This window comes from Diplotaxodon limnothrissa, linkage group LG20 (genome assembly GCF_057381915.1).
Source record: "Diplotaxodon limnothrissa isolate DT_005_m linkage group LG20, D_limnothrissa_male_GT1.1, whole genome shotgun sequence".
Taxonomy (NCBI): domain Eukaryota; kingdom Metazoa; phylum Chordata; class Actinopteri; order Cichliformes; family Cichlidae; genus Diplotaxodon; species Diplotaxodon limnothrissa.
In genome coordinates this window covers 23,229,761-23,301,849 of record NC_140615.1, presented here as the reverse complement: position 1 = coordinate 23,301,849, position 72,089 = coordinate 23,229,761, and the positions used below count along the sequence as shown (strand labels likewise).

The 72,089-nt window shown below is 39.2% G+C and overlaps 3 protein-coding genes across 10 annotated transcripts; all 3 read left to right on the top strand.

Moving 5' to 3' along the window:
• Positions 1-11,812: 11,812 nt before the first annotated feature.
• Positions 11,813-29,805, top strand: LOC146610939 (immunoglobulin-like and fibronectin type III domain-containing protein 1). Its single transcript, XM_085345568.1, has 25 exons — positions 11,813-11,858; positions 13,135-13,194; positions 15,600-15,722; positions 15,837-15,976; positions 16,104-16,203; positions 16,482-16,524; positions 16,657-16,828; positions 18,118-18,322; positions 18,692-18,964; positions 19,074-19,334; positions 19,792-19,896; positions 20,006-20,158; positions 20,950-21,072; positions 21,239-21,355; positions 21,815-21,939; positions 23,288-23,429; positions 23,563-23,856; positions 24,093-24,389; positions 27,469-27,648; positions 27,781-27,909; positions 28,014-28,322; positions 28,582-28,667; positions 28,774-28,966; positions 29,061-29,357; positions 29,444-29,805. Exons 1-25 carry the CDS (start codon positions 11,813-11,815, stop codon positions 29,803-29,805), a joined length of 4,335 nt encoding a protein of 1,444 aa, XP_085201694.1.
• Positions 29,806-31,593: 1,788 nt separating this feature from the next.
• LOC146610938 (uncharacterized) lies at positions 31,594-38,441 on the top strand. 2 transcript variants are annotated; one of them, XM_085345240.1, is made up of 5 exons: positions 31,594-32,057; positions 33,498-33,982; positions 34,380-34,443; positions 35,380-36,391; positions 36,527-38,441. In XM_085345240.1, coding segments are annotated over exons 1-5 (1,842 nt in total). In that variant the 5' UTR covers positions 31,594-31,778; the 3' UTR covers positions 36,529-38,441. The 2 variants fall into 2 exon arrangements, with proteins under 2 accessions (XP_085201366.1, XP_085201365.1); XM_085345239.1 differs by having other exon boundaries at positions 33,495-33,982.
• A 2,259-nt stretch (positions 38,442-40,700) lies between these two features.
• ppp1r12b (protein phosphatase 1, regulatory subunit 12B) lies at positions 40,701-68,347 on the top strand. Of its 7 annotated transcripts, none has more exons than XR_014904993.1 (11): positions 40,702-40,906; positions 40,991-41,155; positions 41,304-41,379; positions 42,553-42,662; positions 56,644-56,660; positions 56,773-56,902; positions 58,368-58,472; positions 58,631-58,681; positions 58,815-58,865; positions 62,308-62,556; positions 64,737-64,799. XR_014904993.1 is itself a non-coding variant. In XM_085343915.1 (10 exons), the coding sequence occupies exons 2-10, from the start codon at positions 40,994-40,996 to the stop codon at positions 60,607-60,609; spliced, it is 774 nt and encodes a 257-aa protein (XP_085200041.1). In that variant the 5' UTR covers positions 40,701-40,906; positions 40,991-40,993; the 3' UTR covers positions 60,610-62,365. The 7 variants fall into 7 exon arrangements, 4 of the variants coding, with proteins under 4 accessions (XP_085200041.1, XP_085200040.1, XP_085200039.1 ...); XR_014904992.1 differs by having other exon boundaries at positions 40,703-40,906; positions 40,991-41,185; XM_085343915.1 differs by lacking the exon at positions 64,737-64,799 and having other exon boundaries at positions 40,701-40,906; positions 40,991-41,185; positions 60,568-62,365.
• The last annotated feature ends 3,742 nt before the right edge of the window (positions 68,348-72,089 follow it).

Below are 72,089 nucleotides of genomic sequence, written 5' to 3'. Positions count from 1 at the left end.
ATGGCATTTACTTCAGGGCACCATTAACTTGGGCTTCCTGGTGATCTAGCATTAAAATTTAAAGAAGAATAAAAGTTAAGAAAGTTCAAAATATAATTAATACCTTTTTTGAATGTTGTCAACTTTTGACAGTTGTTGTACAGTTGTTTCCAAACCCTAACCCTATGTTCACACAATTACAATATTCTTATTGACTTAAGACTAAAATTTTAATTTCTAGTATTTCTACCTTCCCTGAGACCGAGTTTGTGTTGGAAACTAGCAACCTTCCAATGGAAGCAAACAGTCTAATCATTACACCACAGAAAGTTTGCCTTTACAAATTAAGGCTATTTATGTGGTTATAACTGTATTTAAGAAAAGTTAAATAGAAAAGAGGACAAATCTGAAAGCTTTAGAAAGTTAATTAAAATTGTATTGTTACATTTTAACAACAATTAATAACAATCATTACCCAAGTAATAAGTGAACTGGATCTGAATAAATCTGAATAATGAAGTTTTTGAATGAATGAAATTTTTTTGCCCATGGTACAATCATGATCTGCAGTAAAGATACGTTTCCCCTTTCCCCCCCCCTTCCCTCAAAAGAATAACTGAGGCATAAAAGAAAAACAGCCCCACATTAGAGGTCATTACTTTTGGAGAATTTTCACAAACCTAATATTCAGTATTTGAACCATAATGCCAAAAAAGACATAACGTGTGTGAATGTGTGTGTGAATGGGTGGGTGACTGGATATGTAAAGCGCTTTGGGGTCCTTAGGGACTAGTAAAGCGCTATATAAATACAGGCCATTTACAGGCCATTTACCATAAGAGTCAAAGACGTCACTGGCATCAAGTGTGTTTGACTAGCAATCAAATTGGCTGTAAAACTCTAGTGAAATTTAGTCTGCTGAATTTATAAGTTAAAAATCGTTGTGCTGGAGCTTAAAAAAACCTCAAGTGCTAAGTGATATTTTTATACAATACCCAAATTATGCTCTACAGACAGTAATAATTCATTATAGTACAAACTTTGACGCATGGATGTTGAAACGTCAAATTAATTAACTTTATTTTCTCTATTATCACGTAGTGTGTTATATATTATGGTTGAGAAACAAAAATGATGTAAAAAGTGTTTTGTGTGATGTTAATACTACAGCAGGTTTTACTTCACCTGAGAAATTGAAACCAGAGAATATAAAAATTGAATTTTTACTGAAGAAATTTCTCCAGTAAGGTAGAAGGTGATATTAAATATAATTATGCCTGCAGGACGTAAATTTCCCACTGTGGCCTACCACAAAATAAATTCTCCAAAATTAATGGAGGCTCTGTTGTTTAATAAAATGAAAGCTTAAAAATGCACCTTTATGGAGGGGGTTTCTTTCATCATCATTGAGGAGCAAAGGCCTATTATGATCATGGAATTATTTCTTGCCATCATTCCTCAGCATTGCCTACTTAAGGAAGGAGCTGTAAAGAAGAGCTATGGTCACTAAAGGGAGAGATATACAGCAAGCAGAGCTTCACATGACAAATGAGGAGCTTGGCCCACGCTTATTTATGGCTACTTAAAGCTGTCAGGTGGAGATGATAAAGGGTGACCACTTGATTAGAAAGTGTTAGAATGGTCCAGTCCTTGTGACCTGCAACAGGGACAGATGAGCAAGGGGAAGATGTGATAGCACTGTTGAAACAGTTTTTTTCTTGGCAGGTTCAGCGGTTTTGGATTTTGGCAGATGAGAAAAGGATGATGGAAAAGGATGAGAATGACACGTCTTGAGAGGGTGCCTATGTCGGGTCCATCTTCTTCAATATAACCTACATTTGAAATGACCGACATAAAAAGATCTGAGGATCTGCCATACAGTCATTGTCAAGCTATGGAAGATGGTAAAAAAACATAAATTACAACATGAAACAGAAGATGGACCGTAATGGGAGGGTTGATGGTTCCCTGGGTGATAGGGGAAGAAATTGATTTGGGGAAAAAAAAAGAAAAAATCTATTTGCAATCACCTTCATTACTAAGTGATGACCTTTACTTGGACATTTCAAACGTAGTCTTTCAAGCATATAGTTGGAAAGGGTGGGGGTAGTGCACCCTTGCCCATTCATTGTCTTTTTTTATTAAAATCCATTATTTTTTTAAAAAAAAAAAGAAAGAAACATTTAGTAATGACTAAAAGGCTAAGCATACAGTTCTGGATTTTATATTTCATAGTTTTCTCACACTTTATTGTCCATATTAAAATGGAAGAATATATATGATGGGACAGTTAAAATAACTCTGTAAGTAATTCAAAATTGAAAAATAAATACAATGGCCACTGCTATACCCACAACTTCAACAACTCAGCTATACTTTTAAAGTTTTTACATGGTCAGCTTATGACCTCACATCTTCAGATGGCTTATCTACCATCTTCTGTATTTAGTGGGTCTCTGCTGCAGTGCAGTTAAGAAGCAGTTCAAAGACTGATAGGCACTCATGGCCCTTTTTTTCCCTAAATTGCTGCTGCTGTGCCATCTTGTTAAGTGGATGGTTAAGTATCATGGTCTCGCTGAAGCATGTTCTGTTGGTTGATGGACTAGGATTTGCTGAGATAGGGAGTCAACGACACCAGGCATTACCAGCAACAGTCAACAATTTGATCATAGCTTAAATTGCTACATAAGTTGTAACTATGGTAAAAAAAATAAATAAATAATAAAAAACAAAAACAAACAACAAACATATATACTCTGCTGTTGTTTCTTTATTTTGGTTTTGGAAAACCTTGCAAATCTTCAAATCCATTCAAAGGACATTTTTCAAGCGAAAAAGCAATTTGGCTGCCAATGTGTCTGTGCACAGGCTTAGGAAAAGATAGTACGAGCACAATCAGTATCCACAATTAAATTATTTTCCTGTTGCCAATAAAGTCCTTTCTAAATAATAAGCTATTAAAATGGGTGCATTCTATAGTTTTAAGCTTATAGCTTCTGTTCTCTGTGATTTATTGATCACCTAAACTACAGTCCCAATCAAAAGTTTAAGACCACTTGAAAGATGGCAAAAATCATTTTGCATTGTTGGATCTTAACAAGTTTCCAAATATAGCTTCAACATGTAACAGGAAGAAATTCGAGTGAGACAAAACATTTTTTTGAGCATGCCATATATTGGCAACAACACTTAAACTGAAACAGACTGTTTTAAAGCTGATCAAAAGTTTAGGACCAAGTCTCCAAAAAACCCTGTAAACCCCCCAAAACAGAAATCAAAGTCCCAAACATGAACTCAAAAGGTTCTCCGTTGGATTTAGATCAGGGGAACACGCAGGATGGTCCAAAAGAGTGATGTTATTCTCCTGGAAGAAGTCCCTTGACTTGGCCAATGTGTACTGTAGCGTTGTCCTGTTGAAACACCCAGTCATTACCACACAGACGAGAGCCCTCAGTCACGAGGGATGCTCTCTGCAACATCTGGACACAGCCAGTGGCCATTTGACACCCCTGCACCTCCTGAAGCTCCATTGTTCCACTGAAGGAAAATGCACCCCAGAGCATTATGGCACCCCTCCACTGTTGCGCGTAGAAATATCTTAGGTGGGATCTGATTGTCATGCCAGTAACATTGGAAACATTGGAAACCTTCTTCCACCTTTCAGTGTCCGATGTTTGGTGTTCTCTTGCAAAGTCCAAACAGTCAGTTCTGTGGCGTTCAAGGAGACAAGGCCTTTGAAGACATTTCTTTTTGAAGCCCTTCAGTCTCAGTTGCCGTCTGATGGTGCAGCAGTCGGCACCAGTAACAGCCTTAATTTGGGTTGAAGATCATCCAGTGTCTTGACGGACAGCCAATTAAATCCACCAGCTCAGTGCTGGTGAATTTTTTTTGGGTCTTCCACTTGACTTTTTGTTCCATAACCCTCAGGATCATTTAAGAAATTCCAAATGACTGACTTACTGCATCCCAACACAGCACATTGGCACGTTGCAAGAGACCCTGCTTATGCAGTTCAACAACCACATTCAAGAAGGGAAGGTTTTTTGACTTGGCCATCATGACAGTGTTACTACCTGACAGAAAATGAACTTAATCTAAATTTTTGAACAGATTTGGCCTTATAAAAGCATGTGGTCCTAAACTTTTGATCAGCTGTAAAACAGCCCGTTTCACTTTAAGGGTTGTTTTCAATAAATTGCATGCTCAAAAAAGTGTTTTGTCTCCCTCCCATTTCTACTTTGTGCATGTTGAAGCTCTACTTGGAACCCTGTTAAGATCCAACCATGCAAAATATGATTTTTTTGCCGTTTTTCAAGTGGTCTTAAAGTTTCGAACTGGACTGTATTAAGGCATATTGGTATAATCCAGCAATATAAATAATAAAGAGAAAATGTTCTATTGAATTTATGTTGTTAACCTCCTAGGACCTGGCATTCACATATGTGGACATCACATTTTGGGTTGTCTAGACCACAATACTAAATGTTGCTCTACAAGGGCCTGATATCCACTAAGGAGGACATTATACTGCCATTGTTCTAACAAAATTTAAAACGAATGTCCTCATACGTGGATATGAGGCCCTTGTAGGGTAAAATCAGGTAAAAAGATAATTCTTTGTTTTTACATCAATCAGGTCCCAATCAGCCCAAATAGCAAAGAGAAATTACAAATGCATGCCATGAAAGAGTTCAGGTCTTAGGAGGTTAAGGAACCTATTTTCCACTTTATTATATGGTGATTGGCACAACATAATAAAATTCTAGCAGGATTACAAGACTGTCTTTTCTCTTGAACAAAATTCTGCTGTAACTGCTTCTTGGGTGGATTTTAGTAATATCCTGGTCCTGGTTAGTATCAGTGTATATATCCTTCGTGTGTACGCTGGTTTTGCCACTGGAGATGGTTTACTCATTAGTCAACACAGAAAACTGCAGACCTCATAGTGTGTATTCACATTTAATGACCCAAATGTAATGACATTTATAACTTTTTTTCCATGCAGCCAATATCTGAGTCACTTTTTTTACTCTGTATTCAAAAAGTCTTTGATTCTGGAATCCTAAGAGATGTGGACAATGAGGAAGCAACTAATTACTGTATTATTTTTGGTGAGTTATTTTTATGGTGAATAGAATGCTGGAAACTAATATAAGTGTCCACAACAATTTTTCAGACACTTCTATGTTTTGATTTGTCTGGTCAGCAGTTCAAGAGTTTAATATACAACCAAAAAAAAAAAAAGAAAGCTTAGCAACAAGCTAACTGGCATATATCCAAAAGAAATTATCTGGATTATATAATTTTATAGTGCATGAAAAGAAAAAGTTTGTTCTTCTTTGTTCACTTTCTTTTTCTTTTGTCTATGCTTTGGTCACAAGCTGTTTATACTGATAGAATATCAACATTGGGTGTATTATGCATTACGTTAACTGCCAATGTGGGTCTAATCTCATGGTCATAAATGCTGTGCAGATGTCATACAACATCAAGAACAGAAGGTAGACGGTGCTTTAAAATTAGGAGGAGCCATGCATAGAGGCAAGCAGCCTTGCATGAATGCATACTGCAGACTCCTAGGGTTAGGGGACAATGGTTCATTTAATTTTGAATTTGAAGTTTTGAGTTAGTTCAGAAAGAAATAGTTAAGGAGGTGATGATACACGATGCTGCAGTAGTTTGATGCTTTCCCATACAAGCAACATTTTGAGGGCCATTTGTCAAGGAGTGTCACTGCATATTAATGTATGTTTCAAAGACCAAAAGCTCCCTGAAAGATGCAATCCCAATCCCTTCCATACATGTATTTATCATCGGTATTGTAATACAGTTAGATAAAACCTATGCAAGTGCTAATAAAATTGACCAATAAGTAATATGAATTCATTAAGCGCAGTAATACTTTTTTAATATTGCATGTCAGAGGGTGGGCATGATTATTGCTCAGCTACAGTCTCCTGAGAACCCTTTTCATTTATCCCACCAAGATAGCCTGGGCATATCATCATATAGTGATTTTCATATCCAGTAAAATGAATCTATTCAGTGGATGGGAAATTCAGGGAAGAAAATTACAGTTTAAATCTCGACACACACACACACACACACACACACACACAGTACTTATTTATATTTTTATTTTACAGTTTCCCTTGGTAAAACAGAAAATAACTAATAATAACTCTATATTTTTAACTAGTGAAGTAAGAGACATAACCTGAACATGTAGGAAAATGGGCTTTGTCACAACACAATGTCAAGAGGTCAAATGCCAGAAAAACATGGAATTGTCCTTGAGTGCCTAATAACTATACAAATGTTTTGTCACAGCTTTGTCAGAAATTCTTGCTGTAAAAAAGGATTCACTTTGATTCTTCCAAAAGACTGTGACTATAAACCAAGGAAATTTACTGCCATCTTGTGGAATCAATAGTGAAAAAGACATCCCAAATGGCAAGGGAGTCTAATAATCTGAAGTACTGGTCAAATAATTAACCCTGTGGGATACACATCACTCTAAAAACATAAGAAGATGCTTGTAGGAGTTTCATTTAATCACAAGTGACAAAAAGAGATAGCAGCAACCTTGTTTGGCATTAGAACAAACTTTCTAATAGTTAAAACAATACGTTTGACTGTACTTTACTCTTGTTTGCTCCGTCTGAATTTACCTTATTATGTAGAGTGAAGGCTAGAGTTAGACCTGTATTGTAATTAGAATGCTCATATCACAATTTGGACTTAAAAGTAGGTGAAACCAGTTTCATTTTAGTACTTCTAAATAAAATTTGCATAAAAGCAGCTGGAGTCAATCATTACCAAAACTGCCCAGTGATATTCCAACAATCTCAACTGAACAGTGTGGTGAGACCACAAGCTCAGTATTGTCTGCTGTTGAAGACTGTGCCATATTTATGTCAGTCCCAGGCTCTTTAATATCACTGTGGTATGGTGTTGATCCTAGATGGATGAAGACTAAGGCCACCTCTTAGACACATGTTTAAAAATCGTAATATTTTTGCAGAGGGAAACTGCCCTGAATGCCATTCAGGCCAAGTATAAGCTCTCAGTTTTGAACAGCTTTGTTGTGATTGGTCGGATCCTAAGTACATCGATTCAAATGTAGCTTTACTGACGGAGTACACAGGGAACAATCAGAAAGCCGGAGTGTGAGTGTTTAAAGCACACAGATTATTTGTCAGCCGGGGGAATTAATCAAGCTTGGAGCCTTTGGAGCTATGAGTAATGAGGATGGAGATGGGCCACCAGGAAGATGTGATGAGGATTTAGAATGCAATTCATGGCAGGGAAGTACTATCTCAAAAAGATGAAGGCTTTTTCCCGCCTCTTTTTTCGCAAGCAGAGACTTTTAAGTCACATCTTGTTCCTGCTTGACTTATCTCATACAAAAGATTGTGCAAGTTAAATAAATTGTCTTACTACTCCTTCAAGTATATTTAATGACAGGATTAAAATCAAGATGGTAAGACAGTAAAATATTTTGTGTTTTCCCCTGCTGCAAAGCATAAGCCTTTAAGACTTTTACAGTTATATATTGTATGGCAGTGTATGTGATGTCCAAGTCATCACTGGCATAAGAGAAATGGTAGATCAGATGATTAACAGTATATAGACCAAAGACAAATGCATACATAATGTATGTGTGTAATGTGTTACAGAATTTGTCTAAGAAACAAATGTTGCATATTCCAGTAGAAAGACAGCATCTTTTTGAAAACATAAAACTTCAAGTTTTATATATAAACCTTTTATACAAATCAACTGGAAAATTATCTTTTCCCTCCTTTTTCAGATTGCACTTCCAACTTCTTTATGGTAATATCTGACTCTAGATATCTCCTGTTTCCATCAACAGGTGATATACTTGATGCAATCAACAATCCATTCAGTTTTTGTGCATGTATTTCTCCACATTTTGCAATTTTTTTGTAAAATGCTCTGAAGAGAAGAAAACCAGATACTTGCGTTAGTTTGATATTCAACATGCAGACAGGATCTGGGTGCTGATCTCACAAGAGATTAGATCTGTTTTACATATGTCAAACCACTGATTTAACTGACACATTAATTTATAACTAAATCACCAGTTACATACTATTCTAGCGTGTTACAAATTCAGCCCTAGATGAAATTCACATGGCTCATAACTGATATATTATTTCTCTAAATTTAGCAAGCCACACTCTATATCTGTGTCCCAATTTTATAAGCATAAGCTTAAATCAAATCAAATTTGAATTTGTTTGTTTTCTTTTCTGCTGTGGACACTGGATCGCCTTAGGTTGTTAATCTCATCAAAAATAGCTTTTCATTACTGAGCAAAGATGCCTGGGCTGCTCTGGTCTGAAGCCCAGATCTGAGAAACCCAGAATACATGGAACACATTTCATCCACCTTTCTCAACGCCTAAAAATGGCAATATACGCCATCCATATGGCAGCGCCTATTTTCAAGTAAGAACCATATAACATATGTATCACAATCACAGGATCTTCAGCATGTAATGAGTTCAGTGATTTACAGCCATCAGTGGTCAATCAGCACTACAGCGGCCATGTGAACGGCACCTATGTATCAAAGCAATACCAGGTCTTTGAGTCGATTCTTGGTCAGTTCCAATGGTAAAAACAGGATAACATATATTGATTATGATCAAGTGTCAGAGAGTCGAGATAAGATCTATTTAGAGAAACAGTGTTGAGATGTCATCAATAAAATAGCTACTAATAGTAACTAAAAGACTGACTGGCTCTATTCACCAATGACTTTTTACTTGTTGCACCCATTCAAGCCTTGAGCTTGCCTTAACAATAACATGAAACATTCAGAAACGCATTCAAACCTGAAAGCTCACAATCAGAACCTTGACCAATGACGAAACAAGGATGGCAATAAAAACAGAAGTACCAGGAAAGACATGGAAGAAAAAACATCCACTGAAACCTTGTTAAACCTGTTATTAAAAGTCTGTCAAATTAAACCTACCTAAACGCTTACCCGAAATGTTTACTTACTGCCATAATGGGCTATTGGGAACAGAAATTGCTATTAAAAATGCCATAAATTTATTGCAAGGAAGCATTCATTTCACTGAACCACATAATTTTTTTTGTTTCACATCAAAATTAAATAAAAGCCTGATGTGTCATTTACTTGTGCGTTTCAGAGATAATAAGAAATCTCCATCACATTTTTACCAACATAAAGTCTGGATTAGGTGCTATCTGATAAATATGGCCCCCAACCACTTCATAAAACAACTCTTTCCAAATGACCACACTCAAAGCCAGGATGGGAAAGCCAACCCTTACAAAGAGGAAAAACAATGCAGTTTAAATAGTATGGATGCATGAATAATATTCATGTATCATTTTTAGAAAAAACAAACAAACACAGGAGTAAGTTATCATTAAGGCCAATGGATTATACCAAAATGTAAATGAGACAAGAAGCTTACTCTTGGGAAACTGTCGGGGCGTTGCCCCACTATCAAACAGTTATCATATAAAATAAAACAAGGAACAAGAAAACAAATTCCATTCACGCTACAAATGTTGCTAGTGTAAGACATTCCTAATACAACTTCTCAGCTCATCTAGTAGTTTCTAGTTTCTCTTCTTTCCTTTTTTTTATTTACAAATAGATAATTAGACATCCAAGCCATTTAATATTCCTGAAACTGTAAGGCATACATTTGTTTATAAATTTTGCATATCGTTACATCATGTCATTATTGTGGAAAGTAACTATGTTTCTTTGTGAAAGATCCTTTATCATGAAGATGTGAAAGGAAAAAAAAATGTAAACATCACTGGGATAGGTTATTTTACACCAGTTATTATCATTAGAAATAAATTCACTCCTTATTGAAAAGTGACTGACAAGACCTCTGCGTATGTCCTGTTGAGGTTTCCCTCAGAAGAGCTATCTACACTACAGAGAGTCAGGCCAGGCTGTCTAGTTAGCACCTCAGCGGCAGCTTTCTGTGGTTTCCCATGACTGGAATGAAAGCTATGCAGCATGACATTTCATCAATATAAGGAGGGTAGGCTGAGGGGGTTTAATTCCTAATCCAGCTGGTTTATGTGAGCTCCAGAGCCTATTTAGATATATTTGAAGTACTACATGTAGAAGGACAAGCATGACATAATGCTGGCACCAACTGGACCTTGTGCTAGTAGATTCTATGGGTACCAAGAAAGAGACACCAAATGTCTGTGAAGGTTCTCAGTCATCCAGGTCATCGTAGTCAAAGGAGCTTGCAAAGAAAAGCGTCTGGACTTCTTTAAGTTGCTTGAAGACGTTTCACCTCTCAACCGAGAAGCTTCTTCAGTCTTGTTCTTCATTTGATCTTCCCTTTCCAAAGTCACAACTGCTTCAGAGCTATGCTGGGATTATAAATGTCATAACCTTGATTATGTAATATATCGTAACATAAGAAGTACATTGCAGACAAGGGATAAGTACCTTGTTCGCAACATGTGATCTTCACTAATATCCAGACAAGGGTACAGTTCAAAGCGGGATTAAACTGAATATGTTTCAACATTATACCACCTCAAAGTTTAATAAAAAGATATGGCTTTGAGTCACTTTCTTTTCATAGCTTCATAGGCCAAATTAATGCCTGCCTTTACCAGTTACCTGCCAGCCACCACTCAAATGGCAAATTTTATGCAACTCCTAATACAGTATGGTTAAAATCAGCCTGTGATGATAGCTCAAACTGAAATCTGTTTCTTTAAAAAAGCCAGTAAAATACATTTTGAACAATTACTTAACTGGAATTAAAATCCCCACTGATACTTTCACTGTGACAGTTACAGGTGTGTGTATCTGTAAGAATCAGAGACTACACAAACAAAATGAACTCACCAATCATTTTCTTGTCAGCAGCTGTTCTGTGAAAGATGAGTGTGCTGTCATCAGTAATTACCGCAGTGAGAGATAAACTTCACCACTAACTTGTCATTGGTAGCCCTTCCCTCTCCATTCGGCTATTCATCCTGCCTTACCTCATCCATTGACCCACCAGCTCCCCCGCTCCCTCCACCCACTCCCTCTTAATAATAACCCACCCGCTCTGAGCATCCATCTGCCTAATCAGAAGAAGCCTCTCTTTGACAGTCACTACCTAGGCACAAGCTTGCAGACAGGAAAATCAAACATTTTACCCCCAAAGGATTTAATATCCAGTGAAAACGAGGAGGCAGCAAGTTTATAACGCATCTATAAACCAGTCTCAGTGGGAGTGAACACAGAGCGGTACACAGGTAAAACACCCTTTTCTCTGTTTGTCTGTTTGAGACTGTGTGTGACCAAAGCTACATCCTGACCACAGGTTAACCTTCACATCTTTATTATATCCAAGTGGATTTCAGTTTATGAACTGACAGAAGCTAAACAAGTTGGGTATTTAGAGGATGCCCTCCAGAGGAGTATTAGGTTTCTACTGAAGAACAGTGGATCAGAGAGATGGTTTTCAATATTTGTTTGTTTTCTTTTATTGTTTGTTTGTTTTGTTTTTTGGTGTGCTTTTATAATATATGCAAAAGCATCATCTTCCTCATAACATAAGCTGTCATCACTTGTAAAGCAATGCCCAGAAAATGTTAACTGGGTATTTTCCCTACAGTATCCCTTAATATAATGCGTTTAGGCTCACGAGTTTAAAGAAATGCACTGGATTATCCTTGCTTATCAAATCAAAGATTATGCAAAATAACACTCTAGTACTCCTAGTACTACTGTTGCATTAATCATATTCACTTTCTATTTCTAGGTCGCCTTTTGACAGTTAACTCTTGCCAAAATGTGGAAAAGAGGGAAGAGCACGGGGACCACTGCAAACAGACAATGTAAAGGACTACAATTCTTACTACTCTTTCGTTTTGCATTACATGTATGCTTCTTAAGAAGAAAAATATCAATCACTATTAGGCACAATTTGCCGTCATATTCTCTTGGTATTATTTTTGCAATAGATAAAATGTTCCAAGTGTAAGAGATGGCTTTATTGTATCTAAAGAATTAAATATTTGTTGAATTATTTACAAGCTTAATCCTTGCCAGATTTAGGCCCTCACTTCAGCCAGGAATATTCAAGGCTGTGTTGTATTATTAAAAATTCTCCAAAAGCATTATATAGAAGAAAAAATGTATTTTTATATCCTGAGTGAATGCTTTGACAATAAAGTAGGCCTTTGGGGTAAAACTATTTGGCACCGACTATCTGTTATAAAAGCCTACATTAATCTTTGACACAGGCAAACTTAATTACTGTCTCATATATAGCAAACTGTGCACAAGTTAATTAATCACCAAAAGTGGTGGGAAATGAGCTGTCACTAATCCTGCCAAAACATAACATATTGCTACAGTCAAATAAACGATTAAGAAGGTAGAAAACCACCATATGGTGTACCTACTGATAGATTTATGGCTTTAAAAACACTTTGAAATTTGTAAGCAAAATGAGTAATGCTTAGACTTCAAGACAATAATAGAAAAACTAGAGGAAAACCCCTGGACAAGCCCTGCTTAGCACCAAATAACAGACAGACACAATCAGTGAATAGGTGGTGAACATAGGGGAACATTTAGCAGCTAAAGAGCCAGATATTTCCCTCAGGAGTTGGTACAGAACAGAAAGAGAACTGAAGGAAAGCAATTATTGGATTTTCAGGTGGCAAGAAACAAAACTTAAATAATATGTCGATGTTGTGTTCACAACTTTCTTGCACTGTTACCAGGTGGTGTCACATATGAAAACACTGGAACTACCCACAAGCTACATAGAGCAGTTTCTCCGTTAAGTTATAAAATGAACTAAGAATTTAAATTAAGAACTTAAAGACATTTAGCCAGTTAACTAAAAGTCTGTTCTCTAAGGCTTGAAACTGAGGATGAGAAGAAAACATCCCTGGATTAAAGTCACCTGTCTGCTGCCTTTTACTGTAACTCTCTTAGAGTTTTATTCAGGCATTTAAGAGTTTTCCTTTTCCACATTATGCCTTACTATGTCTTCAGCTCCTTTTTACAATTTCATATGTATACCACCTACTGTCCTACAAGCATAAACCAGCATTCCCTCGTGTATTTGAGACTGATCTAATGTAATTTCTTTTCACCCAGGTTTCTCCCTTGTTCATCAATATATTCAGCGTTTTAATGAGGTGTCTGGAAACAAGACAGGTGAAATGAACACTGTTTTATTTTCTGTCGGACAAACTTACTGTTTTTTGAGGTTGCAATGCATTGGAGTGCCGTATCAACATAATACTGAGAAAGAGCCATTATGCTGAATAATGGAAAAAACAATGAATAATACATTAGGCATTACTGAATGCTGTGTCTGTTTGTGACCTGTTTTACCTTTGTATTGATAACCTGAAAAACTACCTTGTCAAAGCAGTGACATGTTTGATTGGGTGGCAGCTCTCCTATTTCTGTCCTTGTCATAATAATCATTAATCCCTGGATTAATGTTGTTCTTTACTGACTCCTGTGTGATCCTTTGTCTTTGAACATTCAAAACCTGATAAAGAAATGTTCAGCTGCCAAGCAGGGAGGCAGAGGATCACAGAATTCATTCATGGCCTGATTTTTAAATGACTGAGTGAATTAGTCCATAGTCTAGTACAGAATGTGAGCTGAAGCTGACATTTGACTGTGAAGAGATTCACACTGCACATTTTTTTTGACGATAAATTGTCTGGGTCACTATTTTATATTGAAATTGCCGAACATACCATATATCAAGCTTTTCTGAATGTTATATACACTTATCAGCCACTTTGTTAGGTACACTTTTCCAACTGCTTGTTCATGCAAATATCTAATCAGTCAATCACATGGCAGCAACTCAATGCAATTAGGCATGTAGACATGGTCACTTCATAAACCAAGCATTGGAATGAGGAAGAAAAGACTGGCCTGAGTATTTCAGAAATTGATGAGCTACTGGGATTTTCTCCACACAACCAGGGTTGTATAGGGTTTACAGAGAATGGTCTGAAAAAGAATATATCCAGTGAGCAGCAGTACTTTTGGTGAAAATGCTTTGTTGATGCCAGAGGTCAAATGAGAATGGCTAGACTGCTTCAAGCCATTGTTACAGCTAAGGTATGTATAAGAATATCTCTGAAGGCAAAAACCATTGCACCTTAAAGCAGATGGGCTACAGCAGCAAGAGGACTACATTGGGTGAAACTCCTGTCAGCTAAGAACAAGAAACTGAGGCTACAAATCAGACTGGCTCATCAACATAGGACAGCTGAAGACGTGCTTCTCCGATGAGACTCGGATGGTACTGTATGTGCTGTGGAGGACATTTTCTTGGCACACTGTGGGCCCTTTAGTATCAACTGAGCATCATTTAAAGGCCACAGCCAATCTGAGAATTCTTGCTGACCATGTCGATCCCACAGCCTCCAGCTTCTAGCAGGATGATGCACCATGTCACAAAGCTCAAGTCATCTCAAACAGATTTCTTGAAAAAAGACAATGAGTTCATCGTATTCAAATGGCCTCCACAGTCACCAGATCCCAGTCCAAAAGAGGAACTCTGGGATATGGTCGAATGGAACCCATATGGAAAAGAAATAGTAAAAACTTATATGTGATTACTCATGAAAGTGGCCACTTTCTCATTACTTTCATACATTGTTTTAGTAAGTATCCAAAACATACAAGTTTCATTATATAATTTTTCAAGTGATCTTATATCTGTTTTCACTCATATATGCTTTTCACACATGACAGATACAAACTTTATAAGATAGATATATATCTCTATCTATCTATATATCTATCTATATATCTCTTTTCCATATGGGAAGATTCACATCATGGATGTTCAATCAACAAATTTGCAGCAATTGTGTGCTGTTATCATATCATTATAGATCCAAGGGTAATGTGTACAGCAGCTTGTTGAATCTATGTCACAAAGAATTAAGTCACTTTTGAAAGCAAAAGAGGGTCCACGCTGGAGTTTAAAAGGTTTACCTAATAAAGTGGACAGTGAGGGGAATTCAACATGTAAGATATTTAAATTTTGGATGTTAGTCATGTTAAAGAAAAAAAAAAAAAAAAAAAAAAAAAAAAGGGTATGGACATTGCCTTCAGCTTTGTGAAACTGGTGTTTTCTAAGAGTTTTTTTTTTTTGTCCTAATTACCATGTAAAGTACCATTCTAAAGCAATACACATTTAAGATATCCAAGAAAAACATCATGTTCTTTTTCAAGCGATAGATGTTACCGTGAACCATAGCCGACAGACAAGATTTTGTACTATTCACATCTCCAAAATTAAGGAACATAAATTGATTACCCTACGTGCTACTAGAGCTGGTATAACTTAGAAAAACTGAAAACTAAACCTGGAATCAAAAGCAGTAAGATTTATGCACTGTACTTTCCATTTGCAAAGTTACTGTTGCTGTCAACACACTAATTGTCACTGGGAAAATGTTTGACATTTCTGACATCTGCTGGTAGCAAAAAAGAAATCCGTTTAGTTCAATCAAAACCAGCAAACTCATGATTAATTCTTATGATTAACTCAGTTTCTTATTTTTCCCCCCCATTTTGTTTAGCTGCTATTCGGAAGAGATCTAAGACCTCTGGAGTGATGATCACGCAGTATTTAGTAAACATGCCAGAGGGAAAAAGCACCCCTGATTTCCAGTGTAAACCAGTGGCAGTAACTATTGAGAAAGGTGGGTGCTTTAAATTATAACTGACCATTAAAACTGATCCATTAGTGAAAGATATTGTTGCTTTTGGTTTCAGCAATATCTTTCACATTATTAAACAGAAGACATGTCTTTTAGGAAAATTAGCTGTTTTCAAGGCTGTGGTGACAGGGGATCCAAAACCAGATGTGTCATGGAGAAGAGCTAAGGGAACTCTTTCAGATAAGGAAAAATTTCAGACTAAATATGATGAATTAACTGAGGAGCATATATTAGAGGTGAGTGAATAAATTATTCCACATGATGATCTTGAAGTATTTAGTACTGATACTGTTTTTTTTCTCATGAATGTATTGATCTATAATGTATTTGTATGTGAATTGACACATAAATGAATATTTCCAGATTCACAAAGTGTCTGTTGCAGAAACAGATACATACAAATGCTTTGCTGCAAACGAATATGGAAAAGCTGTCTGCACAACAACATTAACTGTGACTGAGGGTAAGTCTTGCCCATTAGATACTTTTAAAGAGGATTCTGTACTTTCTTTCTTTTAGTGTGCATTTGGAAGAGTTTTTCTATTGGTGGAGTGCTCTTGTAGGTTTTAACATTTCTTATTATTTAAGCTTATAATGACAGACACTGAAAAACAAGACAAACACTGTAGGTCTAAGGGCCTAGTTCTGTTATTTTTTTATTACAAAAATGATATAGGACTCAATGTGTTTTTAAACTGGTATTTATTTAAATAAAACTTGAATTTCATTTGCTGTTTTCAGCTTCAACAAATCCAGCAGATTTCAGAAAACTGCTGAAGAAGAGGTAAGAACTGTAACCTATTAAAATACTTTTTAAAAGAGGACATTTCTGCAGTATATAAGGATTAATTCCCTAACTGATCCTTTTTTGAGACAGTTAAATACATTACATTTAATATTTTCCTGTTATCTTCAGTAAAGTAGAGAGAGCAGATGGAGAATCTGATGAAAGGTTCTGGGATGCCATGTTAAAAGCTGACCGGAACGACTATGAGCGCATCTGTTCAGAATTTGGTGTTAAAGACTTACATTTGATTCTCAAGAAACTGGATGAAAAGAAGAAGGAGAAATCACAAAATAAGAGGAAGGTATAAAAACACCCAACTCTCACACTGGATACGATATCTTAATCTCTAAAACTCAGAATTAATAAGTAAATTCTTGAGGTGTCAGTCATGGAGTGCAATTATTATTTGACTCAGCTGCTGATGAAGCACTTTCTGAATACTCACCAAGCTCATACTGTGCATTGCAACAATATGTTGATAGTTCAAATGCAAATATGACATCAGCAGAATAACTATTAACTACACTCAATAGCCACTTTATTAGGTACCTTACTAGTATCAGGTTGGAGCCCATTGTACCCTCTGAATTATTCATGACATAGAATCAACAGCATGCTGCAGACATTCCTCAGAGATTATATAGCATTGGAGTTGCTGCACATTTTTTCGGGCTGCACACCCATGAAACAAAGCTCCCATTCCACCACATCTCAAAGGTTGTCTATTGGATTGACATCAGGTGACTTTGGAGGCCATTTGAGTAAAGTGAATTCACTGTCATGTTCAAGAAACCAGGCTGAGATGATCCGTGCTTTGTGACAAAGCCTGTTATCCTGCTAGAATCAGATGTTAAAAGAGTGGTAAACTGCAGTCATAAAGGTATGGACGTGGTAGGTTGTAGCATTTAAAGAATGGGGCTCTTAGCACAAATGAGCCAAAGTACACCAAGAAAATGCCCCCTTCACACCATTACCGGCCTGAACAACATGAATCAGTGCTCTCATGCTTTGAAAATCTGATCCTATACCATCTGAATACTGCAGCAGAAATTGAGACTCATCAGAAGAAGTAACCTTTTTCCGATTTTCTATTGTTAAACTTTGCATTAACCAAGGGCCAAACATCATTACCTACTAAAATGAGTGTATACACTTAGCCATAGGCATATATCATCTTTTTAAGTGTTCATATTATTAACTGCATTCCTTTCACTTCTGAGATCTCTTCATTTAGGACCACAAAAGGAAAAAAAAAAAATGCTTGTATTAATTTCCTAAAATAGTAACCAACAATCCAGGTCAGAGATATCAATTTGCTGATTCCTGTACTGTGTGTAAGTACTGTAAGTAATATACAAAGCAGTAAATGAGTCAGAAATACGCTGGAGCTGTGATTTCAAAACAACTGAAAAATGTTGATAATTTTGACTTTCATTAAAAACGCATAATACATGCAATCATAAAGTTCCGTAGTCCTTGATGAAAGAGTGCTTCCAGCACAGTGTACTTTTCAATTTTTATAGAAGTCGTATCATTATACCACATTGCTATTCATCATGACATGAAGGTTCTTTTTTTCTGTGTACCTAGCAGGATGATATAATTCCCTATGATGAAAATGAAACAGGGAAACACAGTCTAAAGAGTGTTGGAAGGACAACGAATTTCTCTATTGATGGCCTGATGCAAAAGGACACAGAGCTTTGTAAGGGGGATATTCAAGAGGCCAACCTTCGAAATGCAGGGCTGCCTCAAATGGATCCTGAAAAGTTCATACTCCCTGCAGAGTTTAAATGTAGGTTTAAAAACCAGCTATGGCTAGACCTGGAAAAAAAAAAAAAAAAAAAAAAAGTCTTCAGAACATAAGCATTTGGGCATTTGCATATTGTTTTTGTTGTACATTCGACTTTAAACAAATGTGCATATGCTAAAGCTTGTAAAAATTTACTGACTAGCCCATAAGCAGACAGTAGCCATTATATTTATCCAGTAACATAACTTTAACAGCTGACACTGAATGTACTGAAGCACACAATCATGTCCAAATAATAGTCTTGCAATGTTCTCTACATTCTCTAATTGAATAGAAGATGACCAATACTGATGATACATATATTATATCAAAAAGAAAATCACATGAATATAATATTTTACTTTTTTGTAGTTTCCAAAGTCGACTTTGTGATCAAAATTCAAGAGATTAAAGCTGAAGAAAGGGAGGATGCTTTGTTTGAGTGTGTCCTGACACACCCGCTACCTAACATCACATGGATGGGCAAAGGCAACATCCTGGAGGATGGAGAAAAATATAATTTAACTATGTCAGACCACAAACTCATCCATAGGCTCCTCATCAAGGACTGCCAGATGCTGGACAAAGGCATCTATTCCGCTGTGGTTGGCAATACATCCTGCAATGCCTGGTTGGTTGTGGAAGGTATCACTGTATAACATTACCTTAACCATTGCTATTTTCATATTATCATCATTATTATTATTACTATTATTATTAGATAACTAATTACGTTGTACTTCTAACTTTTAAGCTGACAGTAATCCTGCACCTGGTGGTGAGAGGAGACCCCGTAAAACTACTGTGGCTCGTGGAGCACGGACTGACATTGAGAAAGTGGCCCAAGAGCAGCAACTAAAAATACAAGGGGAGATGGAGAAGCTCTTGGCAGAAGTAAATGCAAAATACGGAGCAGTACATATAACCGACAAACTATCTTTAGAAGAACTGGCATTAGAAGAACTGACTTTAATCTTAAGCACAGGTGGAAAATACAGTAAAGTTACTGGACAAGGTAAAAACATGTATTTCTGACTCTGCCAGTACCCTCCCTGTCCTTTGGAGCAAAAACTCAACAAAATCTATTATCTCCTTAAAATTAACTCCATTAAACTGTCCTATCACTCCTATCAGTCCCATATTCTGTCTCACCCTTCACGTCTTACCAAAGCATTTCTACTACCAGCACTGCAGTGAATAGGCAGTGTGGCTAAAACTGTGCTGATGATAAAACATGCACGCTTACTGCTACTTATTTCAAAAGATTAACAGAGTGTATTAACTTGTGTCGTTCCTGGCTAATATTTGGTTACCCAACTATAAGCCATCTTTTATTTTTCAGTGGCATTAAGTATGACATAGTTGCTTACTGGTACTGGTGCAGGCTGGAAATTAAATCTCTGAAAAACAAATATTTTTAAAAGACTTTCGACTTTAAAAAATCACCATTTTTTTTTATTTCTAACTGGTAGGTGAAAATCAAGAAGATTATTCTGAGGAGACTAAGAACTTCACTGGACATGCAACTAAATCAAAATACTTAAAACAAAGTCGTGACTCAGAAATCAGAGTAATTGGTAAGAAACATACAAAGCAGTACGTGTGTCCATTCCCTTGTTATAGACCGAAAAGTCTAAATATGTAAATAAATATTTTGACCTTTAATCTTGTTTTGTGTCTGTCCAGAGTCAACTGACAAATTTATGGATGCAAACCAGTCTCAAATGCTTACCATTAGTCAACAAGAGCTGGGGGAATCTGATAGAAACAATAACTCCACTGGGTCTGTCAAAAAACAAATGAAAAGAAAGAAAGTCCAATGGAAACAACAAACATCTGGTAAGGGCTGAATGACTGCATGAAAATGCACTATATCTTATTCAAGATTTATACTTATGTGTATTAGATATAAATATGTAGATATAAATTATAAAACACTTTTCAACTCCACTTAAGCACTCAAAGCACTTTATACAGCATGCCCCATTTACCTATTCCCACCCATTCATACAGGCACTTTTTCCTGCACCTGATGTTTTGTACCTAACATTCACACACATTCATAATCTGATTAATACATCAGATCGCAACTTGGAGTTCAGTATGTTACCCATCATGCAGAGTGGAGCAGCCAGGAATCTAAGCATCAACTTTCCTCTTGAGCCACAGCAACCCCAATACACTGATGTACAGATGGAAAAACTGTTTATTGCTTTATTATTGTCAGTTTTTGTGCAATATTGAATTACAAAATGCATTTTCTTTCATTTGTATTTTTTTAATAAAATGTAACCAATATGTATCTGAGACTTTTGTTTCAAACCCTTACAAAGTTTTGGGCCATTTCTATTTGCACTTGTAAATTATAGTCGTGAATTATTATTGTAAAACAGTTTAAGTTTAAGTGATATTGCACCATGAGAATTGCTGTCAAAGCTTCAAATGACACAGTTAGCATAGAAGCTTTATCTTCAATAGTGTAAAAATTCAGAAAGATGTCCCTTAGCACTTTTTAAATTATATTTTTCTTAATTAATCAAAGAAAATAAAATGCAGCAGAACAAAATCAACATCAAAATTATTACTTAAAAATTCACTGGATAAAGTTGTGCATGTAATACCTGACACAGATCCAAAAGAACTAGCAAGTGAAAATGAATCAAGTTGCTATGATGAGGATGAAGACGCTACTGACCAGGACAAGCACACAATTTCTCCAAAGCAAGACCAAAAGCCAAAGGATGCACTCGATGGTAAGGGAGCACAATTAGTGTGGCATTGCAAGGGGAATTTGTATGATTCAATTTCCTCCATGAGGAAACTCAAGGATATATTCCTGGATATATGTTTTGCTTAAAACCATATATGGTATGATTTTGAAAGAACTCTTCTAGCTGAGAGAAGATTTTTGTTTTAAAGGTGAAAGTGCAAGTCTGAAAGACGACATTAGGTGTGACGAGACTGAGGATGAGACTGAATCTTCAACACATATGAGGCGTAAAAGACACGCCCCTCCGATCGAAGATTTGGTGGTTGGTAAGTTGGAGACAAAATTCTTCTAAACCAGAAGGGTTTTTCTTTTTTGTTTTTTGATGTTTTTTTTAATTAATAATCTGTTTAACTAAACTGATTAACACTTAAACATGTAAAACTCAATTAGCTGAATTATTCCACTGTATTTCTGTCTTATTAACACAGACATGACTACCTTTACCCGCATAAACATACCTGAACAACATTCTGAACTTGTTGATAGATAGTGAAAGAAACATTAAAGTTTCAGCTATTTATTTGTGGATGGAAAAGAAAAAAATAAAATAAAACTATTATATTAAACTAAACTAAACTGATCTACAGATAGAAAAGACTTGTTGTTGTAAGATTATACATTTATAATTTATTTCATCTACCAATATCCAAAATCCATTAAAGTGTATTGACTGGTGTCACACTTCATGCCCAAGATTTTCCAAAAATCATTTTAACTGTTCTTAGATCCAGGGGTTCAGTTCATCTGTGGTTTGACTGATGTCAGTGCGATCATCAATGAGATCGCTGAGTTAACATGTAAGCTTAGCAGTGAAGACTGTGAAGGAGCCTGGTTCAGAGATGGCAAACAGGTTAGTCAAACAAACATATACATGTTATATTTCTGTTCTGGTACAGTTCTGTGTTCACCCACACACCCAAGTTACTGTGACAGTGGATCAATAAATTGTCATACCATGCCTAACGAATTCATAACTGAGAAAAAAAAGAAAACAGGTCCATTGTAACAGCAACAAAATAAAAAAAAATTTTTTTTTAAAAGTAGCATTAGGGTCATATGTATTTGGACAGTTACATTTTTTGGCAAACACTGTGATTGTCCTGAGACTTGTTGTTTAGTTCTTTAGAATTCTGAGATACTGTCCTTGTGTTCAGATTCTTGAGAGCCTCTGAGTACTATATTTATATTTAAAGTTCTTGCTTCTTGTTCATCCCTGTTAGATCCCCTTCTTTTCCAGTCTGTTCTAGTCTTTTCTCTGTCTTTGCATCTCCTGAATGAAGTCAGTTTGTTGCAAGCTCGCTCTTGCAACAAACTGACTAACAAAATGCTGTGCATTGAAGTGCAAACTTTTAGCTTTGCAGTAGCTTTGCCTATAGCCTTTATAGAGGATTAAAGATATTTGGACAATTCACTAACAAGCAGTTTCATAGCCAGATGGAGCTTGTTCCTACATTTTCTGTGACAAATTAAGCATATAAAATATCTGGAGTTGATTTCAAGTGTTAAAGTTGCATTTGACAGGTGCAACAAGGTGCAAACCACTGGTTACGCTGAAGAACAAGAACACCAGATAAGACTGAAAACATCTAAAAGAGTTTAGGTGGGAAACACAGCTTTTGGTGATACCCCTCTAAACTTCAGGATAGGATGGGATATTTATCCAACTATTCTTATATTTTTACCTGTGGTAGTTAATTTTGAGTATCTGAAATAAGCTGACTATATATAAAAAAAAAAAAAAAAAAAACAGTAATTCCAAAACATAATGCAACATTTTGCTGAACCTCTTAAATTAATGATGGAAGTCTCTACTTAAATTACATCTTGATTTAAAATCTACTTTGGTGGTGTACAGAGGCAAAATTACAAACACTGTCAGTGTCCAAATTCTCATGGACCTAACTGTATGTAAATGTAGCACTCTGTCATTCCTCGCTAAAGTTTGATTCCTTATTGATGTATTTTTAATTTTTTAAAAGCTCAAAACTGACATTTAATAAATAAAGAGTGTCATTACTGATGTCTGAAAATCATCACCGGTTTCACTGAACAGCTGTTCATCTTTAATTTACTTCAAATCTTTTGCCAGTGTTCAAGTACTTTAGGCCCATGTGGGAGACACACACAGCTGGACAAGAAGCCCCCTTTGAAAGCCTAATTTTTCTTTACTTTTAACTGTTTGCTCTTTTTCCTATCAGATATTCCAAGATGAAAGTTTCTCCATAACTAAAGATGGGCCAATTCATAAATTGGTCATAAGCAAGTGCACGGAAGAGCACTCTGGAAAATACCGTTTTGAGGCAGATGGCCGTAAAACAGAGGCAATGATAAATGTCAAAGGTTTGAGAACTGCTCATTAAAGCATGACATTTTGCAAACTTTAAATGGAAAATGTACAGACATACTAATAAAGAAATGTTGAAGCAGATCACGGATAACATAATACTTCTCCAACTCCTAAAAACTTCTTTAGATCCTCCCAGGTTTGACCTTGAAGACCTCAGTGCTTTTACTGAGCCAAAGACAGTTAAAGTGGGGCACAATGCCATCTTCAAATTGCATTTTCTTGGACACAAACCCATAAAGATTCAGTGGTTCAGAGAAGGAGAAGAGCTCCAAGATGACAACAATACAAGGATAGAAAAATCTGCAAGCCAAAGCCGGTTGCTTCTGAGCAGATGCCAGAGGAAGGACACAGGAGAGATCAAGATCAAGCTAAAAAATGAACACGGCTTCACTGAGGCACTCTCACGGCTTATTGTGCTTGGTGAGTGAATTATGGACAATGCAGAAGCTGAACAGATAAATATAGGTTTCAAACAGCAGTAAAAATCTCGACTGACATACCCTCATAATATATTTGACAACTGATTTGAAAACTTGTGCAAAGTTGTTTTTCTGTTAAAAAGTCCTGTAATTATTAGTTCTACGTAAATACTGTCTCTATTATGAACATTGTAAATGTATTTCCATACTTTCTATAAAACTTTATTGCCATTTCAGACAAACCATCCCCACCTCTGGGTCCTGCAGAGGTAACAGAGAGCTCAGCTACATGTATTGAATTTAGATGGCGCCCTCCAAAGGATGATGGTGGCTCCCCAGTGATTAACTACATAATGGAGCGTCAGCAAGTGGGGCGAAACACCTGGAAGAAAATAGCGGAAATACCAGGTGTGTCCAGTTACCGAGACACAGGCGTAGAGCGAGGGCGGAAATACTGTTACCGCATCCGAGCAGTGACTGCAGAAGGCACAAGCGAAGTTATGGAAACTGAGGAAATGCAAGCTGGCACACTTGGTAAGCAAAGCTGACTACTCACCAAGCTCAATCACACAGAAATAACAGAATGCAAACTTCATATATTGATTTTTATTGTGGGATTCATTTGTCTTCAACAGAAAAGGAAGCTTTTCATTATGAAATGCCAAATAGACGACCTTGTGACTGCTCACTGTCACCAGTTTTCAAAAAGGTTTAAAAATCTGCCAGTCAAAACTTCAGGTTGCTGACATACAGTTAAAAGCCAAATGTGATCTCCCAATCAGTTTACTTGTAAGATATATACAGTGTATATGTGATGATGGCACATAGGCTACAAAGTGGGTAAACTATACAGTGGGTAACTATAAAACGGTTAAAACAAGCATTCGCTCTCTTATAGCTCACAGCTAAAACATAACACACACAAACCACTGCACAGCATAATGCAAAGAAAGTACTTACTGTTTGCAGATCTGCTTGAAAAATACTTCAAAGTGTCCCTCTGGACCATCTGTCTGTACAGCTTTGCAGAAATACTGGCTAGACTTGTCATTTTTGACAAGCCTGAAATGGTCCTCACCTGAATCCAGTTATTCTCACCAGCTGTTAAAACTAAGCATTTTTTTTTAATTTATAAAACATGATCCTGGCAGTGTAGCCACATGACCAGCCTTTTCAGTCCTTTTCAGATTCAAAGTCAAATTCATTTCCACCTTCTAGACCAGGAGCAGGGAATTCCAAGCCTCGAGAGCCGATGTCCTACAGGTTTTAGATGTGTCCTTGATCCAACACAGCTGATTTAAATGGCTAAATTACCTCCTCAACATGTCTTGAAGTTCTCCAGAGGCCTGGTAAAGAACTAATCATTGGATTCAGGCGTGTTGACCCAGGGTGAGTTCTAAAACCTGCAGGACACCGGCTCTTGTGGCCTGGAGTTCCCTACCACTGCTCTACACTGACAGTACACTGTTTATGCTCTTTTTTTCTAGATTCTATAAAGTGGGTATGAAGGTGGAATTTAGTTAATGAATCTAAGCATCATCTGCTAAAACTCATCTACAATTCTCTGCTATACTTGATCTAACCTTACTCTGGCCATGAAACCGCAGCCATGGTGCACCAGTCACACACTTTTCCTTACTTTAAATTCACTACACTGCAAAGTATTTTCATACAACCTTTAAAATAACACTTAGTCTGTCTCAATTTCATTTGCAGCATTTCACAATATTAAAAAAAATCCCGTGTACTGACCCAAATATCTGATATAAAAACATGACTTAAATGTAAGCTTTACATTTCTACTTTATACAATACAACTGAGCAGTCCTTACCTTTAATCTAACCTCTCTTCTTTCTCTCCTGTCCGGTCTTTCTTATCTTTATCCATCTCTGAGTGAAGTTAGCTCTCTTTCTTTTCTCTCCCTGTGAAATACAGCAGCCGGACCTTTAGCTAGCAACACACTTTGTTGCTAAACTGCACACAAACAGTTTGTGTGTTTCCTTAGCTTACAGAAACGCTGCATTTGAATTTACCTCCGTCACTCCCTCTATGCTCGCTGATCTTCTGTAGGGCGAGTTAGATGCTTAAGGACCGCAACTTACAGACACCTGCAGTAGTTCCGATGTTTTCACACACAAAAAAGAAAGAAAAATATCCTGACTTTGGCACACGTCATATCTCTTTACGCTACATCCTCTGGTGATTAATAAACAAACTGCCATTGATGTGTTTCTGTGACTGTTTCTGTTTTTACTCTGAAATCGGTTTGATGTTTTTTCGAAATAACAACTCGATCCAAATGCTTTAAAACAAAAGTAACGAGCCTGTTTTGAAAATGTAAGGAGTACAAAGTACAGACACTTAAAAAAGTAGGGAGTTAAAGTAACAAAAAAAAAACCCTACTCAAGTAAAGTACAGATACCTGAAACAGTAACGAAGTATTTGTACTTCTTTACTCCCACCTATGGACTTAAGCTCGCCTGTTTTCTGTATTTCATAGAGGAATTTTAATGACACATGAAGTTATAGCTTAGGCTTTAGCTTAAAACGGATAGCTAAACAAGCATCTGTTTTATCAGTTTCCGGTCCTAAAAGACTCAAGTTTATACTAGTGGAATAATTTAGTGGCATAAGTAGCTTGTATCAATGCAAATGATTTTATAGTTAATTATAGAAAATACAGGCACGGGTACATATAACCAGCCACAACAAATTTTACCAGTGAATTTGTCCCTGTGTGCCGGTGTTCTGGGAATGGAGGCTTGTTTTCCCTCAGAGCAGCCTGGAAAACGCAGGTGTTACAACTGATAACACTAATGACTCTTCGCCTACAGTGTAACAACGAGCTAACAGGACCCTGAAACTGATGCAGCTAATCTAAGCAGCAAACGTCATTATTTAGATCTGCTCTGCCTCTCTGTGGCATGTCCAAAATATGGTTCAAAATGCATCAACCGGTAGGAAAGCGGCGTTACTGCCCCCTACTGTGCTTTACTGGCCATATTCTCCTTTCTTGATGAATCAAGTGATGCGCAGTAAACAACTACTCTTTTCATTATTAACCATTACTTCTGTCTAGGAGGATATGTAGTTGGCTCAGATTACCTGTTTGTGTGTCTGTTTGTTAGTGGTATTACTGAAAAAGTTATGAGGTTTCCATGAAATTTTTACCAGTGATGGGGCTTGGCACAACTTAACTTTGGGATCCATCTGGATTACAGTCCACAGCCAGGAATTTTTGGGACAGTTTACCACCGAGAGAGAAACCTAGATAGGATGATATACATATATGATATACATATACTGCATTATGAAAATAAGAGACCTTTTTAGCCTTGGAGGAGGTGTGAAGCCTGGTGTTGTAAATGAAATTAACTTATCAATTATCAGTTTAGATGTTAATCATTTCAGCATAGTACACGTTGATAAATGAACATACATAGCTAAAACATTAATGTTTATATGTACAGTTATTGTTTTATCTACATAAATTACAGTGCTCTGATTCAAGGCTGCTTCTTCATTTTGGTCTCAAGTAACAAAAAAGCTTCTTTTTTTTTTTCTGATTGTAACCATTACCAGCACAATCTATTTCGTTTCTGCATTTTTCAGCCTTCCCTGGCCCTCCAGCACCTCCAAAAGTGGCCAGCGCTTTTGATGACTGTATAAATCTTTCATGGGCTCCTCCAAGTAACACGGGAGGTTCACGTATCTTGGGCTATATTTTGGAGAAACGAAAGAAGGGAAGTAATCTCTGGTCTGTTGTCAATGCCAATGATGAGCTCATAAAAGGTGCGTATTTTTTAACTTACCTCAGTTTAATCTGATGGACCTGATGACATTAGAGCATAACAGGACTCTTTTTTGCTGTTGTTTTTCTCCCTTCCTCTCTTTCTGTCTTTCTCCATGTAAACTCTTTTGTAGAAAAGAAATATGCAGTGAAGGATGTTGTTGCGGGTATGGAATATGAATTCAGAGTTACTGCCATAAATCTCTCAGGAGCAGGTGAATTTAGCAGCCCTTCAGAGTTTGTTCTTGCACGAGATCCTAAGAGTAAGTGTTGCAACTATTCTACATGAAACAAAAGACTAAAAAAAAATGTATTAACAAGTATCGCTTAGTCAAAACTTAAATATCTGATGTTTGAACTACACCAGAGCCTCCTGGTAAAGTTACAGGCCTTAAGGTGACAGAAACCTCCTACAACCACTTGGTCCTAACTTGGACAAAACCAGAAGACAAACCAGGCATACAGGATGAAGCAAGAGGGTATTTTGTTGAGATTCGGCAAGCAGATTGCATCGAATGGTCCCGCTGTAATAGTACCCCCATCATCATGACTTCCTTCAGTGTGAAAGGCCTGAAATCCATGGACATGTACTGGGTAAGAGTGATTGCCATTAATGATGGAGGAGAGAGTGAGCCCGAGGAGCTGCCCAACTATGTACTGGCAATGCCTTCACCAGGTATGTCAACAAGTCTTAGATATTTCAGATTCTGTTGGTTTGTTGCTGCTAAGAATGATTTTTTTTTTTGTTTTAAATAAAACTTTTTACCCCCCCAGAAAATTCACTCGTTCTTGGTAGAATACAACATTTCTGTGATGATTTATCTTTTCTTATATAGTTTTGTTCATTCCAATTACGAACCATGATAAATTACAATATGGTACAAACCTTTTTTTATTTTTTATTTATTTATTTATTTATTTTGTCACCACTACAGTGAGGCCAAGATTCACAAACAACAAGATGAAGAGTTTCTTTGTTGTGCGGGCAGGAAACTCTGTCAGGATCACAGTCAATTTTGAGGTGAGAATGATATTTCAGTTTTAAAATCAGGCAAACCATGGTTTCGCAAAACGAAACGGGTGAGGCAATAAAAGAAAACGTTGAAGATATTCCTTTTTTTAAACAGGCTTCTCCTCGGCCAGCAATTATCTGGCTAAAGGATAATGTGCCAGTTACAAAGCGGATCACAATCAGTAACTCTGATGGCTCCTCCCAGTTGCTGATTCCTTCTTCTGAGCGCTCTGATTCCGGCATCTACTCCATTTTGGTGAAAAATCTCGTAGGGCAGGAAACATTAAGTGCAGAAGTCAGGGTCACAGGTAAAATAAAACTATAATTGTATACTCGTTTTCTTTTGCAACATCTTTTCGTAACAAAAGCTGATGGATCTGATGAAAGTAAAACTGTTCGCAGATGATCCAAAACCACCTGGACCAGTAGAACTGGAAGAAAATGTGCCTGGTACTGTGACAGTAATCTGGGAACCTTCTCCTGATGAGAAGCGTGATGACCGTCTCCACTACACCGTGTCCAAACTGGACTCTACCAAGCGTTCGTGGGTCACAGTGGCTGACAGGCTCTTCAATAACAAGTTCACAGTCTGCAATATCATGCATGGAAGGGAATATCATTTCCGGGTCTATGCCAAAAATGACATGGGCATATCTGCACCCTCTGAGTCACCAACCTGGGAGGTGGAGAAGAAGAAAGGTGTGTTTGTCATCTCAAACAATCATAAAGTCCAAATACTCACTCTTTAAGAAAAAAATGATAATACTGTGTCTGCTCTTTCATAGAAAAGTTTCTAGTAAGTGTACCAACCATGAAGGACTGTGATTTGCGGTGTGCCCCATCCTTCATTGTTCCACTGAAGCTGCACACTGCACCCAAAGGTTATGAATGCTATATGAGCTGTGCAGTGAAAGGAAACCCCAAACCTCGCATAACATGGTATCGAAATCACATCAGTCTAAACACTAATACCAACTATTACATCTCCAACACCTGTGGAGTTTGCACCATGTTAATCCTCCGTGTGGGTCCCAAAGACATGGGAGAGTACAGCGTCATTGCAGAGAACAGCTTGGGACGAGCCGAATGCTCCACCATCCTTAATGTCAGAGGTGAGAAGAAAATATACTGGCTGTATTTACGGTGAGGGTTAGTTGTTGGGGGGGTGGGGGGTGGGGTGATAGTAAAGGTCAATAAATCTGTATCTCTTTCTCTCACACAGAGTGAAGACATGGAAGATGCCAGTACGGTGTGAGCAACATTTATTTGAAAGATCAACTGTGTAGCACAGGATGATTGGCAAGATTGTGCTCTTGTTTATTGAATTGGTACTAAAATAAAATAAATAAATAAATACAATTAAAAAATAATTACATTTGTTTATGGTTCGACAAGGTTTCCTGTTTGTTTTTGGTCATGATTTAAAGAGTCTTGGTTGAGCCCTTAATCCAGTAACCAGCAGAATACCCATCACATATTAGATCAGTTGATGAATCATCTGAACAAATACTTGAGAGTTATTTGTAAAGATGGCTATAATTTATTGCAGGCATACACTTTAAATACTACAGCAGTGGTACAATCAGAACGTTTGTCAAAAAGCCTCGCAAAGAAATGTGTATTGTATTATTTACTACACATATAATCCCCTGATAGGTAACTGTGAGGCAAAATTTCTTTATGTCATATTTTGTAAAATGAATTAATAAATAAAAAAAATATGATGGAAACGTTTAAGTGGACAGGAAACATGTATATGTATTTATACGTATAAAGGCTAAATTATACCATGGAGCCATGCTCTCAAAAACTGTCATAGCTTTAATACTGTTGGTGAAGATGGCTTTAAGAAAGAAGTGTTTACAGTTAAGTTTTTAGAAGATGTTTAGCGCCATCTTGTGTCAGTACAGAATGTCAACGGATTGGTTGGTGCTGGCTAATAGATTAATACTGTTGTTGTTGTTATCGTCATCATTATTATTAGCTTAATAAACCAGAAACAGAACCAATAACCAATAATAATAAATCAATGAGACTAAAACCAAAAATCATTCTAAGAAGATCATTTTGTAAACTGTCCCTGGCTGCAACAATGCGTTTTATGTTAACAAAAAAAATAGGGATAAAGTAAGTGGTTCCTTGTTGTTGGGCTAACTGCACCGAAACGGAAAATCCACCTGTTAGCGGTAATGTTAGTGTTTGCAAAATACGTTATAAGTGAGAACAGTGTATGTCAATCGTTTTTACTGTTCCCTATAGTTTTTAATTGTCAACCATTATTGAAGGCATATGTTTGGATGGGTGTTTAGTAGCTCTGCTAAGAAAAACAACAAGAATAGTTATTGGGGAAAATGTGAGAGACGGGAAGACAAAAGACAACACGAAGGACAAAAATAAATGTAGAAATGAAGTATCAGCTGAAAAGGAAACATAACATTCAAAAATGGAGCTGAACCTTTAAACTAACGAGGAAGACTGAAACAAAGCAGCAAAGACCAAGAAAATGTTGACATTTTAGAAACTGAAGGTGACCTTTACTGCAAAGGGGAATTTTACAGAGTCAGAGAGTGACACTGAACATGGCCTTTCCAAAGTAACATTTTATATTACACTTTCAATATAAAAGAAAATTAATTGTACTTAATGAATATTTTCTTATGGCACCCTTTTGTTAAATACTAGAGTGAGTCTGGTCCACAGTGGAAACGTGCAGACCTGCCATTTACACTTATGGCTTCTGAAGTAAAAAAAAATAGCGCACGGCACTCCATCAGCGGACGTGCAGTGTTTCCATTAGATGACAGTCAACCACCGTGACTCAGGGCTCAGCCACTCCTGATGGCAGCCCGGCCCTCCGCTCCTCCTTGATCTTCCTGAATGGACAACCACGCTACCTACTGTTCACGCCTCCCTCTCACACCTCCCTCACTACTGCTTCGCCAACGACCCGCTGCAGCTTTATTGTGGAGTGATTAACCCGGGCCGATCGGTGCACCACGCAACTTAAAGGATCCATCCGAAGTAAATCACTGCTCACACCACGGCCCAAGCGTGCTTACCCACCGGGTCCTTGAATATCACCTCACTACCTGATTCGGACGTTGTGTCCTTTTTAGCGCAATGACAGCCAAGCACCGGAAAGCGAAAAACAACCACAAACATGAAGATAACATATTCAAAAATGAAGTTATGGAGACAGAAGTTCGCCCTGGAGGGAATAACTACACACTTCTATTGGTTTTATTTCTGATTTTTGTGATTGGAGGTGCCACCGGAGTGTGGTTCTGTTTCCAGCAGTACCAAACTTTAACCTACTTAACAGACAATCTCATGGGCATACAGATGAAGATAGTGAAACTACAATCCTCCCACGAAGAAATGCGACAGTCTGGCAACAAGGTAAGAATATATCCAGTCACCTAAAACTGCAAGCCACCAAAAGCACCAGATGCACTTATTGATAGCCAATATTTATAATGAACAACCAATCTTGTGAACCATATTTTCACGAGATTAGAATAAAAAAAAAAACTCTGTACACACACACACACACACACACACACACACACACACACACACACACACACACACACACACACACACACACAGAAAAAATAAAATAAAATGCTCCAGCACACGTTGTCAGTTGCAAGTAAGGAAAGTTAGCTGCAGGCCTCTATCAGATTTCCACATGCCAACAGCCTCACTGGAGTGAGTACAAAACGCTGCTATTTCTAACATCCACACAGCTGCTGACGTTTGTAATGAGGATTATTCTTGACCTACAAATGCCTGTACCAATGACTCAAATGTAAAATAGATCTCTTTTAGTCTCTAGGTTCTGTGGAAAATTCTGTATTGTAATACCAGTCAAGAATATGCCCCCAAAGCTGTGCTGAAGATGCTGCCAAAATAATAATAAACAAGGCAGTAATGAGCCAAGGCTAAATTTAGTCTGTGATTTTGATACTGAACACCAGCTCAGAGGCTCTTTGCAGGCAATCTGAAAGACTGTAGAAAAGCAGAGAGAGCGATGTTGTGTGTGTCTGTCTATAAATCTGAAAGGACACACTTTATGTAAGAGATAATTATATTTATAGTTAAACACATTACCATGAATGAAATTAACCTGTTATATCACAGTAAATAGTAGTTCATGACTGCCATGTTCAGTATTTTAGTCTTCTTCCATGTGTTTCAAATTCAATTCATGGTATTCCAAGAAGTATTAAGTATATCTGTATTTCCTTCCCTTAAGTATTTCTTCTATTCAGAAAAGACAGGGTTGCAGAAACTTTGCACAAGAACATTTCAGCTAGCTCAGTCTTGTTCGGCAAATATTTTCTGTATGAGTGGTAAATTGTTCTGTCGCTCACAAATGTGAAATGCTTCAGGATGTTGTAAGGAGAAAGCTTAATGAAGAATCCAGAAAAGGTTATAAAGAATGCAAAAAAGACAGTTTTAGCATAACTGCAAATAAATCAAAGATCTGAGGTTCATCTCTGTTAAGTGAGATTTCCTAAATGGCTTGTTCATGATCACGCCTGTTAATGATGAGATTTTGGTGTGGCTACATATTTCCTTCCCCCAAGCATTTGTTATATTATATTATACTATATTATACAGAATCTAAGCAAACAATGCAATGCAAATAAAGGTAAAAGAAAATTAACAAAAAACTGTCCTTGGTGTTTCCGTCCCTTTACTAGTAACAAAATCTTTTCCCAATAAGCATAATTGTTGTCCAGTGACAGTTAAGAGTCTATCAATCATAAAAATAAGTGAGGATAATAGTCCCTTAGCTTGACTCTGTGTCATTCCTGTGTCTTGTTGCAGCAGCATATTTCGGACAACGTGGAGGCCCGACTTAATGCCCTTGAGGAGTCCTATTCACTGGCCCAGAAGCAGGTGGGTATGGCCTTAGCTACAGCCGAACAGCTCAAGACATCAGACCTCCCCGCTCAGGTGCTGTCACTCCACACAGAGATGAAAACCCGCCTGGCAGAGATGCAACAAGCCACAGTGTCTCTGGAGCAACTGAGCCAGCTGCAGACCATGTTGAAAGGAAAGAGTGAGGAGTTTGAAGATGTTAAAATGAAGGTGGAGGTTTTAGCCACACTGACTGGTGAGCTAGCCCAGAAGGTCGACATCTTGACAGGCGGCCTGGAAGAAGCGGAATCTAAGCTGGAGGAGAAAGTTGGAGAGATTGCCACAGTGAGTGCCGCCCTGGATAGACAGGCTGCTGTGATGCTCAGACTGAAGGACCAGCTAGACGCCTACCAGACTCAGTTGAAGGCTAGCGTGGTCGAAATGACTACTGTCAGGTAGGTGGTGGAGTGGGAAAAAGAGCAGTGGAGGAAATAACTTGCCTCCTCTCACCCATGATTTTATGTTGTCTTTGCCAAAGCCCTGTTGGCTGCCACTGTCTGCAACTCTGTGTTACTCTAGACCAGAGTTGGTAGGCCTCTTTATCACACTGTGAGTTTGCCATGATCTATGTAAATATTTCTTTTGTATTCATAAGTTTTAAAGCTGAAAAGTCTTTGAAGCTTACATAACCATCAAGAGAACGTGGCTCACATGCTATTATTGTCATTTGAGCTTTGAAATAGAAGTGTTGTAATAAAACTATCGGTATGTTTTGTGAGTAAAGCTTCATGAAGGTACAAAATAATGACCACAAGATCATAAGAGAAATTTATTCTGTCTTCTGTCTTTCAGAGAGTTGTTTGAACATGAGCAGTCGCAGTGGCTTCATCAGGCCAGAGTACAGGAACTTAATGTGGTACGTCACAGTCTGGAGGATCAGAACTTAGCAGCCCGTAATAACAAAGAAGCCCATTGGGTGATCTTATTAATTAAATGCAAAATGGAAAAAAGGTAGCAAATCATGATCTTAGCAGTCAGGTCAAATTAATGTTAAATGGCAAATAAACAGATCAAATGTGAGTGCCCCTGCTGATGTAATATTTTATCTAATTTTGATATTTGTGTGTTAAGCACAACCCTTTTAGTCCTGACAGTCAAATCTATTAAATCATCATTTTGTTTTGCTTTATTCAGTCCGTCTAATAATATTTTTACTTTAAGTTTGTTGATGTTTATTCATATAGTACAGCTGCATGTGACATGTGATATTTACATGATTCTTAAACCTTAAACTTTTTTAAACCTGCCACAAGAACCTGAGAACTCATGATTAGGTAAGAAAAATATGGCCTAATAGCTCTCTAAATAAATCAGTCATTAGAATCAGATTAACCAGGCTAGACCAGATTTATCTTTAAAAGGAAAATAAATAACAACTTGGAATACAATCAGATATCTAGGACTATATGTTAGATTTATTAGTTATTAAATATGTACTGAAAGAACATTTTTAAGCTATCGCATTTAATTAGATTACATTTCAATGGCAGAACATGCTTGACATGGCTTAACACACATGCTGTCACCACACATGGCCTCTTTACTATTTCTGTTCACAGTGTGCCCATTAGGAACCATAATAACATTTTCATCACATTAATTTGAAGAAGCTAATTGCCTGGCATGGATTCCCCAATGGATTTACATCAGCATTTACACTCGTGTGGTGCAGTTTCCTGTTTTGTATGTCAGTTAATCACGTCACATTCACTGAGATACCTACGTAGATGCCTACATAGCTGAATAGTAAATATTTTGCTCCAGTTATTTGATATGACTTTGCTTATCTTAGTCTGTGGCAGAAACGAAACCTGAGACCAAGCCTCTGGAAAAGACAGAGGGAGAAACAATTCCTACAACTGAAGAAGAGGCGGAAACCAAAGAGGAAGAGGAAGCTGCAGGAAGTGAAGAAAAAGAAGAAGAAACACCTGTAGAAGCTGAAAAAAGAGTAGAAACTGTAGAAACTGAAGAAGAAGCCTTGGGCAGTGAACAAGAAGTAGAAAATGTAGAAACTGACGAGGAGGAAGAAGAAGAGGAGGAGGAGGAGGAGGAGGAGGAAGAAGAAGAAGCCTTAGGAACTGAAAAAGTAGAAGACATAGACACTGAAGAAGAGACACCCATAGCAGCTGGAGAGGAAGAGGTAGCTGCACCAGCTGAATCAGAAGAAGAAGAGACTCTTCCTACAGCTGATGAAAAAGTTACATCCACCCAAGAGGAAGAAGAGGCAGAGTCTGATGAGCCAGAAGAACTAAATACACAAGATACAGCTCCTGTTGAAAAGGTGGAGTCTGCGACAGAGGAAACTGTTCCTACACAGCAGGCAGAGGCAGTAGAGGAAGATGATGCAAAACAAGAGAAGTCTGTTACTGTATCAGAAGAAGAGAAGGGACACACAACACTGACAGAAGAGGAGGGACCCAATGCTCAAGAGCAGATGCCTGAAGACGAGAACCGGAAAGGCGATGAAGAGGAGGCACCTGAAAGAGAGAAAGGTGAGGACGACTCAACAGTCCAAGATGAGAGCCTCAAAGCAAGAGATGAGGATGAGACGGTGTTGGAGAAAGAGGAGTCGGAAGACGATGAAAGGGAGAAGTCAGAAGAACACGTACCATCTGGAGAAGAGGAGCAGCTTTGGAAGGCAGTGCTTGAGGCAGAACAACCAGATGTAGAGGAAGAAGTGTCAGAAGTAGAGGACGAACAGCAGGAAGCAGCAGATGAAGAGGAGAACCATGGTCCAGAGGACCCACAGGAGGCTGATGAAGAAGAGGAGTTTTTAGAATTTGATGCTTTGCCAGAAGACAAATGTAAGATTTCACTTTCTTTTTTTTCATAAATAATGACTTGATTATCAATCCAAGTTATTAATTGACTATTCTGCCTTACTAAAATGTGTTTACTGATATATCCATTCTAATATCTTCTTTTTAATGTTTTTACAGAGTGTATACCACCAGGAAGAAATTTCATTCTTTTATGCTATGGACCTATCCATCAAGAAAAACAGGAGCTTTCTCCGACTTCCACCACTGTCTGCAATATAAAAAATACTGTTAGAAAGAGTTATTGATCGCTGTTGTCGAGGTGCATTACTCATTTGCTTTCTGAAAGGCACACCTAATCGAAAATTCCGTCAACATGCAGAGCTGAAACCTGTACCTCAAAATCTAACATGGCTCGTTTTTGTAAGGAAATGAGTCATTCAGGGTTTACCTGCCAATAACAGTCTAACAAGCCTTAACCCATCAAATGATTATGTTTTTTAAAGAAAATAAATTCCACTTGTCATAACAATTTACACTATTTTCTACCAAGCTGTTAATGAAATAACAAGAAGCCAGTGCATAAGCTGTGACCTTGAAGCCATAAGTAATACCTGTCTTGGTGACAAAGTGTGCTGCTTTTTGTCACTGCCTGAAATGTATCACGAGAAACAACAATTACAGTTCTGTAATTCATTGTGTCCCTGATGTTGTTTACACAGGGGAAAAAAACTACAAGAAAAATGGTAGAAAATCAATAATATGCAATAACTGAATTAATAAGAGTGTTTTTTTAAAGGTATGGCAAAGTTTATTAAACTTTTTTTTACTCTTTAAAGACATGTTTGTTTTTTAGTGTTTAATAACTAGAGCTGTGCTTGCTCTATAGATTTGGTTATTATCATTTTATTTGCACTTTTTAACTGATTACAATTCCAGCCAGACAGAACACACTGGTGGTATTGTGAGATACAGGGAGGTCAAAAGGTTATTACTCTGTCATTACTCTGCTGCTTTTTAATTAATCATATGTTAATAAATGTTGTGTGTCTTTAACAAACAATCATAGAAAGACTATGCAACTTTAGAAAAAAAGCTTAATGATGCACCTCAGGGACAAAGTGTTCTGCATATGAGGGGTTGGAGCCTGCACTGTGCTTAAGTTACATTTTTAGGACAGCAGAAGTATTCACATGTCATTCAAAGCATCAGTCACACCAACTAGAGAACAAGTTGTCCACAAAGCCAAGAGGCGACTCATTTTATACATCATCTAAAAATATCTTTTGACGAAAGCTTAGCTTTATAATAATGTTGATGTAGTTTTCAGATTTAAGTGTTTTTCTGCAGCACACTGACAGCAAAGATGAATTGAGGGAGGAACAAATGGCGGTATTAACATGTTTAGCAACAGAAACAAAGCAAGAAACATGATTTCAAATAATGTGAGTTTTCCAATAATCAAAAATATTGTTGCTAAAGTGAGTGTAACCTTAGAGCAAAATATTTTAGTATCTCAAATGTCTTTTTTTCTTAATTTTTTTTCAGGAAATTACAAATATGTGTATTCATATTTTACAAATGTGAAATATGTTTCCAAGAAGTGATTTTTACTGTGCATTTTTACAAAAAAACGAAATAAAACAAACCTAGAGCACACTTTTTTTTATTATCAGTATAACAATTATGTTTGTAAAATAAACTCTGGTTCTTTCACTTCTGTATACTTGATTAATTGCTGTTGTGTTGCCATGGTCGCCAGGAACACCTCAGTCTGTTTCTTATCTTAAACAGTTACACATTTTTTTTTATAATTTTGTCTCTGTACACCACAACACAGGAGCCTCTAAAAATGGAATATTATATATGAAAAAGGCTGTAATTCTAAAAGAGTTAATGCAGTACTTTAGTTAAATTACTTGAATTAAAACTAAAAGTTTGCCCTGCAATAACATTTTGATTGTTTGATATAAAACCCATTGTGCAGGTTTACCGAGGAAAAATTCTAATAAATGCCTCATTGTCCAGAAACCTATGAACCTTATTACAATAAGTTATGCTGCTATCAAATATTATCTATGTCCCTAAAACTTAAGTGCATTCTTCTATGCCATATTAGTGCATTAGTTCTTAGTTTTATTAAAAACTTGAGCCTGTTGTACAGTACTGGACGACATTATAATGAGCACTGAAACTTTAGTTATTAACACTAAAAAATTTTACTCTCCTGTGCACTTAAAATAGTTTTACTCCGCTGTATAGAGAAATTATGTATCTTTTTGGTTTTCCAGTTTGCCACAAAATGTAACAAAATTCAGCTGAGCATGCCAGGTGTCACACCTTTCATATTTTGTTAAACATGTTTAATATGTAAGTGTGCTATCTCCGGTGCAGTGTTTAGGTATAAATCTCCATATTATGCTTCTTTATACTTTTACTCTTCTAAAGGTTCAGGTGAAATATACCTTTGACCTCATTAAATATTAGTGTTACACAGAAAATTGTAAAAAACAAACAAAAACAAAAAAAACCAACAACTTTGATATGGACTGATATGCTGTAAAATATGATAAATACATATTTTCCACAAATTTCTGCTCTCATTTAAAGTTTTAAAATGTGTTATATAAATTAAAAAAGGGATTCCAATACTTCCCGTGTCTTGCTTATATCGATATCTATATTCATCTCAGTTTAGCAAACAACCTCAATAGTTATAGAAGCTAAATTTAGCCTTGACTTAACCATAATCGTACATTTAGTTATTAAGTTTCCTATGTGTAGATGGGATAAGGTTTAATCCTGAAGTAAGTGGATAAATAAACTAAGGAATGAATAACTAGATTGGTTAATGCACAATTCTGTTTTCTTTTTAGAATTCAAAGATTCAAATAATCCAGATAAAGAAAGATAATAGTCTCCTTATTTCTTCAAATAAACCGCTAAATGTGTTTGCTGCTCACATGCACAGCTGAAGTATGCATAGACTTGCTTGCATCAGACCTTGGTACATAGGAGCCTAAATTGATTGTGTATGCATCATTCAGGCAGGAAGTGCCCCCATCCCCCTCCTTTTCTCTTCCTCTCTCTCTCTTCACCCTGGCCAGTTAGAGTCCTTTTTTCTCCAGCCTCTCCCTCTCATCCCTGCAGCATTGTCTCAGTTCTTCAGTCTCTGACCTTCCACAGGGACCATGCAAGCATTTGTTAGCAGGTAGGTTTCAGTGGGGGGGCTGAGTCATGCTGGTCTATTCATGGAGTCTTATTTAGCCATTTTCATTTTTAGATTTATCAATCTGTCAAGCGACCATTTTGGCAAGGCTCCAAGGCCTGATGTTTGTTATCTTAATGTAGAGTAACTATGCTACTCTGTGCAGGTGCTGCAGGCCTCTAAGAACTAATGTGATGTGAGCCTTGGGATTGTTGCATAGGGGGCTGAAAATTCATATTTTCCTTTGATCTATTTGATTAGCTTTTTAAAAAATGTACATTAGTAATTACTGTCTTAAGGCTGTTATTCTTGCTAACTTCTCTAGCTGATTAAAAAGAAATTGTTTGAGTATGTTGCCTGAGAGGAATAATTTGCAGTTTTTTCGCTTTTAAGAGTGGGTGGATAAAACTGAAATGCAAAACATGTAATAATACTGGTTTTCCAGCATTCGCCTCTGGAACCCAGTATAGCAGAGATGGCTGCTATACTGGGTTCTAAATTAGTTTGTTCTTGATTATTTTCTTTATCAGTCGGTAGAATTATGCACATTAATGGTATCCAAGTCCTGAACTTTGCATAGACTACATTGTGCTGCTGTGCCGAGCAGCCCATTGAATCTCAGTGAACATTCAGGGTGACTCCACAACTGAAAGATCAATACCAGTAAAAGCATAGCAGAGGCAGTGCTAGCAGTTCAGTGGGTAAAACATGAGCCTCCCCACCGATGCTTGCTCAGCTTTTTATTTGTGTCTACGAAGACAGCCATAGATATCAGGCTTGCATCTTTTCAGAGCATGTTGATTCACTGATTTCCTGTGAAAGTGGGTAGAGTAGAATGCCAGGACAGACAATTAAAAAGTACAGAAGTGTGTTCAGCTATCACAGAAAAGCTGTGTTAGCAGCTTAACATACTTGCTGTTGTAACACTGGGTCACATAAAGGCCACATAATAATGGAATGTTTTTGATTTTATCTTATTATGCCGTGCACAATTAATACTAGACATTTTTACTGAATTTCGGAAGCTTGTGAGTAGATTTTGGATTTGTTAAGGTTTGTAATGCAAATAGTCTATTATTGCTCATATATGTAGCTTTGTTTTGTTAATAATACCTAGATAGTTAGATACTAAATTTAATGTCCCATTTGACTTGATTTGATTTTACATTTTTCAATTTAAAACATTGGTTCTTCATATGTATGACTGTGGCCTCGTGCAGACTAATTACACCTATGCATTTGTGTGTTTTTCCTGACCCAGGTCGTATCTGACCCCTGTCAGGGATGAAGAAGCAGAATCTCAGAGAAAAGCAAAATCTCGCCATGCGAGACAAACTCGCAGGTTAACACAGGTACTGAAATGGTTGACACACGTTTAGATTTTGAAAGATTTAACAACCTGTTCATATATGTGAAGCTGTGTGAATATCCTGCAGGGTATGACTCCGACTGACCTGAAAGAGGCTCAGAAGATCAGCAGCCTGGAAGATGGAAAAAATGAGGATAGCAGCAGACTGGAGGACAGGTCCTGTCTGCGGATGAGCTTAACAGATGATAGAAGAGTTCAGCCTGGAGTTACAGAGTACACAGAAACAACTGATGTCAGTCTAAACTGGAGCCAAATGGATGAGGTTACAAGACAGAATTATTCAGAAATCGTTTTCTGCCTCAGATGTGGCTGATTTGAAGCTTTAGGTGAAATTTATGATTTATCTCTGTATTCTTCTTTATTTTACTCCAAATGTGCAGGAGGGTAACTTTGAAACCAGATTAGAAATCCTGCCTGACCTTCCGCACCGACCTTACTGCAACAGCTCCTTCAGAGGTAAGAAAAACATCCGGATTTCTTTTGATTGTCGTGTTCTGTTGTGCTTCATGATCCATATGTTTTGTTCTGGGTTCCATAAAATATAATACAACAACATCAACAACAAAAAATGTGCTAGCAGGTCACTATGATCCAGACTGTTAGTCCACCTAATGATTTCTGGACAGTTTTGATATTCAGGACTGTTCTTTCAATGTCATTTCAAACATCTTAACAAAAACTGTTGTTTTTTGTTTTTAAGTAAAAATAAGTAAAAATGTACTTTGTAGGTAGTGAAGTATGTGATAAAAGTTACCCTGTAACTACTATCTGTTTAATCAGGCCTCCAGTTGACATTCTTTTGTTATTTATGTTGTTATGGCCTGTATTTATATAGCGCTTTACTAGTCCCTAAGGACCCCAAAGCGCTTTACATATCCAGTCATCCACCCATTCACACACACATTCACACACTGGTGATGGCAGCTACATTGTAGCCACAGCCACCCTGGAGCGCACTGACAGAGGCAAGGCTGCCGGACACTGGCGCCACCGGGCCCTCTGACCACCACCAGTAGGCAACGGGTGAAGTGTCTTGCCTAAGGACACAACGACCGAGACTGTCCAAGCCGGGGCTCGAACCGGCAACCTTCCAATTACAAGGCGAACTCCCAACTCTTGAGCCACGATCGCCCCTATTTTTATTATTTTTGATTTCTATTTATGATTCTATTTTAACACATGTCTCTATTGATATTAATTATGTTTCTTTCTTTTTTTTACTGTTGTGCAGTGCTGTGTGACTTATATGTTTATAAAAAGCACAATATAAATAAACTTTACTTACATGGTACAGTAGTACAGTTTGGTAGAAAACCTTTCATGGAAGGCTGGTGTGTGTGTGTGTGTGTGTGTGGGGGGGGGGGGGGTTTGGGAGTGGCTGTGCTACAAAATGCAGACACAGAGCACATGAATTGTGTTTTAAAACACTATCAAAGGAATGAAATCACTTTTTTTGGTTTTGAGTTGATAATGTTTAAGAAGTTTTTGAGCTCTGAGAGCTCAGGCTCACGAAGACCTCAATCTGAACATTAGCCTTCAGTTTGTTAATCATACAGCACGTCTTTATTTTCCATTATTAGTATTGATCTAGTATAATAATAAAAACACACACTTCCTTTATATGTCCAGTTGGTGAGAGATGGTGGAGAGATGAAAATCAGAACATTGCAGATTCAGCACAGCTGACTCAACAAAGACGGCCCTGCTTTGACACTGAAGGCTCAGACTACATTGCAAAGGTAGGTGGAAAACATCTAGCCACTTTAATTGTAATAACACACACACACACCAAGAGGCGAATGGTGGTGTCACAGATTAGTAGGCAGAGGACTCACTCGCAGGACTCTGAAGTTTAGAGAGAGGGTGAGGGTTTATTTGAAATGTGACACCAAGTGAGAATATATACATATATACAGTGGAACGGATAACACGGGGCTCCAGGGAGTAGGGCGAGGTCCGAAGGGAAGGTCCAAGACGGGGGTACACACACGCTCTTCTTCCACTCGATCCGTAACTCAAAAATGTCCACACTAAGAAGCTCACGCTCACTCACACACATCCACAGAAATCCAGACGGCAGGGAAGACGGGCAGGGAGTCTAGAAGGCCTGTACACAGAGGAAAAAACAAAGTCAGGAGGAAACTCTAGGGGATCAAAGGAACATTTTCATAGGTTACACTACACTGACACTTGGTAATGTGACGATCCAGCGAGGAAGCAGCCTCTCTTGCCATCTTAAGTAGTCTGCCAGGATCAGTGTGAATGAGCCACAGGTGTGTGTTCAGGGTGGGTTCAGAGGCGGGGAACCAAGGTCCAGTTCCGCCCTGGTGGGAGAGGTTAAGACAAACAATACACACACCACGACCTCTCCAGATCTTGAGAACCATGACAGTACCCCCCCCCCCCTCAACGGGAGCCTCCAGGCGACCCACCAGGCTTGTCCGGATGGGCGCGATGGAAATCCCGGACCATACCCGGGTGAAGGATGGCCGACCTAGGGACCCAAGAGCGTTCCTCCGGGCCATAGCCCTCCCAATCCACCAGTCCATGATTCGCGTAATGGCATACGCGGGCAGGCCATCAATGAGCCGGGCGGGTGGCGGGGGCCTGGAAGGAGGGCACAGAGGACTGGACAGGTGTGGTTTCAACTGAGACACATGGAACACGTTGTGGACACGCATGCTACGCGGGAGCTGCAAACGGACCGAGACTGGGTTAACCACAGCCTCGACGGTAAAGGGTCCAATGAAGGTGGGTGTGAGTTTCTTAGACTCAGTGCAGACAGGGACGAACCTCGTGGAGAGCCATACCTTTTGCCCCGGTGTGTAGGTGGGTGCGGGCGACCTCCGACGGTCAGCTAGCCGTTGATTCTGTTCCTTGGTTCGAAGGAGGGCGGCACGGGTAGCTCGCCAGAGTCGCCGACATTTGCGGAGGTGGTGCTGCACAGAGGGAACGAGATGCTCACCTTCCACAGATGGGAGAAGGGCCGGCTGATATCCAAGCGAGGCCTCGAAAGGCGACATTCCAGTGGCGGAGGAGGTGTGGCTGTTGTGAGCGTACTCAATCCAGGCTAGATGCGAGCACCAGGTGTTTTGGTTTGTCGAGGCCACGCATCGCAGGGCTGTTTCCAGTTCCTGGTTCAGCCTCTCCATCTGCCCATTGGTTTGGGGATGGTACCCTGAAGAGAGACTGACCTGGGCACCAATGGATGAGCAGAATTCTTTCCATACCTTGGATGTGAACTGCGGCCCACGATCAGAGACGATGTCAGAGGGAATTCCATGAAGGCGAAACACGTGGTTGGTAAGCAGCTGGGCGGTCTCTAGGGCTGTGGGAAGCTTGGGTAATGCTACAAAATGTGCTGCTTTAGAGAAGCGATCGACAATAGACAGAATTACTGTGTTACCTGCCGAAGGTGGAAGTCCAGTAACAAAGTCGAGGGCAATGTGTGACCACGGTCGACCCGGGGTAGGGAGTGGATGAAGTAAGCCTGCGGGAGGAGTGTTTTGTGACTTATTTTGGGCGCAGGTAGTACAGGCTTTAACATATTCTCGGGCATCTTGGGCTAAAGATGGCCACCAGAAGGCGCGTTCCAGAAAGGCAATGGTGCGTTGGATTCCAGGGTGACATGAGAATCTTGCAGTGTGGGCCCATTGGAGCACCTGGGATCGTACGGACGAAGGGATGTAGAGCCGCCCCGGGGGTCCTGTCCCCGGATCAGGTTCGGTACGCTGGGCCTGCCGCACCATTGACTCAATCTCCCAAGTGAGGCCTCCTATGACACAGCCCGGAGGAAAGATCGACGCCACCTCCCGATCCCCCTCAGAGGATGAAAACTGACGTGATAAAGCATCTGGTTTGACATTTCGGGACCCGGGCCTGTAAGTAATGGAGAAATTGAAACGGGTGAAGAAAAGCGCCCCCCTGGCTTGACGTGCGTTGAGGCGTTTTGCTGCCTGAAGGTAGGCGAGGTTCTTGTGGTCGGTCCACACAATGAAAGGCTGTGCCGTCCCCTCTAGCCAATGCCGCCACTCCTCAAGTGCCAGTTTGATGGCGAGTAGCTCCCTGTCGCCAACATCGTAGTTTTGCTCTGCGGGTGAAAGCCGACGAGAGAAGTAAGCGCATGGATGGAGTTTACCTTCAGTATTCTGAGAGAGGACGGCCCCCACGCCCACATCCGAAGCATCCACCTCCACGATGAAAGGTTGGTTGAGATCCGGCTGGGAGAGGATGGGAGCGGAGGCAAACCGTTGTTTCAGATGAATGAACGCCTCCGCGGCTGCCTGTCCCCACTGGAACGGAACCTTAGGGGAAGTCAGGTGAGTAAGAGGTGAGACAATTTTGCTGAAGTCACGGATGAAACGGCGATAGAAATTTGCAAACCCCAAAAAACGTTGAAGCTGTTTGCGGTTTGGGGGTGTGGGCCACTCCAAAACCGCTTTGACCTTTCCAGGATCCGGTCTCAAGTTTCCCTGCTCAATTATGAATCCAAGGAAAGAAACAGTGGTTACATGAAACTCACACTTCTCTGCTTTGACAAAAAGGCGGTTTTGCAACAATCTTTGTAACACCAGTTTGACATGTCTTTCGTGCTCTGACACTGACCTGGAGAAGATGAGTATATCGTCCAGGTAGACGAAAACAAAGTGGTTGAGGAAGTCTCTGAGGACGTCATTTACGAGGGCTTGGAAGACTGCCGGGGCATTTGTTAATCCAAAAGGCATTACAAGATATTCAAAATGTCCCAGATGGGTGTTGAAGGCAGTCTTCCACTCATCCCCTGCCCTAATGCGAACCAAATGGTAAGCACTGCGGAGGTCGAGTTTACTGAACATTTTCATCCCGTGGAGAAGCTCAAACGCTGAGGTCAGCAGGGGCAGCGGGTATTTATTCTTGACAGTGATTGCATTCAAGCCCCGATAGTCAACGCATGGCCGGAGGGACTTGTCCTTCTTGTCCACGAAGAAAAATCCTGATGCCAAGGGAGAGGTAGATGGCCGAATGAGTCCCGCAGCCAGAGCATCAGTAATGTACTCCTCCATGGCTTCTCTTTCTGGCTGTGACAGGCTATAGAGTCGGCTAGTAGGCAACGGAGCTCCTGGTAACAAGTCAATGGCACAATCATAAGGCCGGTGTGGGGGAAGGGAACGGGCGCGATCCTTACTAAACACCTCCGCTAGTTCATGGTACACTGAAGGAACTGCTGTTAGGTCCGGAGGAGTCTGCGGGGGTGATGCGGAGGAGCCAATGGATGGAATGGCTGATTTTAAGCAAGTCATATGGCAACCCTCCCCCCATCTAGACACACAGCCCGCCTGCCAATCAATCAGTGGGTTATGCTGCAACAGCCATGGATAGCCCAGAACCAGAGGCGTCAGCGGAGCTTTGAAAACAAACAGACTGATTAATTCAGTGTGATTTCCAGACAAACACAGGGTGACTGGTTCAGAAACATGGGTGACATCAGGCAAACGCTGTCCGTTCAGAGATGAGGCTCGAAGAGCATGGGGCAGAGGTTCAATAGTTAGGCCCAGTTTCTTAGCGAGTGATGCATCAATAAAACTCTGTTCGGCCCCTGAGTCTATCAAAGCCTTGAGTGAGTGAGTGGTGGCGTGAGCAGTGAGCTTAGCTGGTAACAAAAGATGAGGAGGGGAATGAGAGATGTTTATTTCGCCCACCAGTACCCCCGTTTCTACTGGCGGGCACGCCCTTTTGCTCGTGCGGGGCAGACGGCGATGAAATGTCCGTGACGGCCGCAGTATAAACACTCACCAGCCATGAAACGGCGCTGCCTCTCCGTTGGTGTAAGCCGGGCACGTCCAATCTGCATCGGCTCTGCCTCGCCGGGGCTCACATCCACCGAGGCCGGCTGTTGTGGTGAAGCAGCACTACCGGCAAAAATCCCAACACTGAGCGGAGCACTCTGGGAAACTGAGTGGCGCGTCCCACGGCGCATTCGCAGGCGCTCGTCAACGTGAATGCACAGGGACATTAATGAGCTGAGAGATGATGGTAATTCCCTCGTCATGAGCTCATCCTTCAAATCCTCCGCAATATTGTTGAGCAGAACCTCCTTTACTGCCTCTTCTTTCCACCCGGTTTCTACAGCGAGAATGCGGAAGTCAACCGAGAAGTCAGCCATAGTGCGTTTACCTTGTTTCAGATTTAGTAGACGCTGTGCAGCAGCAGAGGGCCCGCCATCCCTTTCAAACACGCTTTTGAATTCAGTCAGGAAGTCGAGGTAGGAGATATTCGGCAGGGTTTTCAATAGCGCCTGAGCCCACTGGAGCGCGCGATCTCGTAATAGCTGAACAAAGAAAGCAATCCGGGCACCGTCGCTGGCATACGTCCTGTTCTGCTGACGGAAAAACAGGGAGACTTGGGCAAGAAAACCCGAACATTTTTCCAGCTCTCCTGTAAACGGCTCGGGGCTAGGCATCGTCCTCCCCGGGGCCTCTAGCCAGGCAGCGGGAGGGTCGGGGGGTGCAGCAGCGGCCTGGGGATTCGGAGATGGAGAGGGACTTACACGCGGAGATGGGTTTACGCTCGGAGAGGGCGAGCTTACCAGGGGTGTGCGCTGGGCGAGAGCCTGTGTAAGAGCGGAGAGCTCTTTATTGATATGGTGGAGCATCTTCTCGTGCCGCTCCAGCAGGGCTTCCTGAGTGAGGAGAGCCCGTTGAACAGGGTCAGAATCCGCTGAGTCCATAGTGGCTGGATCGTTCTGTCACAGATTAGTAGGCAGAGGACTCACTCGCAGGACTCTGAAGTTTAGAGAGAGGGTGAGGGTTTATTTGAAATGTGACACCAAGTGAGAATATATACATATATACAGTGGAACGGATAACACGGGGCTCCAGGGAGTAGGGCGAGGTCCGAAGGGAAGGTCCAAGACGGGGGTACACACACGCTCTTCTTCCACTCGATCCGTAACTCAAAAATGTCCACACTAAGAAGCTCACGCTCACTCACACACATCCACAGAAATCCAGACGGCAGGGAAGACGGGCAGGGAGTCTAGAAGGCCTGTACACAGAGGAAAAAACAAAGTCAGGAGGAAACTCTAGGGGATCAAAGGAACATTTTCATAGGTTACACTACACTGACACTTGGTAATGTGACGATCCAGCGAGGAAGCAGCCTCTCTTGCCATCTTAAGTAGTCTGCCAGGATCAGTGTGAATGAGCCACAGGTGTGTGTTCAGGGTGGGTTCAGAGGCGGGGAACCAAGGTCCAGTTCCGCCCTGGTGGGAGAGGTTAAGACAAACAATACACACACCACGACCTCTCCAGATCTTGAGAACCATGACAGGTGGTTTCACAAAAATTTTAACCATCTACCACTAGATGGAGTCAAAGGATAATCTAATCTATTTTTCATCCATAGCTTGTTCCAGAGGAGGCCAGTATTTACAAAGCTTTCCTGTGTGATACATTGAAATTTCTTGGGAATGATTTTAAACTTAAAAATGTGATAATCAGTTCTCATGCTTCACAAAATCAAAGTGGTTCTCTTTTTTGGCATTCATGACAATGTATTAAATGCATCACCACTCTAATTTAAATATTGTGTGCAAGTCAATATCTGTTGGCGCCGTTGTTTCATGTTCATATTCTGTTCCTCCCTGACCTGAAAGCTGAGTGTGCTTCAAAGGCAGCTGCGCTCTGATCTCTGATGCAATATTTTAAGAACTACTGCAATCACAAATGTCGAGCATGTGTTCACAGAGTACCGTAACTAGAAGTGCTGGATAATATCTCACAGAAAGATAGTCTGGATAGCCAGCCCCCCACTCTCTTTAAGTCATTTTGATTCTTCACATCACATGGCTGAGGTGTCTCAGCATTCCATACCATATTGGGCAAAACTGAGATGGTCTCTGTTTAATCTTACCCTTGGATTCAGAGTGATTGGCTTTGCTTTCTCCTTTAAATTCTTAACTATTACTGTTCTCCCTCCACCTGCATGCTATCAGTGAAACACCCCTGACAAAAGCACTGACAAATTTAATCACTAATTACTCCTACTGGGTAAAATCTGTCAATTCACTTATTAAGTTTCACTTTAGATAATCTAGCCATCTGAGAAATGGAAGCAAAGGGGACACATAGATGACAAGGCTTTGACTTATACAAGACGGTATCCTGATAATAGATGATTATGAATGTCCTAGGTGTAATACAGTATGAATGGAAAGTGGTGTCCATATGAGCTGACTCCAGGTCAGAGATTTGGCTGTAACCCTGTGCTGGAATCTGAAACAGAGATCTGTCAGTAATACGAGAGTATCTCAGCAGGTACTATATCTGTCTGTGATAATCATACAGAGCAGTGAGGTTTTACCAGAAGCTAGACAGGCTGCCCATCAATAGAGTCGACCTCTGCGTGACTCCATGATTATCGGAACAGATTTTCCGCAGTTCTTTTTATGATTTTTTCCAACAACTGACAAAAAGACAGGTGCAGAGTGAGACAACATAGAGATTCTGGTACTTAAGGGTGACAAGCAGAGATAGCAAGAATGCCGCTTCAAACATACCTCTTTTTATCCTGGAATACATTATGAAATTTGATCTGAGTGGTAGTCCAAACTTAACTTCCACATTTCTGCTATCACTCAGGGGATCTTTGGTAGCCACTTATTTTCTGCTTTACTAAAATGCATGAGCATAGCATCCCATATGGAATATCCTAAAGCTAAGGGTGAGGATCAGACAGAAGGAACTCCAGCTGGGCTAGATTCTCAACACAACTATCCAAAACCAGTGCCAGTGTAGTTTAATGTCTTATTTCCAGAGGGTCTCCAAGTTAGAATGTTTAATGTAAACATACTGCTAGACTACTCTAACTAATACCTAATTCCAATATCAGTTTTGTTAGAACTTACAATCCATGGTATTTGTCCTTAAAATTCAAGCACTGTAAAAGTTAGAGATGCAGGCAATGGTACTTGGGTTGGGAAATTAAGACCTGTTAGATTTCTAGTCTGGGTGACTTTCCAGCCTTAAACCAAAGGCCACAACACATCAGCTTCTCCGCTTCTCTTTGATTCTCCCCTGTGTCTGTGCTCAGTTTCTCGCAGTCCTATCTTGCCTTCTATCTATTTGCCCTGAGCAAGGATGGGGAAGTATAGAGAACCGTGAGGCGCTTGCGTACCTCACTATAAAAGGAAGACAGCAATGAGCCAGCTTGAGCTGACTATGAAATTAAGGGGTTACTGCTGGGTTGTTTAAAGGAACAGTTTGACATTTTGAGAAATACCCGTGTTCATTTTGTTGCCAAGAATTAGGTGAGAAGATTGATACCACCTGTATGGTCAACATGAAGTCAGAGCCAGCGCTGGATTACCTTAGCTTAGCAGGGAAAAGCAGGGAAAACTGTTTGGTTCTGTCCCCGCTGAGCCTCATTAGTTAAAAAATAAATTTTGTTTGTTTAACAACCAGAGAGAAAAGAGATTAACAAAATAAGATGTAACATGTTAATTAGAGAGTTTGAGAGATGCTGGGAGGCAGGTTTAGAATCTTTGAACAGAGCCAGTCGAACAGTTTTTCTCTTATTCGAGCGTTTTTGCTATGCCAAGTTAACAAGCTGCTGGCTGTACCTTCACACAAGTCTGAGAATTCAGTTAGTCTTTTCAAATAACTTCTGACAAGAAAGCCAAAATTTATATTTCCCCAAAAATGTCCAACTATTCTTTAATAAAATGTTGACTTTTTATAAACCTGTCTATCAATAGGCAGGTTTATAAAAATAAAACTAAAATCAATGCGGCTGTGGGCAAAATGAAACAAGATTTCTGTTTCAGGAAGAGGAGATGTGTCACAAGTGCTCTGTGTTAACACTGTGTAGCACTAATACTGGCAACGTCCCCTCTCCATCACACTGTAGGGCGCACAGAGTTACTTGACACTTTACAGTTGTTGATGGCTCCTCAGGTGATACCCAGGTTGACCTACCAGGACACAAATTGCTTCAGCCCCCTCCTGACTCTGGCTTTGTGCTCCACCTCCTCTTATCCCTCTTCACATCGGTGGACAATTTTTAGCCCTCAGTGCCGAGTCTGTCCATAGCAGAGCCTCTGGCAGGCTGCCACAGAAAGCTGCCAAAGCTGAAGAGAGCCGGGAGAAGCAGGGGGCTGGGGGTTGGGGAAGCAGAGGGACCGAGAGGGTGACCAAATAGTGAAAGGAGCAGAAGAGAGAGAGCAGGAGAGGGAGGGAGATGGCAGAGAGTGTATAACTTTGGGGAACTCAGGAAGAGGCAGCAAAGGGAACAAACTTTTTCTCTCTTGTCTTGTTTTGGACTTTTGTGCATTTCATAGCGGACTTCAGTGCTAACAGAGCAGAACAAGGGATACTCATTCGTTTGCTTTCTTCATTGAATTGCTCTTTTTCTTTAGATCTCCAGAGATTGTTTTGTTTTGTGGTTCTTTTTAAAATTTTTATCTGCTTGTTGTTTAACTGCCTGAGATTTGAAGAAGGCGTGACTGCACATTTGAAATCCTTCCAGATTTAGCAGCAACTGTGTCCACTTCTGGGACGTTTGTGGCTGCACTGAAACACCAAACAGACATATAAACACACACACACACACCTGTTGTTGCTGAGGATTCCCCAGGAGCACGGTCATGGACATCTGTGTCCCTGTTGCTTGAGGGAATCTGTGCGTGTGTGCAGCTGTTATCTGGTGGTGGCCTCGGTGAATGTTACAGTAGAAGCTGATCTGCCTGTCCGGGGTAGAGGAGGGAGATGTCATCCTACTACCCACGCACCAAGGACCTGACTCGCACCAGGAAGTCACTGACAGAATCGCCACCATCGTCTCCGTCCCCTACAGAAAAAAACTACAGAGTAAGCTTCATTTCTAGAGCGGTGCACCTTTGCAGGAAAAACTGAATGTGATACTTTTTTGTGATATTGTAGCAGTTTTTGGTAATTTATTCCAGTGGCTTTAAATAACTTTAATATCACAACTCTTAGTTTATCTTACTCTTTATTTATCTGTAAAGGGACTTTATAGTATGACCCCTCTGTAAAGTCAAAGAAAGAATAGTATTTTCTGTAGATGTTGATGACTAATCCTTAGACCAGGCTGATTTGTTGATTCATCTAAGACAACTGGACGCATCATTAAGCAGCTTTTTAAGAGTTCGGACAACTAGGTAAAGAATTTGTCAGTTAATTTATTAGATTTTTTTACTTTGAATGATAGATATATATAGATATATATTATAGCAGTATATATGTTTGGACATCTGCTGTTGGGATACTAACAGTTAAACAAAAAACATCATTATATGATCAACAGGCTAATAGTTCATTTACTAATGTGTATTTGCCTAACTCTTCAGACACTTATCACAGCTTATTTGCTGGCTTGTGAAAGCGAGGCAAGTATTTGCTCTGAAGTGCTGAGAGTCTGACCACATTTTCTGGAAAAGACTTTTGGATTGAAGCATTCCTTCTGTAATTTCCTGTTATTTTTTTTCTGCCTAAGTGGCTTATTCTCACGGGCGTAGTTTGACTGTTTATGTCAGTGCATCAGACTGAGCTGAACTCTGTGTGACAGGCACATTTAAAGGGAAAGAAAGAATAGAGTGGGGGAAAAACCAAACACAATGGGATCCTGTCTGTTTGGAAGCACGTACAGTAATGTCACGCAACACTACAGACACACTCATTATTATTGCACTGTTGCCAGCAGCGAATGCCTCTGGTGGATGTTTGGATTCTTTTGCTCGCATTTCAACAAGTGTCACTCTCTCTCTGCCGGGAAAACTCTGGCTTTAATTTTCCATGAAGCCAGCCCAATCTGAATTGGCAGTGTGTTCCTGGAAGAGAAAAAGCCGTGGAGTCAGGTTGATGCAATAATTGTACCAATGTAATATGTGTTACAGCTGTGTGCAGCAGGAAGTCAAAGTCAACAGGAACACATTTGCATTATTGGCAGACACTCAACATTTGGCAGATGTTCACAGTGGTGAAATGTAAGTAAGCACATTAAGCCACGTGCTGTACAGAAGGAAGAATTTAGGATAGCTGAGATAGTCAGATCAGATAGTTTCTGCTACTTCTGCTTCATTATGTTTCTGGAAATATGTGCTCTCCATTCCCCCGCATTCAGAAATCATAGCCCACTAGGTTTATTTCAAATTAAAACATGCTTGAATATGCAAACAAGTAATTGCACTAGATCCAAAACACTTTTCCTGTAAAAATCTCTGCAGGTCCACAGAAAGATAAAAAAATTACCTGATGTTCCACGAAAAGCAAAGACTCAAATTAGTCCCCCCATTAATAATTTCACACATTTGCTTTATCGTGTGATGCTATTGTGTGAAGAGATAGGCCACTTGAGTAGGACTCACTAAATGTAATCGTAATACATATGAATTAATGCATCGATAGTAACACATGTCGTAATAGGCAGTAATGTTTCCAAGTACTGTTACTCAAGAAAAAGAACCCATTTCCTCATTTGATTTGGTCATTTTGAAAACAAGGAAGATACTCTTGGTTGCCTGGAGCTCTGAGATGTTGTGTAAAGAGTTAACACTGTAGAGAAGTAGGGAAAGGTGAGTGAATGCGGAAGATTTTTTTTATGAGTTTATGTGTGTGTAGTGTCATTTGCACTGGTGTAGCTCAGATTTTCCTACTGTAGTCAACTAGCCTGCTCTAAAGGAGTGATGCTGTGGCAGAAAGTGGAAAGGAAGAGAAGGCAGTGAGAATGAGTGTGAAGAGTCTGCTAATTATGATTGTCTTGGCTGACGTTAGCATTATCATTTATACGCTCTAGCAGTGAGCTCATGCAGGTGGCTTGCGTGTGTATACTTCTGATGATGTTGATCCAGGCAAGCTAATAAAACTGGAAACGGTTCTGTTTACTGGGTGCCCATGGTAAAGCCAACACTGTTTCTGAGGCTGTTTTCACCAGTCTGACACACTGTTGTTCATCTCCTCCTCCTTCTTCTGCTCTGCCTTGCTAAATTACATGTGGCACTTCTTCCTCCCTCAATTTTTCCTAACAAGGCAATCAGATTGGTGCAGCTGCCATCACAAGTAGAATTCAAACTATGGCTCATTTTCTGGCTTCAGTTCAATGCGGATGTTATGCGTTTATTGGTCGTATAAGGACTTGCTCATTTTTCCCCAAAAATCTGGCAGTGTAATCCCCACAGGGCCCACTCAAGGTTTAAAGTATTAAGTTTAAAAAAAAGCCTAATTTCCCCAATTTCCTAATCCTTTAGTGTGAAATAAGTTTGCGTACAGTTTGGTTCATATCTCCAAAAGCAGGCTTCATGAAAATGTATTCTTACAACCTGCTGCTTAATGAATGATTACACAATCTGATTGAGGAATCTCCTTGCTATTGCACAAAGAGATCAGAGTGAGTGAGAGCTCTTCTTCACTCCATCCTTAGCCCTTTTTCATCTGAGGTCAGGGAGGTCTGTTTTTTCCTGGATAGCTCAGCTGAAGCACATGACCACATAAGGACAGGCAGCAGTGGCTCAGTTATGTAAACACTTGCTGAGGAACAGCTCCTACGATGCTGTGTAAAATCTCCTCTTAACTCACTAAATCTGAATGCAGGAATACCCACTGCTTTTAACATATACTGTTTTTCTAAATCATTCTTTTAACATCTGCTTCTTGTCTCAAACAGCTTAGACCACCACACTTGATGTTTATTGCCAAACATTTCTAAACACAGGTGTTTAAAGATTTCTTTGCCTGGCTGGAGATCAACTCCAAATCTATGAATTTAGGGAAGTTTTACGAGACTGCAGCAGAGATCACGGATCAAGCTGGTCTCACATCATGGCAGCCTCTCTCACTATATTACTTGTTGTTTCCAGTCTGATATGAACATTGAAAAAAATTTCACATTTATCGGCTGAAGGCAGCAAGTGTTTGTTTAGTTCAGTTTTGTTTAGGGCTCTCAGCAGTCATTTGACAAACTAAGTATGGAGATTAAATATGGGGTGAAATTCCTGGACAGGCCAGTGCAATGCAAGGCTCAGTCAGTATGATAGCTGGTATCGACTATTTGAAAACAACTGAAGACGTATGGGTTTTGTTTTAAGGGTTTCTAGGAGAAAGCTCGTTCTTTCAAAAAAAGAACAAGGCAGCATCCAAATGTGAGGCTTTCTGTCTGACGGCTACAGCTTGGCCCAAACTGGGTCATACAACAGGTCAATGATCCCACACATGCCAACGAATCTGAAACAGAAGCACAGAATCAAGGCGTTTCAATGGCACCGTCACAATCCAGACCTCAAACTGATTGACACAACGCAATGGGACCTTAAAAGTGTTTTGCATAAACAGGTACCGTCCAGCTTCAGTGATCTGAAGCAACGGTGCAAAGAAGACTGGACAAGAACTCCTGCACAACAATGTGAGAGACTAATAAACTCATAGAGAAAACAGTTAGTTCAAGTTACAGCTGCTAAAGGTGATTCTACAAGCTACTGGGTCATGAGGCGTACTTAGAACTGCATAGTGTCCCATAGTGTAAACGTTCTTTTTCACATGACTATGAAGTAATGCAGGAAGGCAGTCAATAGCCATAAAAAATAGGTCCCTTAAAAGGGACATCTCTGAGGTAACGTAATTTCTGAAAACAGAAACCAAATACAGCCAAAGAACAGTATGTATACGCAACTCCTCATGTCGCACAGTGCCCAGGCTGCTTGGTGAAGTGGAAACAAACACAGAATGTGATCACAACAGGCAACTTGGCAGCCACTTAGACTGGGCTAGTCATAGCAGGGACCTGCCAGGACAGTTTGATATCAGACTGTTGTCTGAGGTCAGATGGCAGCCTGTCATGCAAGGAATACTTGACTTCTGATGTCATTATGTCATATTTGTGCTGCAGGCATGCTCATTGCAGCAGCGTATTTCAAAAGATTAAACAGGCTCACCGGGGAGGTTTGACCTCTGCGAACCCTGTCAGAGCAGTGTTGGGGAGAATTGTGTCCTACTTCTACATGCACTTCTTCCATCTGGGACCAAAGGCGTCCGAACATAGTTTATAGTTTATTTATTTATATAGCACATTTAATTACAACAGGAGCGTTGACCAAAGTGCTGTACAAGAATACAACATACCTAATAAAATAACCTGATGTATAGGGGTAAATTATTCCACAGCTTAGGCGCTACGACTGCAAATGCCCAATCGCCTCTATGAACCAGCCTCGACCTTGGTATGGCTAAAAGCAAAAGATCACTTGATCTAAGAGATCTAAAGGGGGTATAAGTCTGCAAGAGGTCAGAGAAATACCCGGGAGCCTGTCCATTCAGGGCTTTGCAAGTCAACAATAAAATTTTAAAATGAATTCTGAAGTGGACAGGAAGCCAATGAAGAGAGGCAAGCACCGGGGAAATGTGTTCACATCTTTTAGTACGTGTCAGAAGACGAGCTGCAGCATTCTGGACCAACTGCAGCCTTGCCAGGCAGGTCTGGCTAACTCCAGCATATAAGGAGTTACAATAGTCCAGCTGGGATGTAATAAAAGCATGAGCCGCATGTTGTGATAATTCAACTGGAAGTTTTGTTTTTGTTCTCTGCTGTCTCAAAATGGAAAATATTTCTCAGCCAAGCCTTTGTTTGGTGATATCAAATGAACAGGACTCGATCTAACCGTGACAGAATATTTTCACAGTGTGATGTTTCCATGCTGCTAGTCAAACTAACATGCCTTATTCCTTGTTTTTCCAGCATGACAGAGTGTCAAGGTAAGATTTGGGCTTTTTTCTTCTGTATTACAGAACTGTAACAGGTAAGAGGGAAAAAAACACTGTAAATAAAGCTGCCTTTCAGACTGGCTAAGAGCTGTGTTGCCTCTAGATTTGATTCCATTGGAGAGAGTGCTACAGACAAGTCACTGGGCCGCACCAGCTCATACACACGCAGAGAGGCAAGGCTGGCTGCACTGAATAAACAGGAACAAGACTCCACTGCCAAAGACTATAAGAAGGTAGTAACTCTTTCCTCGGTTTCAAAAACACATTCTAATGTTACTGATTCAAAGCTGCAGTCCTGGATACAATTTGCCTTTATATTTATGCACATTGTATCTATTTGTCCCAGTAATGTAACTGGGCTTTCATGGGATGGGAGTGTCAGAAAGGAACTTCTGACCTGTAATTGTATTTTGCTATTGTAATATTCCCTCTTCAAGTATTTGCAGAAATGAAGGTATGTCTTACTGAGATTGCATCAAACCAGTATATGGAACTATGAACCTGCAATGCCACTATACAGTAAGAGTGGCAATACTGTTGACTTCATGTTGTCATGGCGGGGATTGATGTTGTATTTGTGGAGCGGACCCAAAAACAGACACAGGAGAAATGAGCTGATGATCAAACAAAAAGCGAGCCCTTATGCGGCTGATACAAAAAACTGAAAAACAAGGCGAGGCGAAAGTAAGCTGAAACCTAAACTGGGGCAAAACTAAACTAACTGTGAAAACAATGACGAGAGACAAGAACATGAAACTAAACAGGAACATGTGACAACGTAACTATGAAATAAACCAAACAGGAGCATGAACACGGACTTGAACAGAGGGAGGCAAAAACTCTGTGACTTGACGTGACCTGACATGAAGACAGACAGATGAACCAACAAAGAACAGAGGGAGACAGAGGACTTAAATACACAGGAGGGTAATGAGGGAAGTGGAAACACCTGAGGAGACACAGCTGACAAAAATGATCATGACGCCACAGGGAAAAGTAAAACTAAACACACTGAACATGGAAACACCAGAGCTTTCAAAATAAAACAGGAAACATGGAGAGACTTGAAGATGTAAGGTTTTTGAAGAAGCTAACAGTTCTATATGTACTTTTACTACATTTACTTAAATAGATGTTGACAGGTGATGCTAACCCTAACCATAAACATACGCGAACATTATTATTTTTAAGACCGACAGAGACAGAGACCCCCCTTCCCCCTCCTTGAAATTCGGAGACCATGCCCAAGTCGAAAGTGGCTCCATAGTCTACTGGTTTACACATTTACTGGGAGGAGGCACAAATTCCTTTGGGGTTGCATCAGGAAGGGCATTACAGTTAGTTTACAGTTGTGATAAGCGTTCATCACCATCATCCTTTTAGGTTAAACATAATCAGATATCAACAAAAAATGCACACTCAGTTTGGTCCCGTCACAGTCAGAAACAAAAGAAGTAACGTTGTGTTAGGTTTGGGGTTTTTTGAAAAAGCTTTTGCTATTCTGAAAAAAAACTGTATTTATGTAAATATAACCGATGATCTTACATATTGTTTGAGTTGTGTGGTTCAACTTAAACTGTCTGTTGTTACTCCTTTTATGCTTTGTATCTTCATTAATATTTTGGTTATCAAAATTCAAATACTAAGAATTTCTATAACAAATCTATTCCTATATTTGTCCTTTTCTTAACATTTTAGATGTATGCAGAAGCTTTGCATGAAAATGCAAAACTCAAGTCCAGGTTGCAGGAGAGCAAACAAGAGCTAGCCAAGATACGTTCCCAACTGGAGAAAGTCACTCAGGTACCTTTGGCCCATTCTACAGAAAACTCACATTCATCCCTTCACTTCCTGTGTGCTTGAAGAAAGATTTGACTTTTTACTTCTTCAGTGAAGTCATGATTAAAATTTAAACCAGTTCTTCTAATAAATTTCTCCCAATAACTTTACCCCTGTTTTAGAGACACGACACAATATCTGAAAGATCTTCAGCACTTGAATCAGAAAAAAGGGTAAGTGTCTTAACAACCTCCTTGATAATATTACATATATTTGCATTCTTTCCAATCAGTTTCCTTGTCTACTTCAAATTATAGTCTCATTTTTCCAGTAGAACTTACTTCAGTTTTTTTTCTTCATTTACAGGAAAAACAAACCCTTGAGAAAAGAGTGTCAGACATGGAGGAGGAATTAAAGGTCAGTCCATGCAAAACAGTGTGTACTCACTTAAATGGCATCTATTTTGTCTCAGACACAAGTTGTGCTTAATTTGTCTCATTGATGTTTTCTCCCCAAAAAACATTATAATACTGATAGTCCTTGCCGGTACCTCCAGCCAAGCCCCTTTCACTCATTCTAAATCAAGCACACCTAAAGTATTTTTACAAAGCAGAACACACATATCGCTCACTGCAGAGTTGTGGTTAGCCAGGTGGGTTTGGAGTCAAGGAGAGAGAAGGTTAGTGCTTCAGGCTCATTACCCACAGTGTTCTGCTGGGCCACTTCCTGCCAGGCTAAGGAGGAGCCTGTGCTGCTGCTCCCCTGCTCCACTTATCCCACTGTTGGGGTGAACATTGTGACCTAGTTCCAGCTGAATACCAAACCCTATCCAAGAGCAAAAGACCTGCTTTTGTGAGACATTCCTGTGTTGCTCTGTGTGTATTCTGCCTCACAAAGAAACACAGGGCACAACTACAAAGAGATGTCAGGCCTGAGTAAAAATGGTCTGCAATTTATGTGGAAGCAATTACAAACTACACGATAAGATTATAATTTGATTACTCGAGAGAACCAACCAGCATAAAATAAACTGTGGAAAAAACTACACAAAACTAGTTCAAGTAAAATGTCAATAAAAACACTCTGCAATGATTTGCAAATCTTGTGAGCCTGTATTTTATTCACAATTGAACAAAGAAAAGATTTCCTATTTCATTAAAAATATTAGCTCGTTTTGAATTTAATGGCAGGAACACATCTCAAGACAATCTGAATGGAGCCAACAAAAGGCTGGAAAATTAAGTGATATTAAAATGAAACAGCTGGTGGAACAATTTGCAAACTAATTAGGCGACAGGTCAGTAACATGATTGTGTAAAAACGAGCATTTTAGAGCGGCAGACGTTCTCAGACGATGGCATTGGTTTACCAACCTTTGTCTGCAAAATGTGTGATTTCAGGTTAATGTTTCTCGACGTTAAAATTACAAAGACTATGAATATCTCACTATCTAAAGTACATAATATCATCAAAAGATTCAGAGAATTTAGAGAAATGTCTTCAATTACTGTCTGTGAACACAGCATGCCATGACTGGAAATGGAATTGGCAGTTTGCACATAGGGAAAGGCATCATCACTGCTGAATAGTACATACAAGTTTTAAAGCAACAATCAGGGAGCCCCTTGCATATTTCAGCAAGACAATGGTAAACGGCCTACTTCCCCTGTTACAACAACAACAACAAGGCTTTGTAGTAAAAACATCCAGGGGCTGAACTGAGCTGCCTGCACTGAAAACATTTGGTGCATCATGGAGCTAAAAATACCCTGGACTGTTGAACAGTTAGAGCCATATATCAGACAAGAATGGAACAGCATTCCTCTCCCAGAAGTCCAACACTGGTCTCCTCAATTCATGTTTATGGACTATTATTAAAAGGAGAAGGGATGCTTTTTTTTCATTAAAGTTGTCTCAGTTCAAACACTGACATGCTTTCCGTGTTCTGTTGTCACTAAAATGTGGGTTATGAGATTTGCAAATCTCTGCATTTTATTCTTATAAAACCCAACTTTTCGGGAATTCGGTTTGCATAACATATGCAGAATTCCAACGTACAACAGCGGCGTGGTATATAAGCAGCAGATGTTTGACCCCCGTATTGTCATGGTTCCTTCAGCAGGATGCCCCACTGCGGTTTCGCTGTGGGTACCAGCCCTGAGGGCAAGCTGTCTCAGGGAAGGGGGGACGGTGAGTGGTTGCTATGATACAGAGGTGTGACTGATACGTACCTATCACCTCACATGTTTCTGTTGTGCCAGAGATTGGGGCATGTTTACACATCTGGACTTTTTATCCTCTCAACAGTAGCTTAGAGCGTAAAAGCTTTGGGAGCACATCACCTCAGAGAACCGCCTTGCACTCTCTCACAAAGTCACTCCTTCACTTTTAGCAAGTATCAGATTCTCCACATGGGGGAGCTGTTTCATTGCTGCCACATAAGTATCAAATTGCACCACCTACTGGAAAGGGAAAATAACAGTAGCCTTTAAGAGGTATATAAATAAATAAAAGATGTTTATGCGGTTATTTAAAAAAATGCAATAAAATAAACAAAATCAATAAACTGCAGTTGTGACACTCAATGACCACAAGTGTCAGAATTCCTGAGCAGGTTACTCTCCGTTCCTATAAATGATACATAACAGCACATCTTCGCCTTTGCTTGCTGTAGTTACTTTTCTTGCAAATAGGGGTGCATTTTGGGTTTTTGGGCTACTCGCCCTGTAGTTCTGCACTTAATTAGCCTTAGTTATGGATTTTTCACATCAACAGCACTGTGTGTCCATCTTCCCTCTTAAAATAATGGGAATGTGGTAATACTCAAAGTGTCAGATTACTCTGCTGGGTTTTACATTCCAAATGGAAAAGCTCAATTATTCTTGACAGCCTCTAAACCTAATGAATAGTAACTCTGTAGAAATGATCCCTTAGAACCTGAGAGTGTAGTCAGATCTGATTTAATATCAAACAGCTCAATATTAAAAGAGTGTAATAAGGGATACTGGTCATTATGCATCCTCGGCTCACTGTGTCCTTTTCTTCACCACAGCCAAGGGCACCTTTCCAAAAACTGCGCTGTTTTAATCCAAGAGAATATTTAATGCATGAACTGAAAAGTCCCCAAACCAGGCAGCTTTCATAAATGTGCGCAAGGCGAAGCTGGGTGTCCTCGTTTATATGTCATGCTTTGCCACATTCACCTCCACAAACTTGTCTGTCTGGGTGGCTGAAATGCCACAAGTGCCCTGAATAACGTGTATATGTGTGTGTGTCTGGTCTGCGGTTTACCTTCAGCAATGGTGTCAAACCACAGACAGCTATGTCGAACCACATTGAGGTTTACCTCAAAAAAGTCAGGCCAGGAAGAGGGAGGAAATGAATGATTTCCATTCCTTTGACTTTTATCTGGAGAGGCTCTTGTGCAAAGGCTAAAATATATCAACGTTCATTATTTTCTCTCTTTTTTTTAGCTTTCTATGAATTTTATTCCATCTTCTTTGCAGTTCTATGAATATAATAATAAGTCAACACCTCACTTCTTCCCAATAAAGCCCACCTTTGATGAGCACAAATCCAAGTTGAACTGGCTTCATAACTTTCCTCGCTTTGTTGCAGCTTATGGTATTTTCTCTCAAAATATCTCTGTTGTGTAAATATTTGTTTATGTAAGTATTTCTGATAAATCCCTCAGCTCTGCTTCTTTGATTTCCCCTGTCTATGCTGCTGTGTGGGTGCATGCCTGTATGAGCGGATATGGCTGCAGTCTCTGTATGAGTATCTCTCTGTGCGACATGGCCTGCTCCCCGCATGCTCTCTCTGTCTGCCCCTCTCTGTATCTCTCTCCTCCTGTACGCAGGCTTTCCCTGCTCTGGCTCAGGTCCAGACCTTGCGGAGAGTGAACGAGTGTCTCCTGGCTGAAAATAGAGCCATGCTTCGCGTCCTCGCCCGCCTCTCTGAGACGGCCTCAATGCCGGAGACAGAGGACCTCTGATCCTCTGAGACCTTTCCCCCTTCCTCTTCTCCCCTTCCTCAGCCACATAATTTCTACTTCTCTTTCCTTCTGGTGCCTCTACAGCCCCTTCAACCTCTGCTGTGTTCCTCTCAGGCAGGTCTTGCACTCTCTTGATGCTCACGCTTTCCTCCCACCCCTCTCCCCCCCACACACACACTGCAATGCATCCTCCTGTGCACTTTTTTTTTTAAAATCTAATCCCCTTTATGGTCTAGACCAACCCTGAAGCCCCCTTTTCTCCAAAACAGTTGTCACAAAGCCTTATTTGAAGTTTAATTTTAGGTAGATTTGTGTGGCATGCTAGAAATGAACACTGTGTTTTAAGCTGCATTTATTTATTTACATAGGGGTTGCCATTTTGCATAAACACCTAGGACTCTGCATCATGAAAAATAGAAGCACCTTGTGAGCACCTTTTATTTTCACAATTAAACATATTCAAGTCCTGTGCAATGTGCTGTGTAATCAATGCAAAGTTGTTTTCCAAGGTAATAGCCACTATTGAATCTTCCAAAGGAAATGAAACGTGTCAGATCATTAGCCTTGAAAATGAACACGTGCTTTGTCACTGGATGAGACAGGGGTGCAAACGTACCAATAATTTTGTATGATTTTGCTAATGAGCAGTGGATGTGAAATTAAAGGTATCATTAGGCATCTTGGGGAAATAAGCCCAATGGCCTTTTTTTGTTTTCTGAGAGTTAGGATCGATTCTACTCTAAAGTCTGTATGCCATATTTTCTGTTGGAAACAAATGGAAATATCTCACCAGCTAATCAAATCAAACCCCAAGAAACACACCCTGCAGTCTGATAATGGTTTAAAGATTTTTAGGGACAACAAAATTAACTTTAGCAAAGATTTGTTAAAGTTATTGCAAAATGTTTCGATTTAATGATTAAATGACTAATATTTGCAGAGCTTGACAAATTATTTGTTTTACTTACAGAAGAAAAAAACAAAGCCATAGTAGACTTGCTATAAATTAGTGTGGAATAACAAGGAAATACTGATTTATTTTCTTGTCCAATGTAGTACAGTTTGGCATCTAGCCTGCAAGCTCATCACTAGCTACAAATACTGTATTTTTTTATTTCAAATTTGGGGTTAGTGACTAAATATTCATAGAAGGGTCTGCATGTGGAGGCTGGGGTGGTGGAGGGGTCAACACTAGCACTTATATGTAGGAGTAAATAATGGGAAATTTTTCTGCTTAAACAAAATGCCAGATTGTGAGGGTGTAATTATTGGTGCATGACACAAGGAGAGTGAAACACATTTCACTGTATATGATATAGCGCAGGGGTAGGCAACTCCAGGCCTCGAGTGCCGGTGTCCTGCAGATTTTAGATCTCACCCTGGGTCAACACACCTGAATCAAACGATTAGCTCATTACCAGGCCTCTAGAGAACTTCAAGACATGTTGAGGAGGTAATTTAGCCATTTAAATCAGCTGTGTTGGATCAAGGACACATCTAAAACCTCCAACACCCGCCCTTGAGGCCTGTTGTTGGACACCGCTGCTTTCCTTCATTCTTGGAAATATTTTTCATGCTGTCTAAGCAGGTGTTTAATGAATAATACCACAACTTTTTCATTTCATCTTTTCTACAGATTGAACAGTTTTAAAGGTGCTAACAGGAAAATTGCTTGCCTTTTATTCATTAACGCTTATCTAAATTAACAGCCTGCTGATAATTTATTGGTCATCTCATCTAGCGTATTCCAAAACTATCAAACTATCATTTAATTTTTAACTTACAACATAGGATTGTCAGCACAGTGGGGCTTTCACTCTCACTTTATGGATTAATATTCAACATATTGGGCAGGAACATGTTGACGTAAGATGTCTCTGCTCACTCAACGTGTCCCAGCTAGCGCAGAAGGTTGTTGTTTGTCTCCAGTAGAGGGGAAATACTTTGACAAAGAGGGTGGTTATTTTTAGTCATTGCTTCTCATGAGAGACATGACCTAGATTTGGGGAATTGACCCTCCCTCACTTTCCTTCTCTCTGACTTCATTCTCTGTCACTTTTCACATTCAGGACATACTGTCACTGTCACACCACACTGCATGATCAAGTACTGTAGAGCATGTCCTCATTGCCTGACTTTAAACTTCAGTGAAAGATAACTTTAGTGGTGATTAAAGTTGCAGTGGATAGTCCTGGTTTAAGTCACAAAGATGTCAAGTAACCATTTAAATGACACAGCAAAAGCTGTATATTTCCCTGGTTTTCTAATATTGTTTTCTCCCTCTCTTTTTCTAGGTCTTAACAGAGCTCAAGTCAGACAACCAGAGACTAAAGGATGAAAATGGTGCTCTCATTCGAGTCATCAGCAAACTGTCAAAATAAAAAAAAAGATGTGCGATGCTCCTCTTGTGTGTCTGTGGACGCTCCAACCCTGAAATAGCAGTGTCATTATCCACAAGGTCCCGGGTTTTGACTCGTATCTGAGTTACTGTATGGTGACAGGCTAGTTTGGTTGCATTTTCAGAAACATCCTAGTAATTCCTGTTAGTACTTGTGAAGATCCAAAGAGAAGTGTTGGCAAGCTTCAGTTAATTTTACCATTATTAAAATTAAAGTTTCAACAATTTTTTTTCCTTCATTAGATGTTGTTTGTTTTAGGAATATTTGTCACGTGTATGAAATAGGGACCAGGTGTACTGTTGACATTTCAAATCCAAACTAATGCATCAGATTGCGTGAGGCTACTGTACCTAATAATATGCCATATAACATTTTGACACTTTTACTTTGGTTGTTACTTGTGCACTCCATAATCGTGTTTTAATATGTTTTTTATTTGAAAGAGAAGACAGTCATTGACTTAGACTGTTTGGAACCGTAGCTTTCTCCTTTATTATGATGTGAGACGTTAAAGACGTTAAAAACTTATCACAAAAACACTTTGACTTGCTTTCACTATAGGCTAAAGATAGTGAAGCATCATAAAATGCATGTTTTGGGGTGTGTTTGCTTCAATTGACAACATTCTCAGGTTTGTCACTCAGCCGTTGCTGCTCGCCACAGTTGAGTGCCTCGCAGATGTGGATTTCCTTGGAAATCTGTGGGTGTTTTTCTACAGTTGCAGGGATGCATGAATGTGATGCACTTGACAAACCTTTGGAAAAACTATCATTCTAATAGATCAGACACAAATTTTAGTCCAATTTTCAGCTTTTTAAAAATTAGCTAATACACATTTGAGTTTAATTTACCTAGTATGCAAAAAAATGTAACATGTATATGTGGGCTTGTTAAAGGAGACTGTACAATAGGCATGAAAGGCTACTTTGTACATGCACATGTTAACAGTGCTGCTGTTATTAGCAGTCCTGTGACACATTCAAAATGGTACACTTTCAGAGGAGATGATATTAATATTTGCCACACTTTCCTTTTTTGTGTTTTCAGCTGCCTTGCTTTTTTAAATGCATGTTCTTCCAAGAGGATATTTTTATTGAGCTAGTATCTCATTTTGAAAACAAATGAATGCCTGAAGAGAGAGACACCCCGAGTGCAAATGAAAATGCCGTATATATTTTGTTTTTTAATAGATATATATTTATTTATTTATGGATGTGTTAGTTTTAATCTTTATATTTTGCCTAGTCAGTTTTGTTTCAGAGGAGTACACTGATTATTTTTTAGCTGACCCGTTGGCCTTCCTGTCATTAGGCGATTAAAATACAAACACCAGAATTGTGCACTTCCTTGTTATCATTGCTCTGTGAGCCTTCACATTAATTGGGTGGCCTTAAAAATCAGCAAAAGGCAGCGCTGTGAAATATAAACTGTTATCAGCTCTTTTATTCTGCAATGATTTCTCACCATTTTAATAGGTCTGCAGTTGTTCAAAGACTTTGTTGCCAATTTATAAGGCACACCTAGCTTCAGAGCAAGCCTGTACTGCAGGCCTTTTAACAAACCAGAACTTTACCAAGCTTCTGTTTTTGATCTGGTTATTTTTGTAGGCTATATTTACTAGTTCAATATTAGTGATGTCATGTTTTTATTAGTTGCAGTATGAAGGCACTTCTTACTTCTAATGGTTATTTAAGAACTAAACCCACAATGCAACAAAGTGTAGAGATTGTGAGTTTGCTTTAAAATAGGGTTTAATACATCGTGATTTATAAACTCTGCATTTCAGACTAATTTGCATGAAATCTCCTTCTGTGCTGTACGTGGTGTGAAAGACACACCAAGGATTTTGGTATCAGTCTTTTTTTCACTTAATGGTTAAGTTAACCAAGGTCCTCAGTGTTTCTTATATTCCTTAAACCATGTGATGGTTTTGGAGTCCAGCCATGCCACATTACCAGTGTTATGTTTGCTCACATCCACTAATTGAACTATAAATAAGCTACAGTATGATTCTGCTCTCTCTACATGTGCTGTAGATATACTGATTTACCGAGTGATTGTATATTCAACAGTCTGAAATGTTCTGAGTGGTGGCTTAACACAGACACATTACTTAATTCACTCTACTTAATAAATGGTAAAAGGATGAAAATGTTTTGTTTTTGTGACATTAACACACAACGAACAGAGGAAGAGGAACTGGGTATTAAACACAAACAAGTCATGGTAATTAAAAGGCCTTTATTTCCTATTTGTTTTTACAGAACTGTTAACACATATGATAAATTTGTAATAAGTTATTTGGTTCCCTTGATAACTTTATAAGGATCCCCAACGTTTGTCCACATAAGGGTCAAGAGGAGTTTGTGAGCAACGTTTGTGTCCAGTCAAGGGCTAAAGCATGCGATCCACACTAGGCACAAGTACTGACATGAACACGCGCACCACGACACTAGACACGAAGAAACACGGCTAGAGGACACAACCTGACTGTCCTCTGATGCTTTAAAAGAGGATGAAGAGAAAGAGGTGAAAATAAAAAGGGAAAAGAAGAGTCTTGAGAATACAGTTGCATCAGGGATGAGGGGTGGAGGACTAAGCGCTCAAGAGGGGAGTTTGGTACGCTCCTGCATGTTTGGCAGTATACAGTATGTCCATGTTGTAAACATGAAGGCGGGCATTCTTTACGCCCAGCAAAAGCAGCTTCAGTGGAGAAATCAGTGAGCTTGCTTCCTATTCAGCATCATGAAACCGACGGTACATGGTTGGTTACACGTAAACGAGACAAAGACGCAATGAGAAAGCAAATGTGACAGAGTTTGGTGGCACATCTCTATATTCTACATTAAAGGCATACATCACAAAAAATTAAATGGCAGAAGAAGTGATTACACATATGCACAAGAATACAAAGGAGAAGTACAGCGAGTAATAGAGTAGACAAGACATCATGTTTCAAAGTGGCGTTTTTACCCGCTGAGAGGCTCCTCGACACATTTTGACAAGGTGGTAAAAGATCTGCTGAACTTTGGATGGTTTCCCTTTTTAAATCCCAGCGTTTGCAGAAAAATCGAATAAAACAAACAAACCACAACTGTGTGACCGGTGCTCTTTCAGCTGTCTGCACAGCTGAAAGAGCACACAGCTTCAGATGCGGATGTGCATAAAGATATTACACAGTTCCACAACCAGTAAGAGAACAGATTCATTTCCAGGTTCAAAACACAACTAAGACTGTTGTTTGACCATTACAGTCAAACGCACAAAGATGCACATTTACGAATGAGTAATGTGTCCCATGCATGCAGACCTGTACTGTATATTGTATAATCCAATGCTGTGGTTTTGCACCGTGTCTGCTAAAGGGCATACACCTCGTCTTTTTTTCCCACATACCCAAATACACACAACTACCAGTCCCCCATAGAACTTGTCCAGCGGTCATGTGACTGCAGTGACCCGAGCAGTAAAAGGTACTAAAAAAAAACCAAAAATATATCTCTAAAGTGTGCTATAGGTTTACCTGTAATCACCTTTGCCTCATCATCTGAAGTGTTTGTCACTGCTCTGCGTGTACTGTTATTGTGGCTTTGCAGATTCAAACAGTGGTGATGAGTGAAGGCAACCGTAATCAGGTAGTGGCTGTATTTTTAGAAATGCGCTGAAATTTTGTGTTTAAATTATTCTCAGTGCATCATTTGGTCACAGTCTATAGCGTTAACGGGACAGTGAGTAAAAACTATATTGCATTAGACAATGTGTAGCGTCACACAACACACTGCAGATTGTTACCAGAACAGGTGTGGCAGTTTGACAGATCTGGCAGGATTGAGGTGAACTTAAAGGAATAGTTCCACACTTGGAAAACTTGCTCATGCTCTTGCCTATTATTGATTGGCTGACACCACCCCTGTGTCATTGTTGTTTTTTTTTTTGCTTTTTTAAGTATAAAGCTCAGCACAAAGACTGGAAAAAGAGGTTGCCTCACTCGAAGTAAGAAAATATGCCTACTAGCACCACTAAAGCTCACAAAGTAACACATAATACCACTGTTTAAAATGTTCAAAGACAGAAAAGAAAAAAAAGGAATAAAACAAACTAGAGGAGTGTTTTTTTGTTCCATCAACAACTGATTTCAGGATGACTAAATAACACAAGCTTCATATTTTAGTGTGGACTGTGGAATCAGTCGTCTTTTCAAACTCTCTGCAAACTGGCAAGTCATTTCCCAAAATGTGAAACTATTTCTTTCGTTTAATTTTACGTGCATGACATCAAAATGATTTTTTCTGCCATGTGCCTGCGAAAATCATAACTCTATGCATAGTTCTATGGGAGGGATTCAGGTTTAAAACTTGGATTCCACTATTAAGTTTCTCAGCTTTTGCTCTCATTTTTGTTGCTTGAGCAGTTTGCTCAAATAAAAAAAATGAAAAGAAATAAAAAGAAAACAACAAAAACAAGGGTAACTTCTTATTAATTGTACATGTAGTCACCAGTACATTCTAAACTCTGCTAAACTGGAAGAAGAGAAACTAGAAGAGTGACCCAGTTTGGTTCATAAATTGCACTCGGCCCAAGTATAGAACACGCTCTCGTATATATATATACATATATATATATATATATAATTCTTAGCGTTATTATTGAGAATCTATTGTGATGTCATATCTATTATTTATACTATCAAAACAAGGCTAATCACAATACTGGAAAATCAGCTACCTCTATGAAACAAGGACATCAACAGCTCCGAAAGTAGAAAAAGACACACTCACTCTACTAAACTCACAACTGTTCTCAATGCTCACATATACATTAAATGGATTTTTGCCCTCTTGATGAACAAAGACCTCTGAAAGGAATGTAAAAGAGAAACACTGGCCAAGGAAAATGAAGACGTCAGATTTTTTTCTTCATAAATAAACTCTAGCTACTCAGCTGAGCTCTAAAGAGTTAGTGCTTGAGTTTTATGGCTTTAGTTTTATCTTATTCGTTTATCTTGTATACATGTACACGTATTGTATAATAAACACAGCAAAAGAGACACAGCCGTGAAGTATTTCAGGTCATTTAAATAGAAGAAAAAAGTAAAAACTTCCAAGTAAAGAAGAGACAAAAAGGGATTCCAAGTCATTCGCGTTCACTGGAATGGAACTATTTGTCTTTTGGCCCCAGGAAATGTATTTTCTATAAAGATATGATCCAACAGACATCTTTCTTGGTCAGTGCTGGCAGAAAACTGACTCCTACAATCCACCTACAAATTGCACATTTATTCAGCCTTTTCTAATAAGTTATTTCAGAATCACACTGCGTCAAATCTGCTATTAGAAACTGCTTATATCTTAGACTTGGAGATCCCCTTTCCCAAACATTAAAAACCCTAAATACATTTTTTGAAATAAAAAAAAAAAGCAATAGCAATTAAAATTCAGAAATGTGTCAAATATTGGCCTTCAGAAAGGTGCTGAAACAAAACAGATGGCAGATAAAAATAAAAATAAAAATTCTGATCACACAGAATTAGATAGCAAGCATGCGGCTACATTTTCATCCTACATGAACTCACACACAGTACTGGACGACACACTTGCTTAAGAATTTCAGGCGTGGAAAGGATCTTATTAGTAATATTATTCTAATATCTGTATGACATTCTCTCCAGTGACCCTCATGGAAAATAAATACACATTTGTTTCATTTTAGAAAATATACAGTGCATCTTTTTTCCCTTCGTCGTGTTATTAAAATGACAAATGACACCCATTTACGTACACGAGATATTTTTGCTTCGTCTCTAAAACATGCTCTTATGTACAGTATTTTGTATAAACATGCAGTATCAACGTGTATGAACTATGTATATAGGCAAAACTACACACCAATGGGTTGCTTGATTGCTTCCGTGTTGCCTTTTCTTTAGTGTTGTTTTCGTTAACTGAAGAAAAGAATGATGGGACGTGAAAAACTCAACTCCTGTCAAAGTTTGAAAGAAAAACCTATGATTTCCAACATTCATTAAATTCCCAAAAAGCTGTGGTAATGTCTAAAAAGCCGACCGCATTTACTTTACATTGACTTATATTGCACACAGTTAATGGGTAGCTTTTGCCGTTGGTGCTTTCAGACAGCAGGATTAGCTTTTTTTTGTATGTTTTTAAAAAAATTTTATTCATAGCTAGCTCAGCAAGGAAGTTTATTGGGGTCCAAACACTCTACACATATCAGGAGCCTTTTCTGCTTTATTCAGACCTGATGAGTTTGGGTTTTGTTCATTCCCAATATTTCTCTTGAACAGAATATTAATATACAAATATAGAGAGCCAAACTTGTATAGCCAAAATATGCACAATATCATATCATTCTTAGACATCTGTGTTGGGCTTGTCAAGCTGAGGACTGTGGGTATCTCATGTATGATTCAAGCTGCAGGAGACCAGGACTGTAGAAGTTTTTAGACCACAGAAACTTAAAAAAAAGTATTTTTAAGATGTGCCCTGGTTCAGTTTATAGATTTGGACAAAATAAGCTAAAAGGATTTAAAATATCTGCATTTTTAATTTTCAGCAGGACTTTTTACTTTAAATTATTTTTTTACACGACATTTTGGCTCTCTGTACTGGACCTAAAACATTCTGTTAAGAAACGCATTAAACTGAAGGATCTCTCTGTTATTATCAGGTTCATTTATATGAGGAGACCCGTTTGGCATGCCACATGGTGCCACAGAAAAAATTCAATCTCACAACATTTTATCACAGAAAAACTACACAGATCAAAGAACAGTTTTACCACAGAACAGAAAAATACCCGATAGTGCAATTATATTCAACAGTTTGGTAAGCTGTGTATAAAATACACATGGATCAGTGCCTTCTTCCAGACCACACCCTCGCAATCAAGTGAGAAATATAATATCCAAACAATTAAAACGCATACGCAAAAAGCCGAGGCAAAAAAAAAAGCAACAAAAACAACAACAACAAAAAAAGTCAATCACTGTCTTGCTGTCTGTTTGTTTTTCTTTATTACAGCTAGCAGTAACTACTAACGTAAATGATTAAAGCTCTGGTTTCTAAGTGTACTTAAATGTAAGATTTTGATTTAAAGTGCTTAAGGAACAAAAATGTTTGAAGTCAAATAGAAAAAAAGGAACTGAGATAAAAGGAAAAAGAGATTAAAAAAACAGGGGAAAGAAAGAAATGAAGAGAACAACACTGCTAACTGGAAGGCGTCCCTGGTAGT

Bases quoted from the DNA above. Each gene is read 5' to 3' on its own strand.
- ppp1r12b (XM_085343913.1), top strand. From the start codon at position 40,994: ATGACTCCGACTGACCTGAAAGAGGCTCAGAAGATCAGCAGCCTGGAA. The intron at 41,186-41,303 runs GTTACAAGACAG...CCAAATGTGCAG, and splicing joins ACTGGAGCCAAATGGATGAG to GAGGGTAACTTTGAAACCAG. The intron at 56,903-58,367 runs GTAGTAACTCTT...TTAACATTTTAG, and splicing joins CTGCCAAAGACTATAAGAAG to ATGTATGCAGAAGCTTTGCA.
- LOC146610938 (XM_085345239.1), top strand. From the start codon at position 31,779: ATGACAGCCAAGCACCGGAAAGCGAAAAACAACCACAAACATGAAGAT. The intron at 32,058-33,494 runs GTAAGAATATAT...GTCTTGTTGCAG, and splicing joins TGCGACAGTCTGGCAACAAG to CAGCATATTTCGGACAACGT. The intron at 34,444-35,379 runs GTACGTCACAGT...TGCTTATCTTAG, and splicing joins GAGTACAGGAACTTAATGTG to TCTGTGGCAGAAACGAAACC.
- LOC146610939 (XM_085345568.1), top strand. From the start codon at position 11,813: ATGTGGAAAAGAGGGAAGAGCACGGGGACCACTGCAAACAGACAAT. The intron at 19,897-20,005 runs GTAAGAAACATA...GTGTCTGTCCAG, and splicing joins CTCAGAAATCAGAGTAATTG to AGTCAACTGACAAATTTATG. The intron at 21,073-21,238 runs GTAAGGGAGCAC...TTTGTTTTAAAG, and splicing joins GCCAAAGGATGCACTCGATG to GTGAAAGTGCAAGTCTGAAA.